Raw genomic sequence first — 71,888 nt, 5'->3', positions numbered from 1 at the left:
AAATTTTTTAGCAGTACTCCACATAATAAATAATATAAAAATGCTAATAAAATATTTTGCAACAATTTTTATTACCACTAAAAATTATATTAAATACTACTAAAAGTCTATTTTGTTATAGTGTGGAACAATCTAAATTCTTCAATTGCATAAATTTATATTATAAATCAATTTCTTAATGAGTCTCAATCATATAAAAAATCATTAGTTAATTAAATAACTAATTATAAACCCACAAAACTAGAAAAGGATACAAAAGATAAATTATATTACAATAGGATTGAGTCATGGTGTTGATCCTAATCTAACCCAAAGAAAACTAAAAGCTCATAGAAAAAGAAAAAAAAAACAAAAAAAAAACCTAAGAGATATAAAGATAGAATCTTCAAGGATTGTTGCCACTTCCTTCGATCTTGAAAGGAGAATGATTCTCTAGAGCTTCTTCCTTGCATTTCGTGTTTAGTGGAGTCCACGAATACTACAAACAATTAGTTTCTTCCTTTTAATATTGAATTTATGCCCTAGAATAAGAAGGACATGCATGTGGCCATTGAAACCAAAAAAAATTAAGCCAGATAATCAGATAAAAGAGACGCCACAAACCGGAAATGAAGAGAGAAAATAGGGTTAATCCATCCCTAATTATGTTCCTTGATTTTTCTATCCCAAAACAATCTGATTCTCTTTCCCTTAAGTTTAGAATAATATTTAAACAGTTGTCTAACACGAGTTCAAATTAACTCATATTATAATTAAAACAAAATTAAGTAAATGAGCAATTGTCTGTTTGTCCGAGTTTCGGCTGTGAGATTGAGTTCAGGGCCATGAACTTCTCTGCCTGAAAAAGTTTGTCTGAGTTCATATAAGGCCTGTTTTCTTTATCAATCCTCAAGCGCTTTCAAGTCTAAAATATCCAATCAAAATAAAAAGATAATAACATATTCAGGAAAAAAAAAACAATGAACACAAACTATGATTAAGACCTATATGTTATGAAAAGATATATGATGTAATCAATGACAATCTTGAGTAAGATAAAGTGAATATATATATATATATATATATATATATATATATATATATATATATATATATATATATATATATATATAACAGTTTAAGATCCTATTTTCAAAGCAATATTTTTTTAATTTACATAAATAAAGAAATAAGATTTAGATAATTAAAATATAAAAAAAAGTATTATAAAAAATAAATTAATCAATAATAATTAATGAATTGGTAATTTGATATTTCTATTTCTCAATAAAAATTTACTTATAATTTTAGAAAAATAAATCAGGATGTTAAATATCAAAAGAAAAACGTGTCATATAATATAATATATTATCAACTTATTTCTTTTAATTTTTTTAATCCTATATTTTTTTATTAAAATATAGAATATCTTAATTCTCTTTATTATTTTAATAGAGTTTTCGTATATTTTTCTAGAATCTTAATATCAAATTGAAAACATTTATTTCTTAGTCATTACAAATTTTTTTAGTAACATGTCACAATTAGATAGTATTGTTTCATAATTTCATTGTAATTTATTCATTAAAAACTCATAATCTGAATCATGGATTATAATTTAATTTTTTGTTTGTAGTTATAATTGTTTTGATTTGAATGTGTTACATAGAAAATAACCTTTTTATCATCTAAAATAAATATAAAAAATAAGCAAATTGATGTTCATATTGATTTTCAAAACAATGCTCTTGATGATTTTTTTTAATTAAATACCTTATAATTTTTCTTCAAAATGATATAAATCTAATTAATCTAAGCTCTAAAACTAAAAATTATAAAAATGAAAAATTATATAAAAATAATGAAGAGTATGATATTTTAATAAAAAATAGTGAAAATAAATATAATTATTATGATAAAATTAAATATTTTAATAATAAAAATTAACACATTTACACTAAACAACTTAATCAGTATAATTTATTAGATATTTACGATCTAATAACTTTAAAATAATCTTAAAAATAATTTACAAGATAAATTACTAAAAAATAATATTAAATAAAATATGTCTATTATAAATGATCTTAAAAATATTTTTGATATTTTAATAATTTTGCAATAAAAATATAACAACAATAGTTAAATAATCGAGGATATTTTTTTTCATTCATTCAGAACCTTAAAAAACTCAGTGTACACCATAGGTGCATCACTATCCAATCCATGCTGCTACAATATAGAAAAATGCATAAATTTTTTCGTGTAGGTTTCGTGAGAAGAAATTGAATCAGTCAAATGGTGAAGGAGGAGACGTATACTGATCAGAAGCGCGTTGTTGGCACTTCCCATAGAATGTTCAATGCCTTCCCTTTCTATATATATAAGCACCACTCGTGTCTCCCTTATCTCACAAATTCACGTACGACTAATTCTCTTGGTCTTAATTTAATGTGCCTTGATAGCTAATTTTCTTGGTCATACACTCATATCAAAGTACATATATCTCTTGTTCGATCATTATTCATTAATATATATAATGAACTCATCTGCAACCTTAAGAATGGTCGATGAGCAACCCCACTTGAACGATGACTATTACGTTCCCGCCATTCCTCCGGCAAAGCAACCTCGCTACCGCCCTCACCGCACCACCTGTTCCTACCATTTCCACATCGTTCTCAATCTTCTGATTGCACGATTATTTTCGTTTTAATGCAATCATTTTTATTTTTATGAATTACTTTTTGTTTTTAAGTTTAGGTCTACAGTTTACTTACAATGCAAATCTGATACGTTCTTCATGTATAATATTTTTAAACTTGCTCAAGATTCTTAGATTTAATATATATATCCTCATAAATAAATAAATAAATAATCTATATCCTCTCTCAACAAGGAGAAAGAATGACACATGGTTCGGGTAGGATTCATCCAACAAGTGGGTCTCGCTTACATCATGTATCTTTCTCTCTCCTTACTGGGCCATCCCTAGAGAATTAAGAATACCTTCAAAATTTAGTCAAGATTTGATAACTTAGCCTACGATAGATTACATTACTGATATATTACTGCTACGTGGCTTAATTAAAAGAATCCATGTAATAAATAAATTAAACGCAAATCTACAGACTCAAATGAAAGGATTTGTAAGATTTGAGCAATAAAAGAGGATTCCTATAATTGTGCTAACCCTTTTACCAGAGTAAACGGGTTATAGAGCAAATTGAAAACACGTTTGGCAAACAAAAAATTATATTAAAGACATTTTTATAATATTAAGATAAATATTTTACAAAGGTTGCCTTAAAATTAGTGTAAAATATTTTCTATATATTAATTCTAAAATCTTGTAAAAAAAACAATTTTCAAATAATTAATGTAGAATGTATTTATCTTCTCGTCTCTTCATTTAAAGAATTAAACATATATAAATAATTAATATGTTGAACTCAAGGTTAAATTATTTAAATAATGTTTGAATTCAATTCTTGATAGAAATAATTATTAATTAAACTTTATTGATTAAATAAAATTAATTTAAAATAAAACCTTAAAACACATGTACAAGACAGAAAAAAATCCCCTCGGCTCCTCGCAAGTTAAAATCTTTTTTTACAAACCTTCTATTCATTGATTGTATAGAGGATCAATCTAAAAAATATATTTTTTAAATCGATTTTTCATATAATTGATGTAAAATGTATACTACTTTTGTAAAGCTTTTCAAATTATTAATAAGATCTTATAACTCAGTTGCATTCAAAATTGAACTAAAAGGACCTTTACATCGACTATTAATATAATTCTTTATCTAGAAAAATTCATTATAAATTTTCACTAATGTGTTCTATTTTTGTTCTTAATTACTTCAATTATTAAACATTCGTATCCATCTGGTTCCAAGACGCTTCAAGGAAAGTATAATCAAATTAACATATAGCTAGCCCTCAACAACCTTGTTCGTTTCTCTTATATAAGTATGAAAACCCTCCAGGGTTCACAGACTACCCTCTGGAGTATGGCTTACGCTTAGCAGAAGAAGCCTCGTTTAGCGCGTATACCCATTTAGCAGTTTTCCTCCTTCAAAATAGATTGATGGCATACCATTCCAGCAGAGTAAATCAAACAAGCACTTTGGTCTATAACAAGAATACATTTCAATTCCCTCTTTCAAACAATCAAAACTTTAATTACCAAACTGTCTGCCAAGCCAAATCATTAATTTTTTTCTCTCAAATACAATAAAAAATAATTGTCTAATATAATATTTGTTAAATAAATTTATATATATATTTATAATGACACTTTTTTCACATATTATTGTGTGTAATATTTTTTTGTAATAATAAAAGAAAAATTATCATAAGAAAATTAAACAATTATATCTCTCTATGGAGTAGATGAGATAATCTCCAAAATAGAAATTGAAAGTAAATAGAGAGACGAAGAGGCCACACAAGACTAGTATATCAGTAAAGAAAATTCCCTTGAAAAATAGAAGTTCCCTTAAAATGACAATGCGCGTGCATTAATTTTTGTGCAGATATATTCTCATAAAAATAAGTTTAAGCAACAAAAACAACTTATTGATAAAATATAGCGAAATACATTATCATTTTGGTGCAGATATATTCGCACAAATTTTACATATTATTTATATTATACATAGAGAGAGAGAAAAAAAAAAGAATAAAAGAATAAAATTTATTTATTTTAAAGATAAATTTATTTAAACTTATTTCACTCAATAATTTGTATTTTACATTAAATTTTAGTGATTCAATCATTAAATTAAAAAATTTTAATGTATAAATAAAGTTTGTAAAATTTTAAAAAATATTTGATATTCTGTTGCATTAATTTAAATTAATTAATATCCATAAAAATATTTATAAGTTGATTTAAATTAATAAAATAAAATATTAAATAATTTATAAGTTTTTTTAAATTTTACAAACATGATCTGTGGATTAAAATTTTTTATTGTTATTATTAAGTTCTAAGTTAGAGTACGTACTTGAATTGAAGTATTTATAAATTGTTCACGCCCACGTAATGAAAAGATCAAGGGTCGAAGTTTTGGATAAGTATCAGCATCACAACCATTAAATAAAGGGAGTTGCCACAGTACTCTTGAAAATTAAGGAATTTTCAGTATATTTTTGTAAATATAAAAGATTTAAAAAAATTAATTTAATTATAAAGTGAATAATTCAAATTATATTTATAAAATAAAAAATAAGATAAAATTATAAAATTCCAATAACATTAAAAAACATTAAAAAAAAGAATTAATAAATAACAGAAATAAAAAAATAATTAAAAGTAAAATATAAAAATTCAAAATTTTAAGATAAAAAGACAAAAATATACTTAAAAAGTTATTAAAATTAAACTATTTAAATATATAATATTATTATTAGAAAGAAAATTAGAACATAAAAAATAAAAATAAAATAACTAAATAATTTAAAAAATGAAAGAATAAAATATAATAAATATTATATAAATAAATTAATAAAAATACAAAATAAAATTATAATTGCAACTCTACATCTACCTGTACGCTTTCAAATAATAAAGGTAGCATATAATTTCTCTTTAAATAAAAGGTGGCTAAAATTAAAAATGCGTTACTTCCGTACGAATGTTTCTTGGTGGTTGTTGCAGTCAATCTACATGAAACAAACGGTCAATAGACTCAATACAATCCGCCGCTGTTGTTCGATTCCTTTCGTTAAAAGAAATTGAATAGGCAAATGCCCAACGCGGACACGTACTCACAACCGTGTTCTTCCCATAGAATCTTCAATGCCTTTCCTTTATATATACGCACCAATCCCTTCTCCCATATCTCACAATTCACCACTCATTCTTTTCATCATATATTTTTCTCTTTATATTTTCTTTGTTACATCAAGCTACATATTTTCCATCAGTTCATTCATTCACTCATCTGCGTTTGCAAGCATGGTTGATAAGCAACCCCACTTGAACGGTGGCTATTACGGTCCCGCCATTCCCCCTGCGGAGCAACCACGCTACCGCCACAACCATGGAAGAAGCTGCTGTTGCTGCCTCTTCGGAATCTTCTGGAAGATTCTCGTTACCCTCGTCGTCCTCGTTGGCCTCGCAATCCTCATCTTCTGGCTCGTGGTTCAACCCCGTTCCTTCAAGTTCTATGTAACGGAAGCAGAGCTAACTCAGTTTGAGTATGATACCAACAACAACACCCTTCACTACAACATGGTGCTCAACTTCACCGCACGCAACCCCAACAAGAAGCTCAGCATATACTACGACAAAGTAGAGGCATTAGCGTTCTACGAGGACACCAGGTTCGCCAATTACGATGTCATAACGCACATCAACTCCTTCCGCCAATACAAGAAGAGCACCAACCGCATGACCGCCGTTTTCTCCGGGCACAAAGTGGTGCTTCTCAACAATGAACAAATCTCAGAGTTGAACCAAGATAAGAGTGAGGGAGTTTACGACATCTATGTGAAGCTATACTTCAGGATTAGGTTCAGGCTCGGGGACGTCAAATCCGGTGACTACAAGCCCAAGGTCAAATGCCACCTCAAGGTTCCTTTCAGTAGCAATGCCACCGTAACCCTGTTCCAGACCACCAAGTGTGACGTCGATTTCTAGATGGACTGCATTTTTTATTTCTTCCATTGATTTTGGACTTTTCTTTCCCTACCTATTATTTTATATATATGTCAATAATTTATTATATGTGACTTTTGTCATTATTATTCATTCTTTGACTATATGCTCTGGTATACGTTTTCATGTAATGTTATTCTTTTGGTCCTCTAGAATATTATCTTTTTTCTAAGTTCATGCCCACATATATTGCACAGCTGGTATGTTTTTCACATTTTTTTTTTATAACATTCTCGAATTTAATTGACTTAAAAAACATCTATAGCGTTCACCCAACAATTAATGGTGAAGATACCCTTTATATTTGATAGGATAGAAAGAAAATAAATGAAGAAAAAAATAAATTTTCAATTAATGAAAATAGATTTATACCAGAGCTCGATTTGTGGCACCATAGAAAATTTTATGTAAAAATTCATGTCACGAAATTAAATCGAGGCAAATCTAGATGTTGAAATGAAAGATAATCGCAATTTGGGTAATTAATGAGATTCCTTTTTTTTTTATATTTGTTTCTTATTTTAAAAATAAGATGATGATAGGATTTAAATTTTGTATTATAGTTTATCTTTATATAGATAGAGTTAAGAAATAAAACAAACGCGCGGCCGTGTGGGTAATTTCTTTTTATCGGGAATTTTTTCGACACTCAATGTGAAAAAGTAGTTTAATTTAAGGTTGATGTCCGTAATCGATGGGATCCTACAAATAATTTGATCATCAACTTCCATGACGTCGACGTCAATGATCGATTATTAATTACTTTGAAATAATCGATTTCTATATATATAATTAGTTGTATTTATATAAATATATGTGATATTTATATTAATATATTAAATATATTATTTATGAGTAATTTTATATAAATATTATTAAAATTTTAAAATTATTATTTATAATCATATGAATTATCTATCTAACGAAAAATTATAATGTGTAACATTCTGAAAATTTAATTAGAAGATAAAATTCACGAAAATTTTTCAACAGAAAAATATGCAAGTAAAAGTTTGAAGATAAAAAATAGTTAAGTTTAATATCACATAATTATTTTTTGTTTGTGTTCCGGTTAAAGGATAACGGTCGAAAAACCCTAGTGATATGAACTCTAAGAGAACCTAGCCGTCGTCCTAACTTAGAACATTTGATGAGTGTAACCTCCTTTTAGTAAAACCATTCTTCCTTTATATATATGGGTATCATATTTAAGGATACGAATCTTTTTCTCCAATCCCAATCCCTTGAAATAAGCCTTCATTTTATTTCTCATAATGAACCTATAAATCACATTTATAACCGTAATCAAATATGTGCGAGAATCATGGAAATTATTGCCTTAGTCAGTCTTAGAAAATCCGTGAATGATCTTGAATTCGACTTGCTCGGTCGAATGGGGAGTTAGAAGATACGTGACACTCCATGCTTAGTTGTTAAAAGTGCTAAGAGTCTTTACACGGTCAATTCGGTCAATTAGGGATTTGGAGGTTACAGTTTGTATTTTAACTAATAATTAACAAAAGGTACAATTTTATGACTTTTTCAAAAAATCTAATAATATATATACAATTATTAACACATTCTAACCTTATTGTTAGTTGGAGCATTACTCCAGATAATATAGTAATTTAATATTAATTATTAAAAAAAGCAAACATGCAGGCCATGCATATAGGAAGATGAAGAGGCTCCCCACCACCGTGACAACAACACACGAACACCACCGCACTGGCGTCGCCGCCGCCAATTCGGTAATGCCAACAATGGCCAACTACAAGAGCTACTCCAAGAAGCTCTTTCCCTTGGTCCCCCACCCCAACGACCAACGCACCGCGGCCTCTTCTCGGAGATCTCCACTGCAACATCGTCGAAGCCCACGCGTGGAGCCACAATGCGAGGCTCACATGCGTAGAGCGCACGCTGCACCAGCTTATGCCCTTCGTCAGGAACTTCGAGACTCCCTCGTCGACCAAGCAGATGAATTAGGGAAGGAAAAGGATGCTGCCACCAAGACAAATTAATTAGTGGGTCATAATTTTTTAATAATTAAATATTATACTATTATATCATTTCTTTAGTAAGCTTACTAAAACAAATATGTTTATTAATTTTTTGGTGTAAAGAGTTAATTAGAGTATATTAACAAATAGTATCCAAATACATTTCATTTTTTAAACACAAAGACTCATCGACCTGTTATAAACTTGAAAGAAGAAAATACAATGGCCATGAATTTGAAAATTTTAATTTAATATTTAATTTAAATAACCGCTATATGAGTTGAAAAGTTAAATATAAATTAGTTACTAAAATGAAAAATTGCTGCTCTTGAATTTTAAATCTCCACATGACGCGTTGACAAGGACCGACACGAAATATATACCAGTAGATTACAAAGTAGAAAGAAACTTGCTAAAAAGGTAATTAATTAGTTGCCCATGGTTAACGTAAAATATATACTTAGACGGAGAACGAGTTACTCTAAGTATAACTCTGGAATTTTTTTGTGAATATTAAAATTTGATGATATATGTATCTGTTAAATTAAAAGATTTTATTAAATAAAAATAATTTTTTACAGTTTAAAAACTATTTAATATTTTATTATATAAATTTAAATTAATATATATTTGTAAAAATATATTATATGTCAATTGAATTAATGTCACAAAACATTAGTCAGTTTTAAAATTTTGTAAAATTTAAGCTATTTAATACAAATTTTTAATTTAATAATTTAATAATTTAATAATTAAAATTTAATGTATATCATAAATTATAAAATGATGATAATGATGTTAAAATCAAACTTAAGTTTTTGGTAAAAACTAACATCTATATTAAGAATCTATTATGTTCATCAATAAAAATAATAAATAATAACTTATTTGAACTCATAATAATAATAATAAAATGGTATGATTTGGTCTTCCAAATCAAATGTATTCTCTAAGAGAATCTTTTAGTTATCTCTCTATCTTTTTCTCTCATAGTAAAATGTTAGAAAAGAAAAGAACATTATTTAATCTAGAAACCTAACTTATTTATAAACAATTATAAGGTTTTTTAGGACTTCTATTTTTACCTATCACAAAATAAAATTACATATTAATTACCACATATTAAAAGTCTTATATCCTTTTAAATACACAACTATTCAAATAATTTATATATTATTAGATTATTTTAATTTGACATAATTTTACATATTCTTAATAAATAATTATTCATATATATAAGATCAATGTTAAATTAAGGATCCAACAAGTGACTGTAAAAATAATGATCATGACATCAAATGATGAGTAGCAAGAGTGGTTATGTAATGTGAAAATGGTGGTGTGAAAGCTTTTTTTTTATTCTCGTTTCAACGATTCCTATGAAAATTTTGCCACTCCAACCAAGCTCCACGCTTGAAGTTTTTCGTCTTGTTTCAACTATTACCATAAAATTTTTTACAATGCCAAAGCTTCCCTCGATTCCAATTCTTGACATTTCAAAGCTCAACGAGAGGAAAAAAGACGATGGACTTTGGCTCTGAAAGCTCGATTACACGATGGTTTCTGGTGGGTTTGATAATTTAGACATTGTGGTGTCTTTTAAGATGCTAGTTGTTGATTTGCATACCAATATTTGATTTAAAAACCAGATTTCAAATGAAAGCAAAATCAACATTACTTTTAAAACTTGAGCTTATAAAATAAATTCAAGTTCATTTATTTTGGCTTACATTTGTAAACTTTTGTTCTTACATGCACCAACTTTTCGCTTTGGACAAATAACAAGAATTGATGTCCTATAGTACCAAGAAATGCATTCTTAATATATAGAAGTATAAAATCATACTAGTACCAACCGATCGAGCCATAGAAACGTAGAATCAGGAATAAATTCAACTGATGAAATTTATGAAATTCCAGACACTTTTTTATAATATTTTTTAATTGTTTAAAAAACATTTTAAACATTAATTTTTTAATTTCTTGAAAAGTATTACTAGTACATTACAATCTTATTTAAAGAAAATTACAGTAAACGTTAAAAAAATACAGGAATATCAGTATAATTTTACAAAACACCAGAGAATGTTTATTAGTAATTTAGTCTAAAATCAAAGCCTTGCCGTAAATTTGATCCACTTTAAACAAGAACTTTATGTAAAGAAATGAATACTTTAAATTTCGCACGATTGAAAATTTTGATCGACTGTTATCTACCTGTGTGACATGACATTTGTATAATTGAAAAACACCACGAGGTATTTGATTAGCAAATTGTGTCGCTTCGTGGTATTTAATTAGTTACCAAAAGAGAAAAAATTGCTGCTATTGAAACTTAAATTTCCACATGACGCGTTGACAATGACTGACACGAAATATATTCTACTGGTAGCTAGTTTACAAAGTAGAAGGAAACTATTGCTACAAAAGCAATTTAATTAGGTTGCCCGTCGTTAACGCCAATTATAATAGATATTAATATTGTAGCTATTATCTCATTAAGTTGTATATGGCTATTTTTTAAAATTTAATTATTTTAATTTTGGTTATATTTATTGTTTGATATTAAATATATCTAATATTTTAAATAAACATATATATATAAAAAAATTAAAGGACAACTACTGTGATACGAGAAAATAATTAGTACCGACTATGAAAAGAGGAAAAAAAAAAAAAAAGGTAATGTAAAGCTGAAAAACGTGAAAAGGAAAGCTTGCTAAGAGTCAATGGACTTTGGCAGTGGGAACTAAGAAGTTTCGGCGAATCAGTACAGTGAACGCACAATTTTCAATTTAGGACGCACACGGTAACGGCCAATCGCACAATTCATAGATGCAAAAGCAACCGCGTTTTGAAACTCACCTACGTCCGCCGCAGTTCGCACCTCCACAACATCACTTTTTAAAAAATAAAAATAAAATAAATACTCCACGAGCATTTACTTTAAATTAATTCAATAGAAATTTTTTGTTGAAAAATTAAATTATTACAATTTTTATTAGGAGTGAAGATTGCTAGTATTTGAACTATTTTAATATTTATATCATAATAATTTTTCACTTAGTAAATCATTTCATTATTAAAAGATTAGTTTTCAAAAAATTCCTTATATGAATACATATATTCTCAGCCATAACATAATCATATTCTATCCTTTAGTGACATGACCCTAAATACCAAGATCAGTAAAAGGGAGACATGTAGAGGTGGGGGAGGTGGGATCTCCATTAAGTTAAGAGAATTCTCAAGCACATGAGAACACTCGGATATTAGACTACCTATCTTCTCTAGTGAATAATTAATAGTGAAATCACACGATAGACAATATAATTATTGTAAATACTAGGATTGTAGACCTATTAATAACAATGACAATATGACAAAATTTGCGAAATCATAACAAGAAATACGAGATTTAGATCTATAACATAACAGTGGCGGAACTTAGATAAAAAATTTGAAGGTGCCAAATTAATCTTTTTATATATAAATTACTTTTTTTATTAATTAAAAAAATATTCCTCATTTTTTTTACTCAAATTGAACATACATGATAATGAAATCTCAAAAATTTATTCATTCACTAATTATTTCATAAAATAATCATACAAATATAATATTAAATATATATTTTTTTTAAAAAAAAAATTTGGAGGAGCCGTGACTCCCCATGTCACCAAGAAGATCCGCCTCTGAACACCACACTTATATATAGGGGTAACCAAGTCTTATTGAATCTTAATCTAGACTATGATAGTTGCTAGATTTTCTTAACATTTTTATAGTTAAAGATTCTTCAATTGCAATTCCTTACATTAGAACAATATCCAACCAAATAAAACTTAAGATTGAATTTGTAATTTTTTTTTAAAGTGACTTAATCTAACTTAACTACAATTAGGCTTGATTTAATGATTAATAACAAATACATTTTTAAAAAATTGAAACAAATTAATAACAAAAAGAATATACTTAATTCATTTTAGCCAATCACTTTATTACTACAATATTTTCTGAAAAAAAATAAATTAAATATATGTCAGAAAAATATGTTATGCATGTAGTATTTTTAATATAATTTAGTAATTTATTATGAATTGACTATTATTATCCACCTACTCAACTCAAATATAACAAAATAACTTAAAAATTATCTAATCTAACCTAATGAACCAATTCTACCGTAGAAATATAATTAAATTGTTCTACGACCATCAATAAAATAGAAAAATATAATTAAATAGTTCTACAGCCATCAATAAAATAGAAAGAAAGAAAGGAAAAAAAAATTATATATATATATATATACATAGAATTATATGAATGATAGTGATAGGATGAAAAATTGCAAGTATATATGATAGATTATTTAGAAGTGTTTAATGATTAATTAAGTGTTACCTTTCGTGGGCGGTTAGGTTTGTAGTTTGTAGTTTGTAGACTATGACGCGCTTTTCCTAATCTCCTACCCACACTTGTGTATAAAAGCACACTGGAGTCTTGTATTCATATCATCTTCCATTCTTTCCTATTCTCACTGATATCAAACAATCAGCCATGTCCGGCAAACAACCCGAGTTGAACGGAGCCTTCTACGGCCCGGCCATCCAGCCGGCGAAGTCGTACGAGCGTCCAGGGCGGGGCGGAGGGTGCGGGTGCTGCTGCGGCTGCCTCTTCAGCCTCATCTTGAAGCTGATCCTGAGCGTGGTCATCATAGTTGGCATCGCCGTGTTTCTGGTGTGGCTGATAGTCCGTCCGAACGTGGTGAAATTCCACGTGACCGACGCCACCCTCACGCAGTTCAACTACACGGGGAACACGCTCCACTACGACCTGGCCCTAAACGTGAGCGTTCGCAACCCCAACAAGAGGGTGGGGATCTACTACGACCGCATCGAGGCGCGCGCACTGTACCACGATGCGAGGTTCGACACGGAGCTACCCAGCCCCTTCTACCAGGGCCACAAGTCCACCAACGTCATCAGCACCGTCTTCAAGGGTCAACAGGTCCTGCCACTCACCGCTGACCAAACCTCCCTATTCAAGAAGGACAACGCCACCAGGGTGTACCCCATCCATGTCAAGATGTACCTCAGAGTCAGGTTCAAGTTGGGCTTGCTCAAGACCATGACTCTCAAGCCCAAAGTTTCCTGCGACTTGCAAGTGCCTTTGCAAGGAACCGCCGGGGTCTTTCAGACCACCAAGTGCGACTATGATCACTGATAGTGATGGACTCCGACTCGGATCCACTCCACACCACCCGACCCATATTCATATTTCTTTATTGCTTTCTTTTGGACTTTGGACTTTGGACATACTCTCCTACACCTTCACTATATCCTGCTCCTGCCAGCCTGCCATTCCGTTCACTCCACGGAATTTTCGCTTTATTATTTATTTATGTCACACTTCTTATTTGTTAATAAATAATTTTTTTCTATTTTTCTTTAACACTCTTCTAGTTCTAGTCTTTTCTCGCCCTCCTTGCGCCTCACCCCAAACAGAACCTAATGCCATACATGGCTTCTAAATAATTACGGAAAATAATTCATACATCTTAACTCAAATAAATTATTAAAGTAAACCATTTTTTTTTAATTATAAAATAATATAATATATCTAAAATGCTATGCCTGATTAATTTTTCTCCTTAAGAAAACTCTATTCAAGAATTTGAGGCAATTTTACTTCAGTCTTGTATTAATATTCATATGTCTGTATATATTATTTCTACCTCTCTTTGACTTCATTTTTTTTTTACTTATCTTACTTTTTGACATATGATATCACTTAATATATTTCTTACAAATGAATGTCTGAATATTATTTTTCATTTTGCTTACTCTTTTCACCCGACTTTTACACAGCCATAACATGATATATTAATTATGGATCTTACTAACATATATAGAAATGATGACGATGGGAAAATGAGATTATTGCAAAACAACTAATGAAATAAATTTCTATTGTGAAAAATTTAGAAAATTTAAAAATATTTGAATCCTAGTAGTATAATTTTTAAATAAAAAAGATAAAAAATAAGAAAATGCTATACATATATAAAAAAAAATTATATATAATATAAGTCAAAATTATAATTGACTTTTCTACACCATATCCCTAGTTTTTCTTGTATCCCTAGTTTTTCTTGCATGATAGTGAAATAACGTTGACATATATGAGGAAATAATTAAATTAAAGGAAAAGAAATTTCATATGCTCTCTAACTATAAAGTTTCCCTTCTTGCGCGAATATTTAATCAATTTGGATTTAAGTACTGTTTTCATCAATGCTGTTGCTTATATAAATCCAATGGTTGCAATTTTACATATAAGAGTTCAACCCGACACAAGAAAAATTCTGGATGGTGGAGATGGTGGCTGACCTTGTCAATACCCTTATTCTAATCTATCGATCATGTGTTTGGTTAACTGCAACAGGTGCCTCGTATTTCAATTGCTAATTAATTTATATCTTTGGGTCGGTAGTTTTGGTGATCCGGCTCCTCGAGCTTTTATTTCATTAAAGTATAAAAATTTAAGTTGAATATTTATAACAGGAAGACTAGACTTCATAATTTAAGTGACAAAATTTGAAAAATTAAATTAAGTTGTTAAGTAGGTTTTCTATGAGGCTTGAAGTTATTTATACTTGACCTGCTGGTTGCGATAAGTTAAATGTTGTGATTCATGAAGTCTAACCATTTAAACTGTTTACTCCCGTTGTGAAAGATCTCCTTAGTTGATGTGTGATGACGCGTTATTTGTATATTATTGTAAGATGATTATATATATTGCTAAAATGAAGATGTTTAAGTTGTTTTATGTTGTAAATTGTATTAGTAACAAGTTGAAATTGATGTTGTTTACGTTGTTCACGTGACATTGGTGTTGTGTTTATATGTTATTTTTATTTCACAATTTTACCATTTATTATTTCCTTTACGATTAAAACTGTGATGATCAAATTTAGTATGGAAACAAGTTTCGATTAACTAGTGGCTTGTATGGCAATGGAGGGTCATGTAGGAGATGACTGACTTTCCTTAGTTGTTGTTATTCTGATGCAATTATTTTGTGTTGATGCTTGACATATAATCAGAGTCTATTTTGTATACAGTACTTACTCTTTGATGTATATAATTTTATGTATAGGGTTCTAGTATATTTATCTTCTCCTTACAAAAAAAAATTATACAAAAATAGCATTGTTGCATTTTAAAATATAGAGTATTATGAAAATAAATAAAAAAATTAAAGTTTTTTATATGATGTATAGTTTTCAAAAAATTGAAAATAGTAAAATATAAATAATTTTAAAGAGATTAACAAAATAGGGAAATATTGAAACATGTTTTAATTAAGAAAATTAATGTATATTGAAAATAAGACCAATGACAAAAACTTATAAAAAAAATGGAATGAAAATAGTTAAAAATGATATTAAAAAGCATTGAAATGTTGAAGAGCATGATATGATCTTAAAAACAATAAGGTTCGCATGTGGGCCAATTGGACTGATTTTACTCCAATTAGGGGTGATATGTGGGCTTACGAAACCCAAATAATCCTTACGTGGTAAGCCCATAAACTTTTGGTCTTAGTAACCAGTGTAAAAGTTAAGCCCATCAAGTTTTAGTATCAGTAGTCAGAGTAAAAGTCAAACCCATTAAGTTTTGGTTTTAGTAGCCAGGGTAAATTTTTATTTAAAATACAACAAATTGATACGATAAAATCATAAAACAAATAAAGTGCCCAAATATATTTTTTTTCTTATTGTTTTGATCTCTATACAAAATTATTTTACGATTTTATTCTTATCACTGTTCAGTTATGAACTAACAATAATCAAGTTTCTTAAATAATAGGGAATAAAACCAATATCTTCTAATATAAAAGAAACCAATTTCAAAATGTTTACAATTTTATAAAAGCTAAAATTGTGAAACAAAATTTATACAGATCAATAAAAACATAAAACGAATATATTATAAAGATTAAAAATATATTTAGATATATAGTGACCTGAAAATAAAGTAAACCCAGTTGTCTGTACTTTAACTTTTATACTAGGTATACATTTTTTATTTCATTATATTTCAAGTGATTTTTAATTTGTTGATTATGTATAACTTTTTATATTGAAAGTGTATCACCATTAGACCTTACCTTATGTTTATTTCTTTCTCTCCTTTGTTTCTATCTCATATATATTGTATACAGCCCTTTGAGGGTGTGAAAGAAACATTAATTTTGAAATTAATTGTAAATTATTTTCAAAATAATTTAGTGTGTCATAGTATTGAACTAGCTATAGCCTACACATAGGATGGGGTGAAATTCAGTTCAGGATGACAAAATACTGGATTAGAGATTTGATGAAACAAATCGATCCAATTCTCAATTATAGCGTTGTAGGGCAGGACAAGGGATGTAAAGGCACAGAGTCCCTCACATTCTCACATTTTATATGATCCAGGATTCACGGTTATTAATGCTATGATGATACGTGAACATGTGCATTCTTGTATTGTAGGTGAAATAAACCAGAAGAGTCAACAACTACTAAGGCATGTGCATGTGGTTACAAGAACAAATAGGATTGGTACGTACGTCGTTATGTAGCATACATGTTTCCATGTAGGGTAAGGGAACCCCATGTCTGGTCTTATCATGCCCATTTACATTTTCCAGCTCCACTCTTAGTTTTTCGTTAATTCCAACCAATTATCAAGGATGAATATCCTTTCTGTCATTCTGTCAGATTTCTACGTCATTTTGTAATGTCAAATTAAATTTTGTATCTTTCGCGCATAAACATGAAATTTTCATTTGACCTTTATATATAAAACTATATAAGAAATAAATATCCATTCCCATCGGTATGCATGTATTTTTTCCATTTGTGTTCCATAATGTGAAATTCCATCCATATAACGCGACTAAACCACGTTACTATATATAACTTAATTTACTAAATGGATTTCAATTATATATGTATATTTGGAAGAAAAAGGAAAATACTAATAAACAAGCTTACCATGATAAGTATATTTAAATCATTTTCAATATTCATCAAATATTTTTTAATTAAGATTCAATTAAAAAATATTACTGGTCCATGCTTTCAATTTATGCATTTTCTGTGTTTTCCTTTAGTAAAAAATAGCAATATTGCTAAAAGAAAATTTATGATTTCACCCCATAACGGGCGTAAAGAATGTATACAATTCAAAGACGCAAAATGTTAGCAAGAAAAAGCAAAATTCCTTTACTTTTTTTGTTTGTTTTTAATTAGTTTTTATTTAATTTAATTTTAGCATTTGCCACCTACCGTACAACGCGCACAGACTTTGAAACCGCGCAATTGAATGCTTGATTGAACTGGACAAAGTGGGAGTTCATGAACTCAATCAATACGGAACCAAATATATAGAGTTTATTGCATTAGCCATTAACTAATGTGGGGTGGTTCAATTAAACCTACAACGCACTATAAACACAGCAACGTGTGTCCCTTGTGGATATGTGTTGGATCCACTCGAAATTATGGGACTCGAAAAAGATTGATAGCGCTGCCCGAGAAGTAAAATCAACACATGCTGAGTACTTGTGACAAATCTCACGTGGGACGTGGGAGCACTCGAGATAGAATCGAACAAGCAAGTGTTACTCGAGAATAAACATGGAGGTTAAGCCAAAACGGTTATCAAAAAATCAATCGAAGAAACAAGAAACGTGGGAAGAGCGGTTAAAGGAAGTTATAATTCAAGACCACGTACCAAATATAGTGGATAGCGGTTATGAGTTAGAGGCGTACATGCACAGAATTAACCGCTCTTGATTGCTCTATAAATACAAGGATTACGGACCTTTACAGAAGTCGGAAAAACTCATACTTAATAGAACTCTGAAGCACTCTCCGCCTGCGCATATGGCTTTCATGCACAAGATCATTTTTGGGTATGATTGCTTCTTGACCACTTTCCTTTTTTCTTTCTAGATTAGGATTAGTTTAGTCTTCGTTCTTCTTGTAATCACATAGTTTAAATTACGTAAATTCTGATGATATTGTAATGTTGACAAATTATGAACCATGATATGTATTGGAAATATATGTATTGTTCATTCTGTTCACATTATTATTTGCGTGCATGAACGTTGCTTGTTAGTATTAATAGAAGAACATCTAGAAACAAGCAATTACTCAGACTTTCTACTCTACTCTTTGTTCTCAATAACGCCAATAACACAGTGAAGTACCTAAATTGAAACATATTGTGTGCTAGTCTAAATAAAAAGAACCCATAAAACATATTCCACCGTAAACAATATGCCAACCATTTTTGTTTCTTCTACAAAGTCGATTCCTTCTATTTATAAAAAGTTATGTGCTGTTTTCTTTTAATTATCTAGCGTACGTACGTGTTTCTTGGGAGTCATTAAATCCTTGAAAGCAAAACTTTCCAGTATCTTTCTCGACCTTTAACAAAGGGCAAAAGTTCTTCTTGAAAACGAAAAGAACTTAGCTTGCAAGAAAGAAACTAAACAGGTCTATTAACTTGACTCTTTCTTTCGACGGCTATTTCCATGTAATGCACGTTCTGCGTTCTTTGTACTCGAAACTTTCTTCTTCTTCTATTTTTTTTCTTTCTTTTTTATAAAGAGTCTAAACAGATTTATTATATGTTGTCAAACAATTATTTAATATTTTTCTGACGTCAATTTTAATTGTGTGGCATGAACTTTGAGTTAATATTCTTAGCATCTCTCTTAATTTTTTTAATTTTTGTTTACTATTGTATTAATACAAATTTTTCATCACCACAAGTATTTAAATTTTGTTGAAATAGTGAGTGCACATGAAATTAATATTTTTTTTACTAATATATATTAACAACGAACCTTGTCATAAAATACATATATGCATGTGTAACAAATTATTAATTTGTTTAAAATATGTAAACATGTTGGTTTGATTAGAAATTAGATTCATATGTCTTTAGTAAAGCTTCAAATTTGAGTACTATGGATAGAAAAAAAAAATTGATTGAGAAGAGAAATTGATCTTCGGGATATTTTGTTCCTTACGATATATAATTATTTTATTTTTATTTTTATTTAAAATTATATTACTTATTCTAGAGGAGTTAAAATTTAAAAAAAGTATAAAAGTTTGTTTTTTAACTAAAAAAGTACATTTTTTAGAATAATATATAAGTTTTATAATAATTAATTAATATTTTAAATAAGAGACTGTATTTTGAGATTTTTTTAAATATAACTTGTTATGCATGTATTCATATTTTATCATAACATTAATTGATAATTTTATCAAAACTAGTAATTACAATATAATTTTACCCTTTAACTTTTATAATGTGCAAATATTTAAGCATCAATTATGATTAGCTAATTTAAAGTCATTTTTTTACTGAACTTTTAAAGTGAATTATTAATTTGGGGTTTTATTTATTTAAAAAATAGATGTACTTATGAAAAATTGGGTGTTTTCAAACCCATTAGACCAACGATTGTAAAGTTTCTCCTAGACACGGGTTCGACTTAATATTTTCATATTTAATTCTTATTTGTATTAAAATATTAAAATATTTTTAATTCTTAAAATTAAAATAAATTTATTTTTAATTTCTCAAATTTAAAACTATCATTATTAGTTTATGTAATTTTTTAAAATATTATTTTAGTCTTTTAAGTCACCAATTGAGATAATTATATTATCAACTATTTTAAAATTTATTTTGAAGTTTTGTTTATATTATTATTTATTTTATTGATTGATAACATTGTATTTGTAACAAAATATCAAATAATTTACATTTATTATCAAATTAGGTAAATTAATACAACGTCGGGTGTGCTAGTTTCCGACGTAAATGAAGAGACGTAGTAGCTCCTTTTTCCACTAGTGACAATTCAATATATTCTTAATTGGGTTAGGTTGGGTTAAACTTTTAAAAAAATACATAAACTCGTTTAAATCTAACTTGTTGAATTTTGATCAAGTTGGGTAATGAATTAATCCAAATACAATTCAACTCAACTTGCTTACACTCATACTAAAAACATATTTAAGGCGTATTAAAATAATGTTTGGTCAACAGAAGTCACGCTCACAAGTGTGGGTTAGATTTTGATTATCAACTTCCAACCTTGACCTTGATTACATGGGCAACCACTTAGGGTTCATGATTAAGAGGGACCCATTTTTTATATGACATTTTTTTAATATCATGATGAAATATATATATATATATATATGACATTTTTTTAATATTATTATATATGCACAGTCACCTCAGTTTATTATTTCATATATAAACTATTGTGCCAATCAGTCGGCTCATTTCACAAACAACTTTTTTTCAAAAAAAAAATAGCTGAAAGTTGGGAAATAAGTTTTCCCAAACACACAAACTTAACCCATATCAATTTTTCTAATAGCATATTGTTAACCCAATAAAATTAATATTTAATGATGATTAATCTCTATTAGATAATTTATTTGATCATTTTTAGCGAAATATTTTATTTCAATCACATTTCTTCCTACTATCTTTATTGTTGATTATATGTTTAATAAATTATCGATATCTCTATAATATGGGTTTAGTGTTTATTAATTTTTTGTTGTAATCATTTAATATTTAGAAAGAAGTCAATTGTTAAAATAATAAAAATGTAAAAATTTAACAAAAGAAATATTTATACATTAATTTGTTATTATTTTTGTTTAGAGGATATCTAAGATTTATTTTAGACGAGACATCAAAGTCAGAGCATTCAAGATTTTATAATTATCTATTTGTAGATTTCATGGACCCAAAAATATCAAAATTTTCATAGACAATCTTAATACTTTAATCCTTTATCATTAAAGATAACATTCTATTTTAACATATCCTCTTGAAAGGTAATTTGTACAAGGAAATCAGCTTACCCTCAATCCTTTGGGTCGGCTTCTCGTGTGTTGGGCAAATGCATTTTGATCCTCATCCGAGATGTGTCGAAGGTCTCGGCTATGGCCTTTTGAGAGAAAATCACATGGGCCACTATTCGAGATGCGTTGAGGGTCTCAGAATATGTTCGGGACGATAAAGTTATAAAATATTTATTTTGTAATTATATATCCATACTATTTTATTTATTTATACATACAAAAATAATTTGAAAGTAAATTTTATGCCGACAAGGTTCAACCCGGTTAGTAATTTTTGTTACAGTTCCCGGTTAGTAAATATTAGATAATTAAATTTCATAAATATACAGTCACGAGTTTGATTTTTAATTATGTGTATAAAATAAGACTTTGTTAGGAATATTCTTGCACTTTTTTAAAAAAATTAATCTTAAACTATCAATCAAAAGATAATTTTAGTGCAAACAAATGAAGAAAACATTTCAACTATGTCGCTTTATTGGTTTTACGTTTGGCATCACAAATATTCTCGCACTATTCTTCTTTATTTTATTTTATTTGTATGTACCTAAAATCATTTTATTTCAAAATTAAAAGAAAATGATTTGAGGACGATGCTTGATTATGGATTAGGTGACGTCCTGACTATCTTTCAATTAAAATTAAGTAAATTTTTTGACATTTTTAAAATTAAATAATAACAACCAAATCAAATATTTTTAAGAGAACGGTAAAATTTTGAATTCTGTCTCCTCTCTTATCTTTTTTTTTTTTTTTTTCTTTCTGGTTTAGAAGTTTTGAGAACTTGCTAATTCTGTAGTCTTAAAGAAATTGAGAGGTTCTATCTAATATTTGTTGTTTCTTTTCTCAATTTCTCTTCCAAAATAAGAAATGCATCAAATTAACAAGATAAGATTATGAGTAACATAAAATTATCATATTTATTAACGTAAAAATAACTAATTACAGAATAAAAATAGTTATGCTATGAAGCGCTAACGTGTACTAGTTACGGACCGAGTCCTGTAAGTAAATCAAATAGTTTAGATTAATTTAAATGTGACGTAAAAAAAAAATACAAACATTGGCACGCCCCGTGAGGTAAATTTTGGCAAGCACAACGGGCCTTCATTTTTCTAAACTAATCGTTGCCAAAGTTATTGAGACATTTTTCCCCAAAATAAAAAATAAAATACATTCAATTTTGGATCATATATATATTAGTCAAATAATTTCTTTCAGATTAAATTTTGTGTTGGATTAAGTTCCGACAGATTTATATTTTATAGATATAGTTGACAACATGGTATTTATGTATATTTCTAAAAGCTTGGCAGTTTGTTTCAAGGTTTCTGAATCCTAAATATATATATCCGAAAGAACGTGGATTCACACGTGACATGCATGCTGGATAAACTACATCTTCGGTTGTTTAATGAGAAATTTTGGGTGAACTAATTAATTTTATATTTGGTGTATGATAAGTTGATAACACAATTGATTAATATTCTTAAGTTATTAAATTTGTGGGTGTAAAAAGAAATTAATTTGATTTCTTTTATTAAATTTGCGATATTTAACAGCAGTACTTGAAGCGATACATTTTTGCAAAAATAACCATGTTCATAATCATTTTAAAAAATAATTAATGTCCACGCAGATACGTTAGTATAAGTCCATTCCTTAAGTAAAGTTAAGTTTAAATTACGTAAATAGTAAAGCAGTTGAGAATTTTTTTCTTTACTAAAAATAACTAGTTAATTTTTTATAATAAATTTAAAAAATTATCAACAAAATTAATAAATACTTTTATGCTATAAAAAGACTATAATTTCTTTTAAGGTAACGTCTATTTAAATTCCAATTAAATATATTCAGGGTAAGTCTTGTTTTTCTGTTGGCCAAATGTGTTTAAATAATGTTTATATAATGCAAAATATTATAAATGTTTTTTTTTAAATATTATTCACAGTAAAGAGAACAAACTAACCAAGTAACCGTAAAGTAATAATGTGAGCAGTACTAATTTGTTTGATATGCTCTGATAAAAAATGATAAATTAAAACACAATATAGGATTCATGAGATACAAATTAAATATATATCACAAAAAGAAACGTATATGAAATAGAAGTTTACAAATCAAGTATGTTTTTAATGGACAATGTGGTCGATTTCTTGTGCACAAACATAGTAGCTAGAACCACAAAATTTTGGCTAAAAACAATAATTAGCTGTTACCAACACCTTTACATTATGAAATAATATTAATGACAAATAACACATAAATGGTTTGAAATAACTTGTGAAGTTGTACCTAATATATAACTAATATTATGAATTCAATGTTTCTTTTTAGTTAACTGGATTATATTATGCCATGATAATAATCATTTTGTTTTCATTTATAGGTGTCTAACGACCAATTTTATTTAATTATTTAATTTTTTTGGATAACTTGATCACTGTGCCATAATAGCAATGAAAAATATAATAATTAATATTATTGTAAAATTTTTAATTAACATATAAATAGAAATAATTTTTAATTAAATAAAGAAAGAAAAACAATATTTTTATTATGTTATTTCTTAAAATAACATGCGTTGTTTTTATATTTTAGATTTATTTAATTATTTATTTGATAAGTGGAATTATATAAATTAAAAAGTAAAAAGGCATGCATGTAATATATCATATATGGGAGTTAATTATTGTTGAAATGAATGATTGGCGGAAGGAGTTGGGATGTGAGTTTGAGGGAGCAGGGTATATGTACCATTGTACCTGTCTCCACATTAAACAAATACTCACCTTCTTCTCATTCTCAACCCTCTTTCTTTTCTTCCCCTTATCTCTTACATCAACCACAAATGGAAGAGTCCAAATCCAGGTTCAACAGGATTTGCGTCTTCTGTGGAAGCAGTTCAGGGAACAAACCTACCTATCAAGAAGCTGCTGTTCAACTTGCTAGGGAGCTGGTAATGTACCCAGTTTCTTTTCTCGAGTCGATTTTTTCATCGAAAAGACTCGTTAACGTGTAGCTTTTCTCCGTTTATCAAAATTCCGTTCTTTTTTTCTCGACTCCTTTTATCTCTTTTTCAAAATTTTGTCTAGAAAAAAGCGATTTCAAATCTAAAATTGATGAACTTTGTTCCATACCTGAACCCCACAGAACTTTGGGTTTTATTTGATATATATTAACTAGATTCAATATATGAGCTTTTCCTTCTTTTTTTTAATCTTTTGTCCCTTCAGTCGCATTGCATTATGAAGCTTCGATTCCATTGTTCCATATCTAACCTTTCCCCCGCACATATAAATTTCGTAGAAATTTAATGATTATTCGTTTTGATTTCTCACTCGAGATAGTTCCACATTTGCTTCGACCACTCCTCTTGTTATTTTTGTTTAAAAGTAAAAAAAGAAATAAACAAGCTCTCTAGTGGCAACTCGATCGGGCATATGATGGTTGAGGAATAAGTGGATGGTTTAGGGTTTAAGTTTGGCATGAGAGAGAGAGAGAGAGAGACGCACTCACACACACAGATTGCTAGAATATGCTAGCTGTAATCAGCCTGTCAGTTAAGCAGCTTTCTTGCATGATCCTTGTTTCCCCCCTACTATACTGTTTTTATAACGCTCAAAAACATTTCTACTTCAAATAAAAATAAAATAAAAACGAAAAACGCATAGTATATACTATATAGTTTAGTTTTTATTTTATTTTATTTTATATGGAACCAAACGTGCTACCTAGGTATCATTACTCTATGAAGCGTGTTATTAGCCTTTGGCATTCCCCACAAGCTTCCATGACCGAACCTCCATGATTTTTAGTATAACTCATTCCTTGTTTTCGTTGTTTTAGAATATATATTAAAATAAATTTATTTTTAATTTCTCAAATTTAAAACTATCATTATTAGTTTATGTAATTTTTTAAAATATTATTTTAGTCTTTTAAGTCACCAATTGAGATAATTATATTATCAACTATTTTAAAATTTATTTTGAAGTTTTGTTTATATTATTATTTATTTTATTGATTGATAACATTGTATTTGTAACAAAATATCAAATAATTTACATTTATTATCAAATTGGGTAAATTAATACAACGTCGGGGTGTGCTAGTTTCCGACGTAAATGAAGAGACGTAATAGTTCCTTTTTCCACTAGTGACAATTCAATATATTCTTAATTGGGTTAGGTTGGGTTAAACTTTTAAAAAAATACATAAACTCGTTTAAATCTAACTTGTTGAATTTTGATCAAGTTGGGTAATGAATTAATCCAAATACAATTCAACTCAACTTGCTTACACTCATACTAAAAACATATTTAAGGCGTATTAAAATAATGTTTGGTCAACAGAAGTCACGCTCACAAGTGTGGGTTAGATTTTGATTATCAACTTCCAACCTTGACCTTGATTACATGGGCAACCACTTAGGGTTCATGATTAAGAGGGACCCATTTTTTATATGACATTTTTTTAATATCATGATGAAATATATATATATATATATATATATATATATATATATATGACATTTTTTTAATATTATTATATATGCACAGTCACCTCAGTTTATTATTTCATATATCACTGTACATGTCTACCTACAACAATTTTTCATAATCTCTTTAATCATATCAAATTATAGAATAGTAAGACATTTTAACTAGCGGAGTTTAAAACTTAATATGCATGAATGATAACATTGGATAGTAATTTAATATGGTTTTCTAAGCACAATAAAATAGAAAAATATTATATCAAATTAAATATCACGAATTATGAACACAACTTTAATCACAGGGACTAAATTATAAAAAAAAATGAAATACCAAATTATCAAAAAAAGAAGTTCAAGACCTAATTAAAACTCAAAAAAAATCATAAATCAAATGATATATTAAGCCTTAATTAAATCACAAATATTTTCATGCTATAAATATTTACATTTAAAATTATTTATATACGTTACATATTTATTGTTTCGCTCATAACCCATGAAATGTCATGACCGGTCATGCTTCGTGGTTAGTTCATGGACCAAAAAAAGTTGGGTAGCTTCTAGACTCCATTGAAAAGTCAAAAACTTTCCTTTCTCCCTTCATATATAAGTTTTGAAATCTTCTAGATGGGTAAGGTACTTATAATGACACTTTACACTCAAATAAGAGAGATGACAATTTTGTAGGTAATTAGTATAAAAGGTTTAATTTATGTACTTTATAATTGAGTTATCTATGATTTATATGATCAAAAGTTGTTAGCTAAAGTGATTCAACACTTGTATTCTTTAACTAAGAATTAAGGTTCAATCCTTGGTTTGGACATGGAGTCCCATCTAGAAGTATCACTTCATCTTATAAACCCGGTAGGTAGGAGTTATAACTCTTTAATAGACAACAAAAATCTATAATTGATATGTGATAAATAAGTTACAACTCATTTAAACTTCATAATGAAAAAATCACCTTTGTCATTAATGACAATAATGGATCACATAAATGTTAACATTTAGTCTTGTCACCAATAGTTAAATACCTATCGGTTGGATTAGAATGACCTCTAGAGAGTATGTTATCCTTAGAGATATTTTTGACTTCTAGAAGTATTTGACCTTGCCCAATACAATGCCATGTTTCTTTTTTAAGTTGGGAGGATAATTATGTTATTAGTACAAAATATTCATGAACTTTGTTAATGATTAACGACTAATTTTTATCAAGTAACTTAATTGACCATCTTTTATAATTTGAAAAAGTTATGGGCTCTACCTATTCCACATAACATGAAAATCTTTCTTTGGAGACTTCTTAGAGGTTGTCTTCCTTCACGCCAACACATTAAGCAAAAGGGAGTCCCTTGTACCTCCCTCTGTCCCCATTGTGAAGCTGCACAAGAAAATAATTGGCACATATTCTTTGGTTGTCAAGAAGCACATACCGTATGACAAGCAATTGACATATGGCAGCATATTAAACCCATAGTAGATGTAGGTGAAGGGATTGTAAAGGTCATTTTTTTCTTACTTGGCAGCATAACTCAAAGCCATATTGTTGAAGTCGTTGTCATGCTTAGTTGTATCTGGAGGCATCGGAATGCTAAGGTTTGGGATCAGGGCGCCCCACCTTCAGGTGTAGCCATCTCACAAGCAAAGCAACATTTTTGGGATTGGCAGGTGGCACAAGCAAGACCGTCAACACAAAGGATCCCTCCTATCTGGAAAAAGCCTCGTGTAGGAACGTTTACGTGCAATATTGACGTTGCTCTCTTCAGGACTTGTCCTGCTTTGGGTATAGCATGTGCATTTGAAATGAACATGGACATTTTCTCGCAGCCAAAACTGGTTGGGCTCATGGCCTTCCACCTGTTCATGAGGCTAAAGTTACAACTCTACTTATAGCCATCCAAAGGATAGTAACTTTGAGCCTCACCCACGTAACCCTTGAGTTGGATTGTAAATCTATCATTGACGTTCTATCCAGGACTCAATCGCACCACTCAAAATATGGGTCTATTCTTAATAAGTGTAGAAGATTGCTACACAATCATCCAAACTTATCTCTAAAGTTCATTCCGAGACAAGCCAATCAGGTCGCTCACTGTTTAGCTAGGGCGTCACGACGTTATGCTAGCTTTCACATTTTTAAATTTATTCCTTCATGTATTATTCCAATTATATTAAATGAAATGACATAATCTTATTCCCCTAAAAAAAAAGTAGAAACTCAAATAAAACATATTGAATCTAATGTCGGTCCTATAAAAATAAAATATATTTTTGGTCACAATTTCATATTTAAGATAAAAATTAAGCTTCGATTCTTAATTAGAAAAGATAAATATTGAATTATTTGAATTAAAAACTTTTAGTTGCGATGTTTATATTATATTATATATTATATATATATTTATTTATTTATTTAAATTAAAATTGCTAAATGAGAAAAACAAATATTATATATACATTTATCAGTGAAATGTAAAAGTCTAAAATGTCTTTTTATTAACTAATATTCACGGCTGTCTCGAGTCAAGAAAGTAATTGTTAGGTAAAATCATACTCGTTATCAAATCTTTCATAAATGGTTGGGGATTAAATTGCTGTTGGATTTTGATTAAATTTTTATTATCAAACAAGTCTTAAAATATTTTTAATAGATTGAACTTAGAATAAATAATGACCACACAAATTCGGGAAAAAATAACATTGTAATATGTATTCAACTAACAATGGGAGTGAATGGGACCAATTTGGTTGCCTGCCTGTAAATATAAATAAATCACACAAATATCAAAGAGAGAGAATAACTTAAGCTGCTGTTTATCAAAAACCTGCACGAGGAGTAGTGTTGGGATAACTCACATGCCATGAAATAGCTAGAGTGATCATGAGCAAACTAACTCCAATTATGACATGGGCTTTAACTTTTACTCTGTCGGTGATCATCCACAAAATAATACTACTTTCATAGAAAAATACCTGTACCAAATAACAAGGCAGCTAGGCTACTTCTCCATGTGTCGGAGAACAAACAAAAATCGCAAATAATTGAAAGAATAATTAAAGAAGCCAGCGCTGTACCTTTCATGAAAGACAACTTTCACAGAGAACATGGAAGGGAATCCATCCCATTGTGAAAATCAAAATGCTCATTTAGCTAAAAAGAGATTAAAAGAATATAATGTATAGTAGCCCACAAAAGTCGCTCATGAAACTAAATAATATACATGATTAATGAATTAATCATATATAATATTTATTTAAAATTATTCTCATCATCCCTAGAATTATTAAAAATATATATGTATATATATAAAAATCAATGAGTTATTTCTTCGGCATTAACCCCCACCCCACGACAAATAAATAAATAATAATAACAATATATGGTGATCGCTGCTCCGCAGGTACAACGAACAACGAACAACGAACAACAACGTACTTGAACTCCAATCCTCTGGTGTTAATTTAACTAACATTTACTAAACTAATGTTTCTTGTTGCAACTCTGATGCCGAAAGCCGAACCTCTCATTCTCCAAATCAAATTCAATGAAGAAATTCTGCTGCTGATAGTTCCCCAAGATGACGGCCGGACCCGTCATATTCGCCGGACCGGAGCCATCGTCGGAGACAACGGTGAAACACACAACGTTGGAGTTCTGAATCAGCGAGAAATAATTTGCAAGCGGCAACTTCATTTTGGCGCCGCCTTTGAACTGAAGAGTGAAGCTGGGGAAAGTGAGGTTCTTGACGCCGGAAACATGATAACAGGGACTCAACCCAGATTGGGCCTCGATGCCCTTAGCCCTTGAATAGTTCCCCAACTGGTTCACAAACTCCCGAGACACCGAATCGTAAATGGGTCTTTCCATGTAAGTGTAGGTGGTACCGCTGTCGACAATGGTGCCGCCGTTACCCTCGGAATCGGGCTCCAGATAGTGAAGCGGAATGTTAACGGAGTTGGGTCCGACGAGGACCTTGCGGAGGGGAACGTAGTAGTACTCTTTGTAGGCGGAGTTGTTGGAGGAGGGGTTGTGGCTAAAAGGCGTGTAGGTGAGGTTCTGTGTTTTGGTGTCGCCGGAGGAGGTGGTTTGTAGAAGGAGGTCGGAGCTTTGCGCTGAGTCGTCCAAGTTGTGGGAGATTAAGCAGTAGGAGAATCTCTTGAGGGCCATTTGCGAGGGGAGGGACTCGTTGCCGCGGCCGAAGCCGGCGATGCCGGAGGGCTGGCGGATGGAGAGGATGGAGCAGCCGACGAGGAAATCGTGGACGGTTGTTTTGGGGAAATCGAGGTTGTCGAGGAGTAAGATGCCGGCGGTGGAGCCTGAGCCGTACTGGAGGATGTAAGGGGGGCATGTTTGGTTGCAGTGGGAGAGTGAGGGGTAGAGGTAGGAGCATTTGGGGTTTGTGCAGCCGAGGAGTTTGGCGGTAGAGGAGAGCTTGGGCAGGAAAGTTTTTATTTTGATGGAGGCGCAGTGGGAGCAGATGTAGTGGAGGGTGCAGGGGAACCATGTCAGGCTGCTTCCTGTGTCCAAGATGAAGGGGGTTTTTTGGGCTGGTGTTCCGAAGCTCAGATCTATGGAGTACCCTCCGTAGCTTTTGGCGTACACTTGGGTGGTGGTGCTGCTGCTGTTGCTGTTCCTCTGGTGCTTCAGGTGGTGGGCCCGGGTGAGTGAGCCGGAGGCGATGTGTTTGAGATCTGAGAATTGGGGTTTGGTGAGGAGAGGAGTGAGGGGGAGAGTGATGGTGTTGGGGAATGCGGTGTGAAAGAGAAGGGAGATTAAGAAGAGAATGATAATGTTAATGTAAGGAGAAGGAGGAGCCATTGGCATTGGGATTTGATTTTGAAGTGAATGAATGGAGATTCTGTTCTGTTTCTTTTATAAAGTGCACTTGGCAGTGGGGATGAAATTTAACCAAAATTGCCATCCACGGCAACGCTGACATTTGACTTTTCAATTTTGTTTTCATCTGTCCACTCTACTCTCTCTCTCTCTCTCCATTACCTACCGTTTCTCTCTTTGCCTTATTTTCTTTCTTCCACAATCACACCCACTGTTTTTCCCTTCATTTTATCATAAAAATAAATAAATGATCAATGTAATGCCTTCATTATAAAGTTTAAATGAGTTGTACGTATTTATTACATATAAATTATAAAAAATAAATTATCTATTGACGAAGTATAACTCATGCTTATCATATTAGATTATAAGATAAACCGATACTTCTAGATGCAACTCAACATTTAAATCAAGGATCAAGTCTTATTTTTAGTTTAGTAATATAAGTGTGAAATCACTTTGATTAACAACTTTTAGTCCTGCAAATCATATATAATTCAATTGTATTATATTAATTACTTACAAATTATCATTTTTTTCAATTTGAGAGTAAAGTGTCATTATAATTATCTTACCTATCTAGAAAATTTCAAAACTTATATGAAGAGAGAGAATAAACTTCTTCGCTTTTGAATGGAACGCTACTCAATTATTATTTTGATCCATTGACTAATCTTAAAAGAAAAGTAACTTTAATTAAATTTATTTTATCCAATAACTCATATTTTATATTAAATTTTAGTGATTTAATTATTAAATTAAAAAATTTCAATATATCAAGTTTACAAAATTTTAAGAAATTTGAAAACTATTTTATACTTAATTTTATTTATTCAAATTAAATACAGAGACAAAGTATATTGAGTATCTAATATGTTATAAATTACGTAAATTTATGTAATTGGGGATGAACTTAAATCCAAACAAAGCCTTAAAGTAAGTTAGGAATCTCTTTTTATTTTTATTTTTTATTATTCTGATTGAAAGAGGAATTGGGTCAGACCCAACCTCTGTTTTGTGTGCTGTGCACTTTTGCTGTTGGGACGGACCTATTCAATGTTCTCTCTCTGTTATGTTTTTGTTTTTGAGTTTGCTTATTATTTTACTACGCTCACTCTAATTGTTAGAGCCCGATTCATTTTGGTTGGGTGATGGTTCTAAGAACAAGTTAGGTTGGGCCCCATCCCATCCCCTTGCATGGGTTGAGTTCGCCCCAATACCCCTCAATCTCTTGTGTCTACGTCTCTTTTTGATTTGACAATTAAGCCTTGGCATTTATGATATATTAATAATAATAATAAATAGGATTAAATTTAATCCCCAAATTTAAGATAAATTTATTTTTGCCCCTTCAAATTAAAAATTGTTATTTTTAGTCCTTGTAATTTTAAAAAATCTTATTTTAATCTTTCAAATCACCAATAACATATTAAAAAGTAATAAATTAAGACAGTTATGCAATATCAATTAAATTTAATGTAATATTTTTACTAACAAGGATATCAATAAGTAAATTTTATACAATAATATTTGATAAATTTCTTAACAAAACTTGAATATAACGAAAATAAAATTTTTTAAAATTACAGGAACTAAAAACATCAATTTTAAATTTGACGGACCAAAAATAAATTTATCTTAAATTTAAGAGATTAAAAATATATTTAATCCTAATAAATAATATCAGAATATAAAGAGTGTATTTAGAAAAGTTATGAAAATTATATTATTTTAATAATAGATTACACATAAATTAATTATTATTATTATTATTATAATCGATAACCATTAAAATAAATTTTTATTTGAATATATTTGTTAAAAAACAAATTTGAAATATTTAATTTTGTTTGGATATAATAAAATATTAACTTTTATGTAATCAATTTGTTGTAAGAGAGAAAAAGCCGTCCAAATTTTCAAATTCATAAAAGCAACTTATTTTCCAAGAAAAAAAAGTTGTTTAAAAAATTAAGCTATTGTGCCAATCAATCGGCTCATTTCACAAACAACTTTTTTTGAAAAAAAAAATAGCTGAAAGTTGGGAAATAAGTTTTCCCAAACACACAAACTTAACCCATATCAATTTTTCTAATAGCATATTGTTAACCCAATAAAATTAATATTTAATGATGATTAATCTCTATTAGATAATTTATTTGATCATTTTTAGTGAAATATTTTTTTTCAATCACATTTCTTCCTACTACCTTTATTGTTGATTATATGTTTAATAAATTATCAATATCTCTATAATATGGGTTTAGTGTTTATTAATTTTTTTGTTGTAATCATTTAATATTTAGAAAGAAGTCAATTGTTAAAATAATAAAAATGTAAAAATTTAACAAAAGAAATATTTATACATTAATTTGTTATTATTCTTGTTTAGAGGACATCTAAGATTTATTTTAGACGGGATATGAGCATTCAAGATTTTATAATTGTCTATTTGTAGATTTCATGGACCCAAAAATATCGAGATTTTCATAGACAATCTTAATACTTTAATCCTTTATCATTAAAGATAACATTCTATTTTGACATATCCTCTTGAAAGGCAATTTGTACAAGGAAATCAGCTTACCCTCAATCCTTTGGGTCGGCTTCTCGTGTGTTGGGCAAATGCATTTTGATCCTCATCCGAGATGTGTCGAAGGTCTCGGCTATGGCCTTTTGAGAGAAAATCACATGGGCCACTATTCGAGATGCGTTGAGGGTCTCAGAATATGTTCGGGACGATAAAGTTATAAAATATTTATTTTGTAATTATATATCTGTACGGTCTAGGTCAGATTCCGACCTGCCTACTACGTATGTCAGGCTAACTGTAGCTCTCGTCGATATGTCAGGCCGACTGTAGCTCTCCCCAATATGTCAGGCCGACTGTAGCTCTCGCCGATATGTCGGGCCGACTGTAGCTCTCGCCGATATGTCAGGCCGACTGTAGCTCTCGCCGATATGCCAGGCCGACTGTAGCTCTCGCCCATATGTCAGGCCGACTGTAGCTCTCGCCGATATGTCAGGCCGACTGTAGCTCTCGCCGATATGTCAGGCCGACTGTAGCTCTCGCCGATATGTCAGGCCGACTGTAGCTCTCGCCGATATGTCAGGCCGACTGTAGCTCTCGCCGATATGTCAGGCCGACTGTAGCTCTCGCCGATATGTCAGGCAGACTGTAGCTTTCACCGATATGTCAGGCGGACTGTAGCTCTCGCCGATATGCCCGACCGACTGTAGCTCTCGCTGATCACCCCTCTAAGAGTGGTTCGGTTATTATTCGACTTGGTTTCTCTACTTAACCTGGTCGGTATATTTTCGATTCCTTCCGCTTACAAGAACCAACTCGGCCAATACCCGACTGTACCCTCAGTACGGGTATGGTCGGTCGAGGGCCGACACAACTCTCGCATACAGGGACTACCCGATAGTAAGGGAAAGGTCCCACTGTCCCTCACCAAATATTAGCCAGATCAAAACGGTTAAGGAAATCCCTACATTCTCGGGGCCCATAAAGCCCGTAAACAAGAAACTATAAAAGAAAAAACCCTAGAGTTGAGAAGGCAGATTACACTCTTGAATGCTCTGGCTTTGAGGTCTGACATAGGAAAAAACCCTAGTGCACCTCGTGGCCAGAACATTTTGGCGCCCACCGTGGGGCTACAGTGAAACTTTTCCTACGCCCCAAGTAACACAGGAGAACCCGCACTTTACCATGGCGAGAGGCAGCACATCCAACAACAACTCACAACACCCTACCATGGAGGAGATGATGGCATTGATCAACGGATTGAGGGAGGAGAATGCGCGATCCAGAGAGAGAGAGAGGAGGCTATTCAACGAGAAAACGAGGAGATTAGGAGGCGGGCGGACGAGATGCAAGCTATGATAACGGCCAACGCCAGGACGGTGGAGGAAGATGTCATGATGGAAGTCCCCAGGGATTTTCAACCTTTTTCGGAGGACATAGAGGCCGAGACTATCCCGAGGGATCATCGGATTCCCCAAGTCGAACCTTTTAATGGAACTCAGGATCCCATTCAGCACTTGACGAATTTCCGCACTCAAATGTTGATTTGTGGAGGAAGTATGGAAGTCCGCTGCAAACTATTCATGGGTACACTCAAAAAAGCAGCACTGGATTGGTTTAGTGGTCTCCCTGACCGATCAATCACCGACTTTGATGTCTTTAGTCGGCTCTTCATGACACAGTTCGCCGCTAACAAGAAGAAACCACTGATCACGTCGGACTTGTTCGATCTCAAACAACAGCGGGAGGAGTCGTTGAAGGACTTTCTGCAAAGGTTCAATGAGGTCGCCTTGAGGATAGCGTCCTTGGATGAAAGGATGGCAGTCATCGCGTTCCAAAAAGGCTTAAGGTTTGGAGCTTTCGACATCGCGCTAGAGAATGCGAGTTGTCAAACGATGTCAGAGGTGAGAGTTTTCGCCCTGAGTCACATCAAGAAGGAGGAGGGACAAATCAACTAAAGGGCAGCTGAAAGCCGAGAAGCTGGGGTCGTCCCAAGAGATTTTTATTCCATATAAAAATGTGAAAAGGTTTTTTTTGCTGAGAAGGTTTTTAATGAGGCACCGCAAACCAATAATTCTTGAATCCTAATAAACATCATCCCTTATTTATCTTATATGATTTCTAACATGTGTTATTTTGAAGGCACCACAAACTCGTGATTGATCGGTAAAAATCCGTCTGGGCGAGTATAAATAACTCGAATACCAAACTCGTGATTGATCGGTAAAAATCCAACTGGGCGAGTATAAATAACTCGAAGACCAAACTCGTGATTGATCGACAAAAATTCGACTGGGCGAGTATAAATAACTCGAAGACCAAACTCGTGATTGATCGGCAAAAATCCGACTGGGCGAGTATAAATAACTCGAAGACCAAACTCGTGATTGATCGGTAAAAATCCGACTGGGCGAGTATAAAATAACTCGAAGACACAAATTCATGATTGCTTGGTAAAAATCCGAACTAGGGGGAAGCAAAACTCATCAGAGAACACCCAAAATACTAAATCATTCTAGGCAGATCGACATTTGTCTGACCCGTAGGCTTATCATGTCCCACACCTCGGCCAAAAACGCCACATCTTAGCTAGAAGAACATCTTTTTATTTCACTCTCAGAATGGTGGGCATGGGGGCTATTAGTTGGATTCATTTTAACTCGGAAAATTTTCCACTCATTTTGTGAGTTGGTATTTCGCCGATCGGATTGTCGAATTTCATTGTAACAAAAAATTTTCTCATCATTTATAGTCGGAAATTAGGCGACTTGATTTTGGTGAATTTCGACTCGGTATTTCGGTGACCCAAGGTGACTGAGTCGGATAGTTAACCAACTACTCCATTTGAAGCTTTTTAACTGGGTGAATTTTCTCACATCCCCTACCAGAGCCCGAGGAGCCACGAATTGAGATAACAAGTCAGTGAATCTTCTTGGTATGTCCCTTGCCTTAGCCATAAAAGTGTGCTCAACAAGAATCTGACTGTATGTATCGGCTGAGGATAAGCCTTCTCGCCTTGCACGCTCAAGGCTGGAGGGCTAATGTACGGTCCAGGTCGAAATCCGACTAGGGGCCTCCACGAGGGACATGTCGGCCATGGCTAAGCCGACCCCCTGTCTAGCAAAGCCCTTCCGCCTTATAGGCTCAGCGCTGGAGGGCTAGTGTATGGTCCAGGTCGGATTCCGACCTGCCTACTACGTATGTCAGGCCGACTGTAGCTCTCCCCGATATGTCAGGCCGACTGTAGCTCTCACCGATATGCCGGGTCGACTGTAGCTCTCGCCGATATGTCAGGCCGACTGTAGCTCTCGCCGATATGGCAGGCCGACTGTAGCTCTCGCCGATATGTCAGGCCGACTGTAGCTCTCACCGATATGCCAGGCCGACTGTAGCTCTCCCCGATATGTCAGGCCGACTGTAGCTCTCGCCGATATGCCGGGTCGACTGTAGCTCTCGCCGATATGGCAGGCCGACTGTAGCTCTCGCCGATATGGCAGGCCGACTGTAGCTCTCGCCGATATGCCAGGCCGACTGTAGCTCTCGCCGATATGCCAGGCCGACTGTAGCTCTCGCCGATATGTCAGGCCGACTGTAGCTCTCGCCGATATGTCAGGCCGACTGTAGCTCTCGCCGATATGTCAGGCCGACTGTAGCTCTCGCCGATATGTCAGGCCGACTGTAGCTCTCGCCGATATGTCAGGCCGACTGTAGCTCTAGCTGATATGTCAGGCCGACTGTAGCTTTCGCCGATATGCCAGGCCGACTGTAGCTCTCGCCGATATGCCAGACCGACTGTAGCTCTCGCCGATCACCCCTCTAAGAGTGGTTCGGTTATTATTCGACTTGGTTTCTCTACTTAACCTGGTCGGTATATTTTCGATTCCTTCCGCTTACAAGAACCAACTCGGCCAATACCCGATTGTACCCTCAGTACGGGTATGGTCGGTCGGGGCCCGACACAACTCTCGCATACAGGGACTACCCGATAGTGAGGGCAAGGTCCCACTGTCCCTCACCAAATATTAGCCAGATCAAAACGGTTAAGGAAATCTCTACATTCTCGGGGCCCATAAAGCCCGTAAATAAGAAACTATAAAAGAAAAAACCCTAGAGTTGAGAAGGCAGATTACACTCTTGAATGCTCTAGCTTTGAGGTCTGACCTAGGAAAAAACCCTAGTGCACCTCGTGGCCGGAACAATATCCATACTATTTTATTTATTTATACATACAAAAATAATTTGAAAGTAAATTTTATGCCAACAAGGTTCAACCCGGTTAGTAATTTTTGTTACAGTTCCCGGTTAGTAAATATTAGATAATTAAATTTCATAAATATACAGTCACGAGTTTGATTTTTAATTATGTGTATAAAATAAGACTTTGTTAGGAATATTCTTGCACTTTTTTAAAAAAATTAATCTTAAACTATCAATCAAAAGATAATTTTAGTGCAAACAAATGAAGAAAACATTTCAACTATGTCGCTTATTGGTTTTATGTTTGGCATCACAAATATTCTCGCACTATTCTTCTTTATTTTATTTTATTTGTATGTACCTAAAATCATTTTATTTCAAAATTAAAAGAAAATGATTTGAGGACGATGCTTGATTATGGATTAGGTGAGGTCCTGACTATCTTTCAATTAAAATTAAGTAAATTTTTTGACATTTTTAAAATTAAATAATAACAACCAAATCAAATATTTTTAAGAGAACGGTAAAATTTTGAATTCTGTCTCCTCTCTTATCTTTTTTTTTTTTTTTTTTCTTTCTGGTTTAGAAGTTTTGAGAACTTGCTAATTCTGTAGTCTTAAAGAAATTGAGAGGTTCTATCTAATATTTGTTGTTTCTTTTCTCAATTTCTCTTCCAAAATAAGAAATGCATCAAATTAACAAGATAAGATTATGAGTAACATAAAATTATCATATTTATTAACGTAAAAATAACTAATTACAGAATAAAAATAGTTATGCTATGAAGCGCTAACGTGTACTAGTTACGGACCGAGTCCTGTAAGTAAATCAAATAGTTTAGATTAATTTAAATGTGACGTAAAAAAAAAATACAAACATTGGCACGCCCCGTGAGGTAAATTTTGGCAAGCACAACGGGCCTTCATTTTTCTAAACTAATCGTTGCCAAAGTTATTGAGACATTTTTCCCCAAAATAAAAAATAAAATACATTCAATTTTGGATCATATATATATTAGTCAAATAATTTCTTTCAGATTAAATTTTGTGTTGGATTAAGTTCCGACAGATTTATATTTTATAGATATAGTTGACAACATGGTATTTATGTATATTTCTAAAAGCTTGGCAGTTTGTTTCAAGGTTTCTGAATCCTAAATATATATATCCGAAAGAACGTGGATTCACACGTGACATGCATGCTGGATAAACTACATCTTCGGTTGTTTAATGAGAAATTTTGGGTGAACTAATTAATTTTATATTTGGTGTATGATAAGTTGATAACACAATTGATTAATATTCTTAAGTTATTAAATTTGTGGGTGTAAAAAGAAATTAATTTGATTTCTTTTATTAAATTTGCGATATTTAACAGCAGTACTTGAAGCGATACATTTTTGCAAAAATAACCATGTTCATAATCATTTTAAAAAATAATTAATGTCCACGCAGATACGTTAGTATAAGTCCATTCCTTAAGTAAAGTTAAGTTTAAATTACGTAAATAGTAAAGCAGTTGAGAATTTTTTCTTTACTAAAAATAACTAGTTAATTTTTTATAATAAATTTAAAAAATTATCAACAAAATTAATAAATACTTTTATGCTATAAAAAGACTATAATTTCTTTTAAGGTAACGTCTATTTAAATTCCAATTAAATATATTCAGGGTAAGTCTTGTTTTTCTGTTGGCCAAATGTGTTTAAATAATGTTTATATAATGCAAAATATTATAAATGTTTTTTTATAAATATTATTCACAGTAAAGAGAACAAACTAACCAAGTAACCGTAAAGTAATAATGTGAGCAGTACTAATTTGTTTGATATGCTCTGATAAAAAATGATAAATTAAAACACAATATAGGATTCATGAGATACAAATTAAATATATATCACAAAAAGAAACGTATATGAAATAGAAGTTTACAAATCAAGTATGTTTTTAATGGACAATGTGGTCGATTTCTTGTGCACAAACATAGTAGCTAGAACCACAAAATTTTGGCTAAAAACAATAATTAGCTGTTACCAACACCTTTACATTATGAAATAATATTAATGACAAATAACACATAAATGGTTTGAAATAACTTGTGAAGTTGTACCTAATATATAACTAATATTATGAATTCAATGTTTCTTTTTAGTTAACTGGATTATATTATGCCATGATAATAATCATTTTGTTTTCATTTATAGGTGTCTAACGACCAATTTTATTTAATTATTTAATTTTTTTGGATAACTTGATCACTGTGCCATAATAGCAATGAAAAATATAATAATTAATATTATTGTAAAATTTTTAATTAACATATAAATAGAAATAATTTTTAATTAAATAAAGAAAGAAAAACAATATTTTTATTATGTTATTTCTTAAAATAACATGCGTTGTTTTTATATTTTAGATTTATTTAATTATTTATTTGATAAGTGGAATTATATAAATTAAAAAGTAAAAAGGCATGCATGTAATATATCATATATGGGAGTTAATTATTGTTGAAATGAATGATTGGCGGAAGGAGTTGGGATGTGAGTTTGAGGGAGCAGGGTATATGTACCATTGTACCTGTCTCCACATTAAACAAATACTCACCTTCTTCTCATTCTCAACCCTCTTTCTTTTCTTCCCCTTATCTCTTACATCAACCACAAATGGAAGAGTCCAAATCCAGGTTCAACAGGATTTGCGTCTTCTGTGGAAGCAGTTCAGGGAACAAACCTACCTATCAAGAAGCTGCTGTTCAACTTGCTAGGGAGCTGGTAATGTACCCAGTTTCTTTTCTCGAGTCGATTTTTTCATCGAAAAGACTCGTTAACGTGTAGCTTTTCTCCGTTTATCAAAATTCCGTTCTTTTTTTCTCGACTCCTTTTATCTCTTTTTCAAAATTTTGTCTAGAAAAAAGCGATTTCAAATCTAAAATTGATGAACTTTGTTCCATACCTGAACCCCACAGAACTTTGGGTTTTATTTGATATATATTAACTAGATTCAATATATGAGCTTTTCCTTCTTTTTTTTAATCTTTTGTCCCTTCAGTCGCATTGCATTATGAAGCTTCGATTCCATTGTTCCATATCTAACCTTTCCCCCGCACATATAAATTTCGTAGAAATTTAATGATTATTCGTTTTGATTTCTCACTCGAGATAGTTCCACATTTGCTTCGACCACTCCTCTTGTTATTTTTGTTTAAAAGTAAAAAAAGAAATAAACAAGCTCTCTAGTGGCAACTCGATCGGGCATATGATGGTTGAGGAATAAGTGGATGGTTTAGGGTTTAAGTTTGGCATGAGAGAGAGAGAGAGAGAGACGCACTCACACACACAGATTGCTAGAATATGCTAGCTGTAATCAGCCTGTCAGTTAAGCAGCTTTCTTGCATGATCCTTGTTTCCCCCCTACTATACTGTTTTTATAACGCTCAAAAACATTTCTACTTCAAATAAAAATAAAATAAAAACGAAAAACGCATAGTATATACTATATAGTTTAGTTTTTATTTTATTTTATTTTATATGGAACCAAACGTGCTACCTAGGTATCATTACTCTATGAAGCGTGTTATTAGCCTTTGGCATTCCCCACAAGCTTCCATGACCGAACCTCCATGATTTTTAGTATAACTCATTCCTTGTTTTCGTTGTTTTAGAATATATATTAAAAAAATGGCATCTTACCCTTTGGTTGCTCCCTCCGCTGTGTCTGTGCGGTTGGTTATAATAAAATTATAGTATTATTTTGGTTGAGTTGTGTTTTGTTTGATGATGAGTGTTATGACACGCGTTTACATGGTTTTGTTTTCGATGTATTTTGAAGGTGGAGAAAAGGATTGATTTGGTGTATGGAGGAGGTAGCGTGGGGCTGATGGGTCTCGTTTCTCAGGCAGTTCATGATGGTGGGCGCCATGTTCTAGGGTTTGTTCTCACACACTTTCATTCTCTCTTCTGCATCTCTCTAGAGACTATAGACTATAGCTTAATCATTTTTGCTTTTGCCCAACCATGTTGCTTTAATTTATTTACTTAATTATAAAGTGCTGCTATCAACTTCGTACGTACTACTGGCTCATGTGTGTTTCCCATCTCTTGTCACAAATGCTGCCAATGTTTCTTAATTAATCAAAGGTTCCCAATGTAGGTTGAAAGGGAGCATCTTTGGATATAAATAAAATCACAGGGATTAATAGTATATTTTTTTTGGTGACAAGGATTAATAGAAAAGTGTTTTATCGGGCCTTCTGCACCGTTGCTGGGATTTAAAAAAAGAAAAAAGCAAATAGAAAAGTGTGACCTTTACCGGTAGTTAGAAGCTTCTTGAACAGCTTTGCTCTATTGGATAAAAGTTGAATCCCTTTTGCCTCTTCCAGAAAAGGACGGTACTCGGTACAAACTTCTTGCGCAACAATTGGAGCCAACATCGTCGATCGTCTTTTTTTATTTTTCTTGTTTTGCACTTCGAAGAAAACATAGATTCCTTCTTCTACATATATTTAATTAGTTTAATTAACATCGTTCTTTTATGTATCTTTATTGAGTAAATCAAATTAACCGGTTAATTAAATTTCAATGTTTTCCTTTTAATATAAATCAATATTATTGTTTGCTTCTTGTAGAGTTAGACTTGCTTCTTAGGGGCTTCAACCCTCCTTGTAACAATTTTTTATTTATTTAAATATTTCGTCTTTTTAACCTTGACTGCTGAAACGGCGAAATCTTCGTTTGGATTCTAGTTCTGACCATTGGCTTGTTTGTGCAGGGTTATCCCAACAAGTCTTATGCCAAGAGAGGTACATCCCCTCACCACTCACTATTTTACTGTTAAATTTAATTGTAGGGTTCGTCTCTCTATTATCATCATTTTTTAATTTAGTTTCTTTATTTTTATTAGTGAATTTGACCTTCCTAACAATTTTATTGTGTAGCTTTAGTTTAATTATTGATTAACTTTAAACCTAATATTTAACGAAAATATTAATGTAACATTTTATTTGTACTGCTAGCAGCCAGTGTATTCATGTTGACATAATATGCTAATGCATTATCACATCAATATTTTTTTATTATTAAATATTAAATGTCAATTTAACCAATAAATTAAAACAATAAAGATTAAATTAATGAAAAATACGGGATATCAAATTTACAAATAATAATAATAATAATAATGATAATGATAATAAAGATTAAAAAAATACAAGTAAATCTTTCATATTTATTATTATAGGGTGTCAGTTTTATTAGTTAATTAATTTAATGTTGAAATGATCTCTCGGGCTTGTAGTGAAGAGTTTTAAATTGTTATAATATTTTTTTACTGATAAAAAGAAATAAAATAATGTCTAGTTAGAGTACATAAGGAATGGTGGATGGATGATGATATGAAAAATGATGGTGCAGATAACAGGTGATCCTATTGGGGAAGTGAGAGCCGTATCTAATATGCACCAAAGGAAAGCCGAGATGGCCCGTCAAGCCGATGCCTTCATTGCCCTCCCTGGTAACACTTAATTTTAATCACTCATAACATACCAAAAGCACACATACACCTGCTTCTTATTTTTCCACCAACAGGAGGATATGGAACCCTTGAAGAATTACTCGAAGTCATTACATGGGCTCAGCTTGGGATCCACTGCAAACCCGTAAGCTCTACTCCTCAATTTTATTACCTCTTTTCACATTACATTTCTCCTTATTTTTCAATTAATATATACATATATAGTTACAGGTGATAATTAATATGATAGATATGGATTTTAAAATAAGAATTAATCACCAATACATTGTCTGTGTAAAAATTTTTTATATTGACAACAAATCAGATCTTTTAATGGTATTATGTCAGTTGCTTATTTAATGAGATAAAAATAAAATAAAATAATTTAAAAGATTTGATTGGTTGTCAGTATAAAAAAAATTCACACTGGTCGTGTATAAGTGATTAACTCTTAAAATAATATCATATATATGGAATAATAGAAACTTCTACAAGGGAGAGAGGCCCGAAAGATGGGAAAATAAAATATTAACATAATAGAACTCATGAGTTTTGGCATGAAACAAATGATCTTCATTAGCGTGTTGTAACGCTGGATCAAATTCAACCACACACAAACTAATCAAAGTATCAAACACCTTTATTATATATATTGTTGTTTTGCCTTTGGTTATTCGTACAGCATTTGTTTAACAGTGTCGGATTAATGATGTATTATCAGTTATCATGTTACTTAGATACTCGTAATTTGGTAGATTGGCCAAGTTGACTGGGTATGACTCGTTAAATAGAACGCTTCAACAACTTCAAATTGGATCCATCATCCATGTGTCTATATAATTATATAACAACCAGGAAGCTTCAATACATACAGAACCCGAAAAATGTGGGATATTTAATTCGGATTCACATGAGGGAATAGTCTCAGATTTTCCTTAGTTAATCATTGTCACGTTACATTATTTGAAGGTTCTGCGTTTGAATGGGAGTAAATTATGATAATGTATAACCACCTGATATAAATTAAAACAGAAGAAGATTGAAGAACAAAAGCAAAACAAGTAAATTTCTTGGTCAATGAAAATTGCTGGTAACATAGTGTTAATTATGTGTCAATTTTATGAGATGCAGGTGGGCCTGTTAAATGTAGATGGATTTTACAATTCCTTGTTATCTTTCATTGACAAGGCAGTTGATGAAGGTTTTATTTCCCCTACGGCACGTCGCATTATAGTCTCCGCACCCACAGCCAAACAATTGATGCTAGAACTTGAGGTGCGTAAATGTTTCCTCCCATCTTATAAACATAAAATCAGCAACGTTATTATATGCTTCAAGGAAGGGATGATTCCTTTCCTTTGAGCCAAGCAAAATTAAGAAGATGATACGAATACTAGTAGTTAATACAAGTTGCCATTCAAGTTGTTCTTGAATGATATTCGATGTCTTTACTTGTACTTAATTAATTGTGAAATATTTTATGGAAGCAGGAACATGTTCCCGAGCAAGATGAGTTTGCGTCCAAGTTGGTGTGGGAAGAAAGACTGAATTACGTGACTGAATCGGAAGTTGCCATGTGATAGATCCTTTTTGTGGTCGATTCATGATATCCACGGTTTTTGGGTTTTTACATTTATAGCATTTTGGGTACATAGGATAAGATAGGACTCATCCATCATATACGGGCATAGGTACCGTAGAAGTCAACACGTACGGTATTTTTTTTTTTTTTTTGCCAACCTTTTGGGAATGCCCCTAGTATATGGGAAACGAGGGTTGTTCAAAATACGGAAATTCTTAATTGAAATTTATGTTTCCATTGCCTTGGCAATGAAGATCAGAATCATTCACACAGCAACTTCAGTTCTTCAGCTTTTTTTTTTCCCCTTTACTTAAGTCTGAACCAACCATTACTTTTTGATAAATTCTTTAATCACAACTTGGTCAAATTGCCAGTTAAAAAAACTAGAGAATATGCACTTTTAATCAAATGTAACCATCTAACTCCTTCAAGGGGACAAAGGGCTATATATATATACCCCTCAATTATGTTATTCCTTAATTCAAATTTCTGGATTTATTATGTTGATTAATCCATAATCATGGTGTATAATGCACAGCTGTCTACAAGCAATCTTCCGTTATTCTTGGGAGAGATGTACACAATATATTGTATAGCATTGATTCGAATAGATTTTCTTTTTCATAAAAAAAAAATAAAAAGTAGTTTGACACTATATTAGATATCTAAATGTCTGTTAAATTGACTACATAATAAAATTGTATCCAGGTGTTTGAGGTTTTTGTTTCAATAATGATCCAGTGAATACTTTCAAAGAAACAATGACAATTGATGTTAAGAAGGAAAATTATGTTCACATTGAAGAATCTGATACCATTACAAGAGAATTGAAAGAGTGAGATGGGTTAGTTCTGAGGCTAATCGAAAAATGTTTTAGAAGAATTAATAAAGGATTAAACTGATCAAGATTGAAAATAATAATCAGCGGTTATATTTAATTATTTTATTCTTATATTTGGATATGCTTTTTAGTTGTATAACCATTGGACATAATTCTCCATAACCAGGAGTTCATTTGTTATAAGAAGGTATTCTCAAAGCAAATCAAAATGTCCAGACTGTTTATTAGACTACACGAATTTGTAAAAGATTTAGGTACATGTCAATTCTACTTGTACTTCATTTTTTAGATAGTTTATAACTTTTATTCACATTTTTATTTGCCTGGCATTTAAAACGATTTCTATAATACTGGAAATCAGAAGATAAGCTTAATATATGCATGAAGTGAATAATAGCTGACCATAACCAGGTCTCAATAACCAACAGGTCTCAATAACCAACAGTTTAATTGGTTAACTGACCATCATAACAAACTAATTGTTGTTTTTCATGCGTAATCACGTTATGATTTAGTGATACTCTCTCAAGTTGGAGAGTAGATGTTGAACACTCTCAATGTTAAGAGTGAAAGAAAATATTGAGGATCTAATGGCTTGGTTAAAATATCGAGAAGTTGGGAAGTGGTGGAAACAGACAGCAAAAACTTAATTAGCATAAGTTTAAAAAAGTAGAGTCATCAAAGTTTTTAATTGGAAAATGATAGAGAAACCATTTAAAACAACAATAATTTTCAAAATCAAGTTATGAGTTCAAAGTCAATGAGTCAATTACATATATTAACCCTACAACATCCATTACCCTTAATTAATTAAACAAATTTAACTTATAAAAAATTTATCTCACCCAAACACAGACAAGAATTAATCAAGAGAAAAAGTAGATTTACGAGTATTTAATTTTTTCAGTTATTTATTATTTACTTTTGGGCCCAACAAATAAGGGTGGCTTCATGCCCCTATGCATCTCCCGCCACAATTAAAACAAAAACACTCATAATTGCACAATTCTTTTGGTATAGAGTTTTTGTTATTTCTATAAGATTTCAAGATTCTAGTGCTTTCACAACAAAGCTCATAACTCATACGGAGTACGTACTAATAATTGAATTGTCAAAAATGTCACTTGAGTCAATCCTTGAAATAATTTAAATTTTATTCAACTTTAATAGTTTAGAGGGAAGTTTTAAATCATGTGTCACAAAACCTTGAGATTAAAAGGATATCACACGTTGCATCAGCCATCAGCAACATGCCTTGCTCCGGTTTGTATGAATACTGCAACGCTCGAGGATTAAATAGTTATTAGTATGTTAGTTATTTAAAATTAAAGTAATTTTTGCAAGATGTTACCTGGTTTGTAATTATAATAACAGTTTATGAGAATCGACATTTAAGTAGTATTTTGCTATAATTAGTATGAGATTCATTATCTTCTTTTTCTTTGAAGTTAATGACAACAACTTCAACATTAGATATAATGCAGTTCAAAAACTGAGATATAAAAAAATGGAGCTATTGTTTTGTATATCAAATATGGCCTAACATAAATTTAGTCTATTATGTAGTATTGAAAAAGACAGGTTATTGTTTCGAGATCATTTGCAGAGGCAGAGTATAGAGCGCTTGCGGCTATTGTTAGTGAAGTTCTGTGGCTTCAACCTCTTCTCTGACACTTTTGAGATTTTCATTTCTTCTACCATGATTTTCTATGACAAGCAGACAACTATTCATTTGGCTTCAAACCTTGCTCATCAAAAGACATCCAAGCACCATCAACATTGACATCCATTTTATAAGAGAATGAGAGCCTCTTTGGATACAATTTATAAGGACTTATAAAAATTTCTCCACTAAAAATAAAAATAATTTTTGGTTAAAAAAACTCTTAAATACTATTCTAAATCTAATCTGAACATGCTCTGAGTCCAATTCTTAAAATTGAAACTGGATCATGTCAAATCTTCCCATTAGATTGCTTATTTGTTAACTAAGCCATTACCAATAGCTCATTAGTCATTTTCAAACCTTATTTTCCAATTTGGTTATCCTTGATTTGTACTTCTCACCTTGAGGGAGTATTACAACGTAATTAGTCATGTGTTAGTCACTCAATCAAGTTAGTTTTAATAATCCTTAATCAAACTGTATCGTTCCATGTCAAATGATTAATCTCAGGCAAAAAAGGCATGGCATGGGGATATCCTGAGAAACCAAAATTAAGTTAATCGAACAATACAAAAATCATAGACCACTGAAACAAAAGCCTTTTAGTTATGGTTAGTTCTACAAAATCTAAGGGTATCAGATTTATTTTCTCAGTTGAATGCAAGCAATTCTTGAACGGGTTCACTTATCCCATTCCTTGTGTTTCAACTGGCAGTGGTAATAATCTTAGAATCACCCAACTAGTAGTAGAGGAATGAGTATAACAAAGTGTAAGAAATTTTAGTCACAGATTTAAAGACAGCTTAAAGCAATGTAAAACAATATAAAGAATAAGCAGACATTGCAGTTTTGTAATCCAACATTTGAGTGCCGGCAGTTCGTAATTAAGAAAATAAGGCCAGAGCTCCTCTAAAATCTAAGCTCTCCCCCGATTTATTTACCAACAACAACAATAACCTTATCTTGCTAAGGGGAGTCAACTATATAAATCACATGATGTTACTAAAACCAATGAAAAACAAATTCTAAGCAATATTGTTTTCCTGTTTATCTACCAAACCACCTTATTCTTCATCACTGAAATCTCAAATTGGACAAAAGGGAAAAACCAAAATATTCTTGCAAATGATGGAGATACGAACAATTCCAGTCGTAATTTTCCCTATAAGAGTTAGTGTTGTTTAGTGAGTATCAATGACACCAACAAGGTAGTATCCCAAAGACGAAATAGAAATGGGTGATACGGAGGAGAATTATATGAGAAGTTTCGTGTGTAAGTAACCATGACATGTAACAAAGATAGTACAATTACACAGATATTCCCATAGTCATTATTTCTCAACAGTTTCTCACTCACACTAAAATTTTCTTATCTAGGGAATCGGATAGTCAACGACCAACTAAAACAAAAGACTAGAGAGCAGCAAGCCGTGCACGGTACCTTAAAAATTCTCAGGACTGTCATCCAATTGTTTCTCGTCTTCTATCTCAACCTCCAAAATCTCCTGAAACCAAAGCATTAAAAATTCTTAGTCTTGACTGTAAGCTATGGGATACAGCGTGAATTAAAAAAAAATTATAATTATAAGTGGATATATTTGGCTTATAGAAAAAGAAAAGAAGCAAAAAGAGACTTACAGGAATCCTCTGTTTGAGATAATTACCGACTCTGGCAAGAACCATGGAACGCTCGTGCCAAAACCGACCCTTTAAGCTAATTTTAACAAAAGGGCCATCCAAATCAGCTAGTTCAACCACTCCTGAAATTAGATTATGTAACCCCCATTACTGGTATAGTGTTAAAATTACACCTTAAACCACCAAACAACATAAGTACATGACGCTTGCCTAACCTGTGATACCAACGGAAGTGTCGAAGATCTGACCCAGTTCCTGTCGAGCATCGTTCAAAACCTGTCTGACGTTGTTTTCTGTGAGGTCGAGCGGCGGCGGAACGGGAAGAGCCGCTGAGAAAGGTTTGAATGTCCTCCGTGCTTTGCCAGGTGTGGTTGATTGAAGTGGAGAATGGGGGGATGGCAGTTTTGGGAGATGGTAATTGGGGATGCCGCATAGTGATGGGTTGAGTGAGCGTACATTATGGTTGATGATGATGTCAAAGCCACACCACAGGCTCTTCTGGAGTAGGGACATACTCCTTCTTCAATCAGCGCCTCTTCTTTTGCTTGCCTTATAAACCCAACTTTGGAAGATAGATGTTCAATTGCCTGAGTTTCTAAGCAAAGAGTCGCAGGGAATGTCACACTTACACAATAGTGGATATTGAGAATCGGATTTGGATGGATGGATAGACAAGTACACACTCACCAATTACCACCCAATGCTCCCCAAATTAAAATTAAATATACATCCTAAAAACTCAAAAGTATAACATGTTTTTCAACTAAAATAACACATGTATTCTTTTTAATAAACAGATATGATTCACATATAACGTTATTGCTAAAGTATATGTTCAATTCTCATGTTCTTACATTTTTTTTTTTTTATTAATGAGACTGTACTTCATCGAATATCTAAATAATTTCATTTAAAAGCTTAACATATATTAAATAAATAAACGTCTTCCTTCTTTTTGATTTTGTTAGATTCACAAAAGTTAGGATTTAATTATTAAATAACATATTTTCATATTTGGTTAATTGGCTTAAATATTTTTTAATTTCTCAAATAAAAAATAAATATTTTTATTCATCAAATTTAAAACTACTTTTTAGTCATATAACTTTTAAAAATCTCTCAAATCACTAATAACACATCTAAAAATAATAAATTGAGATAATTATGTAACATCAATTAATAATTTAATGTTATATTTTCATTAACAAAAATACTAATAGGTAAGTTTTGTGTAATAATATTTGACTTTTTTTAAATAAAAAAAATATAATAACTAAAACAATTTTTTAAAAATTATAAGAATTAAAAAGTCAAATTTAAATTTATTGAAATAAAAACAAACTTACCCTAAACTTTATAAACTAAGATTATATTTAAACCTAAAATCAATTATGTTCTCCCATCCCAAGTATTAATACATTACTCATTTTAAAATCATGGAAAGACAGTAAGCATTTATAATCATTAACCAAACCCTGTCACCAATAGTTAATTTTAAAAAATTCCCATTGCATAAAACAAAATCCTTTTACACCATTACTCGATACAAATGAGCAATTGCTACTCTTAACTATTATCCTCCCTACACCGCAGCAAAGTACTCCTTGCTAAGTTTAGGGTCCGGCTTCATAGACTTCTCACCAGGCTTCCATCCAGCAGGGCAAACTTCATCTGGGTTCTCCTGCACGTACTGCAAGGCCTGAAAAACCAATGCACCTTAATGGAGGCAAAGAATTTATATAAATTATACAAGGGTAAAAAAAATATACAAAAAGTTGGGAGATATACTAAAAAGTGTTCAATCCTGGTGTTGTCCTAATTAGAAGTATAATTACCTGGAGTGTTCTCTTTGTCTCATCAACACTTCTACCAATTGCCAGGTTGTTAATGGTAGAATGCTGAATAACCCCATCCTTGTCAATAATAAACAATCCTCTCAACGCAATCCCCTAAATCATTGGAAACATTTGGAACTGGTGTGACAAGTGCCCAAAAAAGACGAATGAAAAGCAATATTTTCACAGTAATAATTTCACTACTTGACACAATGCTAAAGGTATTACCTAGACAGCATCCTACATTTCATATCCAAAGAACACATTGAAACTAAAGTGCAAAACACATTGGGGTTGATAGGAAAGGAAAATGAATAACCATAGTTTAGGCCACGATTCAAAATACCTGATCAGGAATAAGAACACCAAAAGATTTCGAGATGGATTTGCTGATATCAGAAATCAAAGGATACTTCAAGTCGCCAAGACCACCTGACTTTCTATCAGTTTGAACCCATGCAAGATGCGAAAACTACAATGATAACAATAACACCACTAATCAAAAATCAAACTTTAGAAGTGCAATTTAAAGGGATACAAACACAAAAACCAAAGCCTTATCCCCTATTGTTGCAGTCAGTTACATGGACTAAACAATGTCATACAAAAAATAGTACGAGGAAAAAAATATATAAGAGACAGTAGCTGATGAAATAATTGAAAAGAAGGATCAAAACAAACTCACCACACTGTCAACTGAAACACCCAATATCTCTGCATCTAGTTCCTCAAACTCTGCATGTCGATCGCTGAAAGCAGTGATTTCTGTACAAGAATAATATTAGGGTTAAAAAAGGAAAATTTAACGTCCCCAACAATCTCAATCAGACCATAGTTTAAACTAACCTGTCAGACAAACAAATGTGAAGTCCAAAGGGTAGAAAAAGAGGACAACATATTTTTTTTCCAATATATTTGTGTAGTTTGACCTGAAAAGACAATTTTTCAGTCAAAATAATTGGTCAAAACAAAAATTTCGAAACGCCATTGTATAATAAATTAAATACCTTGATAAACTCCTGATCGAAAACAGCCTCTGCTTCAAAATCCGGTGTTGTGTTCCCAACTAGTGGAAGTTCACTCTTTTAAGACAAACAAGTAGCATGAAGAAATAGGAACTAGTTTGAAGATAAAGAACAATAAGTGGAAGGAGGTGAAACTTACGGAAGCCTTAACAAGAAAGCTGTTGAGAGAAATGGAGGTTAATCATAAAATTATTTTATACATAAATTTGAATTAATGAAATGAAATATTAAATAATTCTCAAATTTTTTAAAAATTTGCAGATTTGATTTATGCATTAAGAACTTTAAATTAAACGATTGAATCGTTAAAATTTGATATAGAACATGAGTTATTGAACGAAATAAATTTAAATAGATTTATTCTTGAAATAAAATGATCTCTCTCTTCATATATATATATATATATATATATATATATATATATATATATATATATTATTATTATTATTATTATTATTATTATTATTATTATTATTATTATTATTCACTGCCATCAAATTCTTAGTCGCAACTAATATTTACTTATAGCACCCACACGATAAAAAAATTATTTTATTTTTCTTTGTTGAAAAATTAAACGTTAACTCGTTCATTAACCAGAACATAGCGAATGAACATTATTATTATTATTATTATTATTATTATTATTATTATTATTATTATTATTATTATTATTATTATATGTGTATCATATAGTATCTAATTTCTACTTTTGAGGGTAGTTTGGTTTTAGGTCAAATATCTCGAGTTATGTAATTTTGTCCATTTAGAGATTCCATCAAAACATTTAATTATGCTATTTAAAATATTAATGGTTTTAAATTTTGTGCCTTTATTAAATAAAATGGGATCGAACAATAATAAAGTAGTACTATTTCAAACATTTTAATAAAGCAGAATACATTTCAATTAATTTTATTCAATAAGTTTCCTAATAATTTTTTACAGCCAAAGCCAATCGACCAGAAAGATTCATCAGCAAATAACAATAACACCGGAGAGTTGAGTCGCATTGGTTCAACTCGGGGTTTGTTACCCATTGTGGATTAATTTTAAAAATATATTATAAGAATGGAACTATTTTAAATAAATTATCTCTTTAGAGTTCTTAACAGGTGGTATTGATATAGATCATAGTAATACTCGAAATATGTGTAAATATTTTTGTCTTAAATTTATTTTCACTAAATATAACGTTAGAGTTTTATGTAATGCTATTTAAAAATTGTTAGAATCAATAGTGACACCAATTAGATGGTTATTGACTCCAATAACTTTTAAATCGACATTACGAATAATGAAATCATACAAAAAAAATCTCATTATAATATATAGTAACTTATTTTTTATTTTTATGTTATTATAGACTATAATGATATGGGTTTTAAAAATTTAAATATTAGTATCTTTATTTTTAAAATATTTGTTATATTTCTTTATTGAGTTTTTTTTAAATTACTATTGGCTAATTTAAAATTTTCTGTAATTTTTTAAGAAAATCTGTTATATTTTAATTTTGTAAATGATATTTTTTTTAATCATGTACATTTTTTTTTACTTTTTAAAATAAATTTTATTTATTTATAATTTTTTAAATAAATAGAAAATTTGGTTGTTATGTAAAATAATATATAAAAGAGACATTTTTTTCCACGTCATTCTACCCCTATTTTATATTCTAATTTCTAATCGAGGTAAAATAAAAATAAAAAAAAGGTATGCATTAAAAAAAACTGCTTATTTATTTATTTTTACTGAAAGAAAAAAACTGTCAACCCACTTAAATATAACTATCTATTTTTATTTTTTTAAGGAAGCATAGAGTGCCTTTTTTACTAGTTTTTAAATAAATTTGTTATAAATTTATAATTAAAAAAAACTGAAAAAAGGTCTCTAGATGTCATAGATATATTTGATTTTTTAAAAATCTTAAGGTATATTTTTTAAGCAAATATTTTATTTTTAGTTTTTTAATTAATTATGTTTATAAATCATCAGGATAATTGCAATAATGATTGATAGTTTGTAATTTGTTTTATTAAATTTTTTGGTGCACATTGAATCGCGTGTTGTTTCTTTCACTGGTCCAAGTTTGTTTTTCCACCGCGTGTTTCTCGCTACTAGTCCACCACGAGTGACAACATGTCAGAGTCCACCACCGACGTGCCGCCAGAGACGCCGCCCCTCCGCCGCCGTAACTCCATCACCGCTCAATCGGCGAACAAACTCTACCTCCCCGCAACGCCACCACTGCGCACGACGAGCCTGGAGCTGGTCTCCTTGAAACCCCCTTCCTCCGCCTCCTACACGTCCCTCAGAGACATCCTCCCTCCGCCCAACGCCGCCGTCTACTCCCCCACCGCCTCCGCCTACTCCGGCCAAGAGATTTCCATCCGCAACCGCCTCGTCAAGCAGGCAGCCTGGGCCTACCTCCAGCCCATGTCCGCTTCCTCCGGCGACTCCTCCACCCCCCACTTCCTCCGCCGCCTCTCCGCCGCCTTCCTCGGCTTCCTCTGCCACCACCTCGTTCCCGTTGTTACCCAATTTTTCCGTCGATTGTTCCACGCGGTCAGGCTCCACGTGTGCACGCGATGCTATTCTTGACAATCCACAACTATATTTATAATAATAGTCCCTGCAAGTCCTTCACTTTGTGTTCGATATGCTATGCTGTTCCTTAGTATGCTATGTACCTCGTATTTTCTTTTTCTTTTTTATACCTTTGCGTTTGCCTCTTAATTGTTGTGGCCTCAAGCTCAAAGTAGGAATGAATGAATAAATGAATGAATAATCGATTAAAGTGTTTCAAAAGTAAGGGGGACAAAAAACAAAGCATTCTTTATATTACAAGAAGAATAAGACTAATGGGGTTGACGTAAGAATGTACAAGAATGTTATGCTACACTTCTGTAGTGAAATTTGCTTTATTTAAAGCGCCTCGTGATCTGGTTCCAGTTCCCATCAGTTCCACTTCTTGTTCTTGCGGCCTGGGAATTCGTTTTCGTTATCAAATAAAGAGGCTCGAAGTGAAGACAATGGTGGGGCACTTGGAGTTGGACCAAGCTCGTCTTTTTTCTGCAATGTAACACCATCTTTCAGTAACAGTACTACTGCTAGCTGTAGAGATATATGTAATTTACTAAATGGAGAACAATTTTGTTGCACTTGTGAATTTGTCGTCAATCAATGCATCATTGCTGTCTATTCGGAGTGATTAATTTTTGTTCACTATTTATTGGTGCTAGGTGATTAGAGAGTTCCATGCCACGTATTTTGGAAACTATAACAGTAGCCTTGAGCATCGCAACTTAGTTTATTAACATCGATGTAATAGTCAATATAAGAATGGTTCTGAAGTTAGGATGTTACTATGGAAAAGGGAAATTCACCTTACTAAAGGATTTGCTAGAAAATTTTTTGGACTGTGCAGCCAAGTAGTCGAAAACCTGGAATGTTGCATTTTGCCCCAACTCTGTGCAGTTTTGCCAGTAAAAGATGGCTAAATCCCATGCCCTGGCTCGCCACTCTCGGAACTTTTTCTCAATGTCATTTTCATGGCTTGACACATAAGGCCGCAACACAGCATTATAAACATATCCCGTCCCCTGCATTAAGCAACATTTCTAATATCATCCAATTGGAAATCAAACATGTCTTTCACCTTTCTTGGAGAACAAGTTCCAAATTGAAGGCTAAAAACAAATAAAATCAAATATAGCAAGTAAGAAGACCACGAGTCCAAACTTGAAGAAAGTTTGAACAAAAATGTGGCTCAAACTAAATCCTTCTCACTCACTCTTTCACACTTCTTGAAACATGACTCACACGCAAATTCTAGTAACCTTTCCAAACTCATGAACCAAGACTTACACGCAAATCCTAATAATCTCCTAGTAAACTAAAAGAAATTGAAAGCAACAAAAGAGTGTTAAAAAGAGCAAAAGAGGATGAGTGCAAGCTTTTATGTATTCTTACCTTAGTCTTGGGATACCACAAGTAGATAAAGAGTGCAAGCTTCAACTCTCCGTACATGGGCAGCCTAAATAAACGTTCCGCGTTAATTTATTGGACCAATCAAAATCAATCACACACAAAATCTAAATCAATTTCAGCGATATACAAATGGTTAAAATTAAGAACAAGCACTCACCATCCAATAACTACATCCGCGAAATTCTCCACTACTGTGAAAAGTGCTACAATGATCCTGCAATATATGACGCACAAAAACATGATTCAGAGGCACTACCACATAATCGAACAATAATATAATATTTTAACATAAAATTTGACAAGGTATCACTCGAAAAGATATCTACCCCCCCAACTTCCCTATGAATTTTCCAAAAGCTCAAGTTCAGCATAAATAAGCGGTAATATATCATCCTCACCCTACATTTTTTTTCCCTTTGAATTCCACTTTGTGTAATTCATAACTCCATTTGTAATAAAAGGGGCATCCATTAAACTTTCTGATGGGATAAATACATACACCGAACACAGTATCATACTATCTATACTACAGGTACTTGGCTTAAAATATTACTCATGTTCATAAAGATGCACATGGTTCTTTTCTCTGTTTGCTCCACCTTTCAAGGTATTGACCTTCCTTTGCATATTCCTAAAGAAGATCCCTTGCTTGGAAAAAACTCCAGCACTTATTTTTTAATTCCTAATCCTTATTAAGATCTATGCTCATTTCTTCTCCATCACTCCACATCTTCAAAATTAAAATGTAATCATTATGACCGAAATTATAATTTTAATAATCATACAATCCAAAGCCAAATAGGAGACCAGAAGATGGATTCTCATACCAGTATTGACACCAGAAGCGAAGTTCCTCGTTGTCACCCCTGTTTTTCTCCACAGTTTTGTAGCATTCAAATCCGGGATACGCATACCCCAGAAGAAGTCTGAAATCCAAGATGATATAAGAACGTTGAACAGCATAATAAATCGAAGATGAAGAGAAGGATCATAAAAGCTTAAACTTACATAAGACATCGAGTGATGAAATCCCCCAACATTTCTGATCCCTAGTGAAACTCTGAAACCAAATCAAGCAACACATGAGAATTCTGAACCGTTAAAAGCTTTGGTTGTGTGTTGGGGCATTAACAGTTGCGTGACACAATGTCTTTCTTTTTCTTTAAGAAAATAAAAAACACGGGAAAAATCGTTCGGCATTTACCTGTTGTTTTATGAGAATCCAAAATAAACCTGCGCCTGGGTTGAGTCCCACGTTTGACAGAGTCAGAGACAGCAGATACTTCAAACCGCTTTTGCTTCGGAATTGTGGTGTCCGTAACCGCTAAGGAAAATGAACTAGTCGAGGCTTATAAAGCTGGAAAATGGATGATGGGGTTTAATGCTCTAGAAGAAAGAATGACCCTGTTTCTCTATGAAGAACAAAATAATGAACAAGCCTTACGAACCAATATATATATATAGATATAGGAAAAAGGAACGAAGTCATACAAAGGAACTATCTCAGAAATATTCAAAAATAAAAATAATCAGAAGAGTAAAAGAAAAATTAAACGGGATTTCTTCTCATTTACGCAACTCGCGAGGATTCTACTAAAAGTAAAAGGATTCACCGTTTGGCAGTTAAGCACGCACCTGTATGTCGCCTTTTACATCATTTAGAGCGCATTATAAAATGGATTTAATTTTCTTGCGTAGTTAGTCAAAACATTTTTACAATATTACCAAATTAAAAGTATTTCTAAATATAACTTTTAAAGTATAAGTCAACAAACTTATTAAAATTATGATTTGTGTATAGGTATTTCCTTCGTTGATTAGGTCAATCAAGAGTAAATGTATGTTTGCATTTTATGTACTAAAGAAAAATACTTCCAATCGTCTTAGATTCTTTTAAACATATTAAAAAATAATAAATAAAATTTTACAAAATTAATCTTAGGATTAATTTTCTTTATCAAAAATATGTACCACAAGAACCTTTTTATATAATATTATTAGAGATATAGATGAAAAATAGATAATTAATATTATATTGAAAAGAAAATAGAATAACACTTTTTTTTTTTTTTAAATCTTTCAATGCGACATTTATTACGGAATGAAAGAGGTATATACTTTCTTCATCTTATAATAAACTAGTATGAAATCTGTGTCATCGACTGTTTTTGCATATTTTTATAACAAATTAATAAATGTTGTCCTTAATTATTTTACATAAAAATTTAGAAAGTTTAGTAAATAAATATAAGAAAATAATAATTTTATGAATTAATCTTATGATTAAAATTTTTATAAATAATGTAATACATTAACTACTTTTTAAGTAATATTATCATAGATATAAATAGAAAAAGAGATAATTAATATCATATTAAAAAATTAATGTGACATCTATTTAAAATTTATTTTTTAAAAATTTGAAAAAATAAATAAATTCGAAGATAGTGAAATAAAGAAAAATAGAACTATATAGATTAGTTAGTGTTTGGTTGAAGATAATCTAGTGGGTAATGACCATGAATGATGGTTGTTGACCGAACTGCATGATATTGAATAACAAAACTGTTCACTAGTTCTTATCCTTGCATGTTCGTCATCACTCACCGCTGATGCAATTAAGACTCTTTGTAATGGTAAGATGCAGCAAACGAATTGCAGACAGGTTTGTGAGTTATTTTATGATGTGAAGTAGTGGTTTGACCGGTTGAAGGAGTTAAGTTCCTCCAACTATTCTCATGGAAATATATAAAGTGCACCAATATATGACCGTTGAGGTAAAGTTTTTATTTATTTATTATTTTTGTGATTAATTAATTTAATAGCATCAGCTTTGGACCGTCTCGGTCGTAGGCCGATTGGTATCACCGACTATAAGGACTACACCTTAAGCCTTTTCAAGGCTGGAGGGCAAGTGGACCGTCTCGGCTGTATGCCGATTGATATTATCGACTCGGCCGTAGGCCGATTGGTATTGCGAACTATAAGGGCTATTATGCATGTGAGGTCGACTATAAACCCGTACACTGCCCAGGCCGATTCACGACCTGATCTCCCCTCATTTGATCACCCGACTGTAACCTTGGCCGACTCACCCTCTTAGAGTCAATCGACATATAACCAATTTGGGCCACGTCAACCAGATACTGATCTCACTCACCCATAAAGGCCTACTCGGTCATTATCCGATTGGACACTCAGCAATGGAGAAGTTTCACCTTCACTCACCAAGTATTTCCAAATTGGAACGGCTAAAGAGATCCTTACATTCCCGGGGCCCGTAAGGCCCACGGACAGGAAACTATAAGACCCAAAACCCTAGAATTGAGACGGCAGATTACACTTTTGAATGCTCTGACTTTGAGGCTTGACCTAGGAAAAAACCCTAGTGCACCTTGTGGCCGGAACAAGCTTAATTGTTTCATGGCCATGATTCACGTCTCATAATACTATTGGTAGACTAAGTTTTTAATGTTTTGTGTTTACTATACATATATAATGTGTTATTATAAAAGTATGCACGTGATTTTATTTTATATTTATTTGTAGACATATTATAGCCATCACTAAAATAATATTAGGTTAAACAAATTATTAATTTGACTCACTAGTTCCTGAATGATTTGTGATTAACTATTAATCACATTATATTTCGGTCGCTTATGTTATAGACTTTGATCATTATAACTATAAAATAAAATAGCCATAGACTAATAGCTTAATTAACGAATCATCTAGGTTGATAAAATTAAGTATATAAACTTTTATGGAAAAAGTATAGTTTACTCGTTTAAAGGTCTTAAATAGTCAAAAACAATAATTTGGCCATAGGTGAATATTGAAAGTTGACCAAATATTGGTTGAACTGTGTAGTCGTAAGAGAGAGAGAGGAGCAGCAGACCCTCTCCTCTTTCTTCTCTTCATGCGTTATTGAAGATTTCTTGACATTTGTAGACACAGAACATAAACATAGTTCTACAAAAAGCTATTCAGGGTGTCCCACCAATTTATGTCATTTATTGTTGCAATTTATTTTTCTATTAAGAGTTTAGGATTCTTAGCAGTTTAGAATTCCTCGCCGCCCTCGTCTCCAATGAATACTGGATCTGATGATGAAATTTCTTTTTAAAAAAATGTTGAAGGTACACCTAATTTTAGCCTGGAAACGTGTAGAGGAAAAAAAATTAAAAAAAAAAAGTGAAACATGTATATGAAAAAAGAAATAAAATACAAATTAGATATATGAATGTAATTGGTTTTTCTTTCTCTTAAACTCAGTCTATTAAAAGAAGAAAAAAAATCCTTTATTATGCATCCTATTGCTTTCACACCTTAATCTAGACGAGAAAGCGCGACTTTGCCTTATTTTAATTGCGTTACAAGTAATATGAAAAGAGTTATGTTACATCGTTAATTTATGGTTAAAATAAATTTTTAATCTCTCAAATTAAAGATAAATTTATTTTTGTTCCTCAAATTTAAAATTATTATTTTTAATTTTATAAATTTCAAAAATCTTGTTTTAATTTCTCAAGTCACTAATAATATAAATTGCAAAATATGGAAAGTAGGGATCAGGTGGCTGCTGGAAGAGGTAAGCGATAAGATGTTGGGTTATTGATAGTTTCCTGCTAGGGTGCTGAATTAATATGAATGATAGTTGCTTCTTTAAATATTAGGGGCATAGGGGGAAGGGTGAAAAAGTTGGAGGTAAGGAAGTTGTTATGCTCGGAGGGGGTTGATGTATTTTTCTTACAAGAAACGAAAAAGGAATTAATTGATGACATATTCTGTGCTTCTTTAACTGGTGGAGTGGATTATGATTGGGTTTCTAAACCTGCTGTTGGGTTGTCTGGAGGGTTGTTATCTCTATGGCGGAAAGAAAAATTTATAATGACTGAGTCTTTTTTTGGGGATCATTTTATTGGTGTGAAAGGGTTGTGGGGGGAAAATAATCTTGAGTGCTCTTTTGTAAACATATATGCTCCCTGCGATCTGCAAAGGAAAAAAGAGTTGTGGCGGTGTCTAGTGGAGGTGATGAGGTGTCGTGGAGGTGATTTATGGTGTGTAGGAGGTGATTTTAATGCTGTAAGGGTTGAGGGGGAGAGGAGAGGGGTGAGTTCCTACTGGAGAGAAGATGATATGAAGTGCTTTGATGAATTTATTACTGAGGCTGAGTTGGTGGATTTACCGCTAGTAGGGAGAAAATATACATGGTACAAAACAGATGGAAAGTGTATGAGCAGATTAGACAGATTCTTAGTTTCAAATGCTTGGTTGTCTCATTGGCCACATACAACACAATGGGGCCTTAGTAGAGGTGTGTCAGATCATTGTGCTATCTTGTTGAAAAATGAAGATATCAATTGGGGTCCAAAGCCTTTTAGAGTTAAATGTGGAGGGGAGGGCTGCATTTGTACTAAAGGAGAAACTCAAGCTCTTAAAATGTAGATTGCGTCGGTGGAATCAAGAGACATTTGGTTGTTTAGACAGGAAAAAAATGAGGCTCGGAATATTGTTAACATGCTGGATCTTAAGAGTGAAAATTCTAATCTACAAGAAGTTGAAGTTGTACAAAGAAAGGAATGGAGAGCTCAGTTGTGTGCATCATTGACTCTTAAGGATAATCTGTTGTTTCAAAAGTCGCGTCTTAATTGGTTGCAAGCAGGAGATGCTAACTCAAAATTTTTCCATGCCTGTATCAATCGTAGAAGGTTAAAAAATGAGATTCGAAGCTTGAAGGTGGCCAATGAAAGGTATAATGAGCCTTCGACAATAAAAGAGGCAGTCAAAGGCTTTTTTGAAGGGCACTTCCGTGAGTGTTTGCATCCTAGACCTCGACTTCAAGGTACCAACTTTAAAACATTGTCAGAAGAAGATGCTACAACCTTAATCTTGCCATTTTCTGATGAAGAAGTTAAGATTGAAGTGTGGGATTGTGAAGGATCCAAAAGTCCAGGACCTGGTGGATTTAATTTCACTTTTATCAAGGATTTTTTGGGATGATATTAAAGCTGATTTTTTGGCTTTCTTACATGAGTTTCATGCTAATGGGAAATTAGTTAAAGGCTCCAATAGCTCTTTTGTGGTTCTTGTGCCTAAAACTGATAATCCTCAAAAAGTGGAGGAATACCGACCTATTTTCTTAATTGGATGTATGTATAAGGTGTTAGCGAAAGTACTGGCAAATAGAATGAAGAAAGTCGTTGGAAAAGTTATTTCTGAGAGTCAATCAACATTTTTGAAAGGACGGCTAATTCTTGATAGTGTCTTGATTGCCAACGAAATTCTAGAAGAGGCAAAAAGAAAGAAAAAATAATGCTTGATGTTGAAGGTTGATTTTGAGAAGGCTTATGATTCTGTCAATTGGGAGTTTATTTTGTTTGTTATGGAAAAAATGAGGTTTCCAATTTTGTGGAGGAGGTGGATAGCAGAGTGTTTAGCCACTGCTAGAGTGTCTGTTCTTGTGAATGGAAGTCCATCTAGTGAATTTGGAGTTGGTAGAGGGTTGAGACAAGGAGACCCACTGGCTCCTTTTCTTTATTTGATTGCTGCAGAAGGATTGTCTTCTTTGATGTCTAAAGCAGTGCAAGAATGTGTGTTTACAAGCTATATGGTTGGTGGGGATGCAGTGCCAGTATCACATCTACAGTATGCTGATGATACTATCCTAGTGGGCGATGCTACTCTGAGTAGGGATGGCAACGGGACGGGGCGGGTACGAATTTCATGATACTCTTCCCCGTCCCCGCGAGTTAAACTCATCCCCGTCCCCATACCCGTCGGGTATAGATTTTCATCCCCATCCCCGTCCCCGTCGGGTATCAGGTATACCCGTATCCGTCAAATTTTTTATTTTTTATTTTTTTATTAAAAAAAAGATATTTTTAATTTTTTTTTATTATATTATAATTATAATTAAGTTATTTCTTTATCTTATATTATAATAAATAATCATACATAAAAAAATATTAAATTTTTTTAATATAATTAAATTGAAAGTGAGTATTAAATTAAAAATGAGAACGGGGACGGGTACGGGTACGGGTACGGGGCGGGTAAGTACATACACGTACCTGTACCTATACCCGATTTAATATATCGGGTTTTACCCATACTCGTACTCGTACCCGGTCAAACCGGGTATTCCCCATCAAAGTCAGGACGGGTTCGGGTATTACCCGCGGGTACGGGTATGTTTGCCATTCCTAACTCTGAGTAATGGTTGGGCTATTAAAGCTATTCTACAACTGTTTGAGTTAATAGCCAGTCTCAAGGTTAATTTCTTCAAAAGTCATCTCTTGGGTGTTAACGTTGACCAGGTTTGGTTGCAGTCTTTGGCTCAGTTTCTAAATTGCAAAGTTGGGTCTTTCCCGTGCTCTTATCTAGGATTACCACTTGGTGCTAATTCGGCTCGCTTGACGACCTGGCAGCCTGTGGTGCGGAAGGTGGAAAAAAAGTTATCAAAATGGAAGAGCAAATTGTTGTCCTTCGGTGGTAGGCTTGTGCTCTTGAAATCCGTGCTTCACTCCATCCCGATCTACTTTTTTTCCTTCTTCAAGGCTCCCAAAGGAATCATTTCACATCTTGAATCTCTGTTCTCAAATTTTCTTTGGGGAGGGGATGATGAACATAGGAAATTAGTTTGGGTCTCTTGGGCTGATATGTGTCGAGAAAAATAGTATGGGGGACTAGGTTTGAGAGATTTGAGAGCTTTCAATTTTGCTCTATTAGGGAAGTGGAGGTGGCGTCTATTAGTTTAGAGAGATAGGTTGTGGAATAAAGTGTTAACATCTTTATATGGAGTGCCATCCTTGACTTTGGAAGGTAGAAGGGGTAGTGTGTCCAGGTGGTGGTTAGATCTGTGGAGTATTGATGTGTGTGATGGTATCTCTTGGGATTGGTTTTCTACAATGTGTGTAAGAGTTTTGGGTAATGGGCGAAACACTTCTTTTTGGAAGGATTCTTGGTGTACTACAACTCCTTTTTGTGTTTGATATGGTAGGCTCTTTTCTATTACTATCAACTCGGAGGCAACCGTGGCAGACATGTTCTTTGGTAGAGGGGGTGGTGTTGAGTGGAATTGGAGGTGGAGAAGGCCTTTATTTCAGTGGGAATTGGAACAATTGGATCTATTAGTTTCTGATCTTCGTGGTTTTCAGGTTCAAGAGTATACTCATGATTCTTGGAGATGGAAAGCTGATTCAGATGGCAAGTATTCTGTCAAGTCAGCTTATCATGTTATTGTCAATGATTCTCTTTTTGCTGAAATACCATTACACAGGTTTATTTGGTGTCGTTTGGTGCCCTATAAGGTCTCTTGTTTTGTCTGGAGGGTATTGTTAGATAGATTCCCCTCAAAATTTAATCTTGTTAAGCGACATGTTCTTATTAATTCAGATAGTTCCTGTGTATGGTGTCAATATAGGATGGAGACTTCTTCACACCTATTCTTTGAGTGTTATTTTGCATATCATGTTTGGATGCTTTCCTTGGAATGGTGTGGCTTCACTTCTGTGCTGTTAAATAGCTTCATTGCTCATTTTGATCAATTTCTTGGGCTGCCTCTCTGTCCTTCCAAAATGAGGTATAGATGGGCTGTGATCTGGTTGACTGTAATCTGGAGTATTTGGCTAGCAAGAAACGCTCTTATTTTTTCTGACAAGGTGCTGTCTACTTTAGACGTGCTTGAATTGGTAAAACTGCGCACTTGAAAATGGTTAAAAGCGAGAAATAATTCTTTTTCATACTCATTTTCTTCTTGGGTTGAGTCCCCTGCCGTATGCCTTAATTTTTATTAAGTGATTTTGTTGGTGATTATTGCTATCTGGTTGTGTGATTCCGACTTAGTTGCGGCAATGCTTTTGACAATGCTGATTGGCTTCACTTTGCAGTTGATAGTCTTTTTTTGGATTGCTAGTTTGGTTGTTCCACCTATTAGTGCAAGGTCTTTTATTGTATGATGTTTGCAAATTGATTTTAGGAGGTATGTAGTTATTGTGTTATTTTCATTAAACACCTCCTGTTGTCAGAGGTGCACTACTTACTTTGGTTATGTTGTGTATATGGGTTGAAGTACCCCTTGTATTCCTCTTATTTAATTCAATTTTGCTTAGCAAAAAAAAAACTAATAATATATTTAAAAGTGACAAATTAAGATGGTTATATAATATCAACTAGATTTAATGTAATATTTTCACTAATAAGATACCAATAGGTAGATTTTATGTAATAATGTTTGATAAATTTGTTAACAAAATTTGAATATAAAGACTAAAATGAAATTTATTGAAATTACAAAGATTAAAAATAATAATTTTAAATATGAGAATTAAAAATAATATTATCCTAAATTTAAAGGACTAAAAACATATTTAAGCCTTAATTTAATTATTTTTCTGTTTTGCTGGCCGATCTATCCCTTTGATCTCATTATTTTAGCTAATATTTACTTATTTTTCTGTTTTGTGTCTAATACATGAATGTTTTAATTTAATTTGTAATTTTAAGTTTAAATATATAATTATTTTCATTCAGAGAATGTTTTAGGGATAATTTTGTCAATCGATCAACAAGTCAAAACATTTTAAAATGTAATTTATCTATCTTGTTTTAGGGTTTATGGACTTGAAAATTTCAATATTTAATAAAGTAATTATTTATCATTTAATATCATATCTTGACATATTATTTTGATTATTAAATAAGATTTTGGCTAAATTTTTTATTATTTGACTAATTTTAACTTTTTTTAAATGTGATTGATAATCAATCATATACTAAGTATTAAGAGTCAGATCAATCCTACCAACTCTTTATTCTTTCCTTAGTAAGTTCATTAGGCCATGACATCAATTTGAATTCAACCTAATTTAAAGTTACCAGAGAATTTTATCTTTGTATCAATATTTGTACAAAGAATTTAAGGAATCGTTTTTCCAACTGAAAACTGATAAAAAAAAATTGTGGAAGCAACAAGAGGCTACCAATATTGAAAGTTTAGTTGGTAGAGGATTGAAAGGTAGTAGTCCGCAAGTTGACAAGGCAAACAACTTGAACAATTATAGTATTTGATTTGAACAGTAAGGTTTTATATGAAAAATATTTATAACCTTTTATTAGAGAGAAAAATAGTGAATCAAATGTAGTTAAACCAACCCAAGAGATGTTTAGAAGGTGATCGCCATAGGCCGAAGCCAAAAGGTCCAAAAAAAATCCAAACAACATTATGGTAGAGAGGAGTAACAGTTTTCAACCTCATTTTGTTAGGTTTTTTTATTTATTTAAAAAAAACAAATATTTTAACATATGTAATACACGTGGGTGTTTATTATATATAATTAAAATTTATAATAAATTATTTATAAAAAATACTATATTTTAATATATAAATTATATTTTATATTTATGATAAATAACTTTTTTAGTAGAAGGTTTAGTGATAAAGAGAAACTTACATATCCAAAGTATTTTTCTTTAACTTATCTCTTTAAGTTTTTTTAAGAACTGAATTTATGAAATTTAATTCTTAAAATAAATCTTATATATTTGATTCCTTAGGGTCAAATAGGATCTATAACCAGAAAAATCTCTAAACAACAAAAAAATTCAAGAGTTTTTTTAACTCCTAGAGTCCTACAACAACAGATTTCAAAGCATCATACACCACATAATTATTGTTAAAAAAATATAACAATTAAGAAAATACACAATGTTACATTAATTAACTAATTATAATATTTTTGTACTAAATTTTAAAAATATAATTTTATATTTAACTAAAAGCATTGTTAAATATTATATTTTAATACTTGTTACTTTTACAATAATTTTAATACTATGGTAATTTTATTTTAGTAAATTTCAACCATTTTAAAAAAATAAGAATTTATAATTTATGTCTTATTTTATTAAATTTTAAAAATTATAACAAAATTTTATTATAAAATAATGATACAATTTTGATAAGTATACCAATTATCGTAGGTTATAAATAGGATAAAATTTAAAGTATCAAATTCACATAGATTTGCATAACACCTAATTAATCAAATTTAATACTAATTAGGGACAAGGAAAAAAAAGATGTATTTATTTGAAGAATACAATAAAGATAAAGAATATATTTTTAAACATTTAGAATAATAAAAAGATTGAAAAAAAATAATTGACAAATTATAATAAAAGATATTAGGGATAGATTTCATTAGTCTTACTCACACATATCTTCCCAATTATTTTTAAATTCCGTAATTATCGAGTTAATTTAACAACCAAAAAAATATATTTTAATATTAATTTCTTAGGTGAGAAATTATAAGTTGCTCAGAGAAAATGTCAATTTCTTAGTAAAGTTTGTTAAGCGACTCACATTAAGATTGAAGGTTTAAAATTCAACTAATAAGGTTTACCCCAATTACTTGGTAATAAATGCTATCAATATTTTTTATAGGTCATAATTTTAAAATGATTTTTCATCCTTGATTAAAGATTATAAAATCATGAAGAGGTTGGGTCACAACAAGCATTAAGCATGAGAGTAAAATGATTGATTAAGTATACATGGAGTAGAGTTAGCTACATAGTCCCTATTAACGACTTCCTTTATTCTCTCAAATCTCTTTAAAATATATAATATGTTTAGTGTTTTTTTATAATCCACAAACCCTAATTTTATAAGATTTTTTTTCTTCTAACTGGGCTTGTGATGTCTACTCACTCAAAATGTTTATATTACTCACTTGAGTAAACTCTTCACAGTGCTTTAAGAATATCTTCTAAGTGATTCGTTCAAAGTACCTAAATGATTTGCTTTGAATAAATAAGTCATTAAAAGTGCACTTCCCTTTCACTTTGAGTGAGTGTTCCCAATATTCAATATATATATATATATATATATATATATATATATATATACACGTATGTATGTATGTATATATCTATGTATTTTTATATTAGTTCCTTCTTACTTGTATCTGAAAACTAGCCAAGAAAAAAAAACTTAAAATTAAAAGAACTCAATTAATTAATCAAATAGAATTAAATTACTACTTTTTTACACAGACATTGACTCTAGAGTAAAATATGTGTGCAAAATAGTTATCTAAATTTGATAAAAGATATTGATATATTTGACAATTATCAAGTAATATTTTTACATACTTAATATTTATAATTTTATTATATTAATATTTTTATTTATACAAAGTATAATTTATTATTTGATTTTAAATTATTACATTTTAAATATACTAAAAATTTATATTATATTTATTGCATTGATAATATTAACATTTAAATTTTATATTGTTATATATATATATATATTAATTTATACTCATTATCTGGAAAAACTATTTTTTTTTCAAATAATAATTATAATATAATATAATAATTTACATAAAAATTGAAATATTAATATAAATTAAATCATGAATGTTATAAATTAATTGAATATATTTAAATTATAAAAATGATGATAAGATGGTAAAATAAAAATTTAGGAAAACTAAGTTAAATTATTTATTGTATGACTAATTCAACTCAATCCACGAGACACTCATAATATTTTATCCTTGTTATTTACGTCATTGCTTATTTCACAAAATATACAATTATAAAAGTGATAAATAATGAGTTTTATGATATGTAATTAAAACAACTAAGATTTATCATTAATTTATTGTCCCTATCAGTAAATTTGACGTTTATGCATATATATATATATATATATATATATATATATATATATATATATAAATAAATAAAGAGAGAAACATTTATTTTAAGAATAAGTTTATCTAGGCTTACTTCATTCAATACCTTATGTTTTACATCAAACTTCAACAATCCAATAATTGAATTTAAAGTTCTTAATGCATAGATTAAATATGTAATTTTAGAAAATTTGAAAATCATTTATGATTATTCATCAATTTGAATTAATGAAATGAAGTATTAACTGATTTTCAAATTTTCTAAAAATTTACAGATTTGATCTATGTATTAAGAATTTTAAATTCTAACGATTGGATAGTTGAAATTTATTGGGAAAAACCCAAATCCCACATCGACTAGAGATTAGGCAATTAAATAGTATATAAGTGGAAAATAACCCTTACCTTACAAGCCTATTTTGCAGGGTTGAGTTAGGCTTAATCCACTATTTTAAGATGGTATCAGAGCTATCATAGATTCTTAAAAATAGGTCACCCACCATTCATTGATACAAAATAGGTCACCCACCATTCATTGATACATGCACCATGGGCATGAGGGGATGTATTCAAGTCCCGTCAATCCTAGATCATTAAAAAAGGGTCACCTACCATTTATCCACATACCAAGCCCAATAGTGCTGGACGTGAGGGCTTAATCCTCTATTTTAAAAAAATTTAATATAAAACAATCGTTATTGAACGAAATAAGTTTAGATGAACTTATTCTTAGAATAAACGGATTCCTCTTTATATATATATATATATATATATATATATATATTTATATTTACATAGTTATGCGCAAAAACGATGCCTTGTTTGGTCAAATTTAGCTAACTAACAACGTTATTTAAAGTGCTTTCAATTTTGATGCGTTTACTTAAAATTCTTAAAGTATTTTATAATTTAAATCCTATGTATCTTAATGTAAAGAGTTGCAAAGAAATTTATATTCATACTTATCAATATTTTTAACATATTATTAATTGATATCTTAACTTCGGTCCACGAGATAACAAGAACTAGCAAATAATTGAACTAATAGGGTAGGTTTGTTGTGATAATTTTGAGTAATTTGCATAAAAACTTAAGTTTAAACGTAGTTCCTATCATTATACTTTTTTTTACCAATAAAAAAATAGCAAATATTTATCGCTCTTTCACAAGGTCACATCCCCTCCATCTCTAGCTTATTTTTAGATTACAAAAGATCAAAATTTAATTGGGTGAGAACAGAGAAATTAATACTTAAATTTAATAACAAAAAGTTATAATAACACAAAACAAATGAGCAAAATTTATTGAAGTCGCATTTAAACCAAACATAATTTATTATGAAGCTTTGTTAGTGGCGTTTTTTTTATAGCAATGACGTACTGTATACGTCTTGCACCCACACTTGAAAGTAATAAAAATCCAAAGGGATCAAATTGTATGGGTAATAACGTACAAGTTTAGTTGAATTTTGATTGGATTGCACTCATCCATTTGACTCGATCCTTGTCTTTCCAGAATGCGACCCTTATACGATTTAATAATTTGAAAGCGGAAAGCAAGTCCCGTATATGATTTTTGTACAGCGTGGAATCGGTCGGAATTGAGAACAAGAAGACCATGTTTTCTATTTCCACGCAATTGCAGCCAAGGTAGCGACTCTTCATAATTTGATCTAATGCAAGTGTATGATTGATTCAATATTCAATATTCAATATTCAGTATATATTATTGGATGAAATGAAAGTTCCTACCATAGGCGAAAACGAGATATTTATGCTAATACGTATTACATTAACAATAAAAGATGATTTATAGTAAATATATGATCCACTAGACCATTCTTAATGGTCAATAAATTAGCCTTAGCCTTCAGCTTTTGAAATGAAAAACAAATAAGGTACTTTCTGGGGAAGTAATTAAGAGTGCAAGACCAGTATCTCATTGATAAATAAAAAAATGTGTAAGATAATTTTTTTTTATACAAATAAAGTGTTAATAATATACTCTCTCTGTTTTCAAACACACTTTTATCATTATTATTATACTTACATTAAAAAAAAAAAGACATGAAGTGTCACTGAAAAAATTAGGTAATTATTACTAACAAAGTGAACACTTATTATTTTCTCTTATTTTAATTTTAAGATATACATTAATAAGAAAAATAAAATTGTTCCGGCCACGGGACGAACTAGGGTTTCCTCTAGGTTAAGCCGCGAAGCCAGAGCATTCAAAAGTGTAATCTGCCTTCTCAACTCTAGGGTTTTGGGTTTTATGGTATGTCGTTCATGGGCCACTTGGGCCCCGAGGATCAAGAGATTTCCTTAACCGTTAATATTTGGAGAATATCTTGTCATTAAAGATGGGATCTTATCCCTGATATCGGAACAGTATCTATGTGGGAGAGTTAGACCGGATTTTGGCCGAGTTACCCCTGCAGAGCAGACAGGTCGGATTATGACCGAGTAGAGATTAGTCGGATTTTTACCTAGACGGTACACTAGTCGGATTTTTACCTAGACGGTACACTTAGTCGGATTTTTACCTAGACGGTCCCCTAGTCGGGTTTTTACCTAGACGGTACACTTAGTCGGATTTTTACCTAGATGGTACACTAGCCTTCCAGCCCTGAGCCTGAAAGGCGAAAGGACTTAGGCAACCACTCCTACGAATCGTATCGGAAATAGGCGAGACGGTACAGTTACAATGAAATTTGACAATCCGATTGCCGAAATTCCGATTAAACTTGGAAGTTTTTTGACTAGTTTATCATGAGATTTAATGACATGATCGGCAAAATTCCGACTGCACTAAAAGGAGGACAATTTTTCTAAAGTTAAAATGAGATAAACACGTGAAAAATAATCGCCTACATGTCGATTGAAACATTCATGCGAAACTTTTTTCAAGAAGCGAGCTTGATCATGTAATTGGTGATTTTGACTTTTAGTCAAAATGTGCGTGGAAGGTTTTCTAAGTAATCATGAAAAAGTCAACATAAAATGAGACTGAAGGGTATAATCGGCCGAATTCCGACTAAAGATGTGAAACTTTTTCTAACTGAAAGTGTAATCGGCAATATTCCGACTAAAGAAAAAAGAAATATGATTATTTTAATTTGAACGTGACGTTTGAAGAGGTCTCGCCTAGAATCCGATCAAGAAAAAAGAATATGATTATTCTAAGTTCAAAGTGACATTTGGATCATGCCTCGCCCAAATTTCGAGTAAGAAAAAAAATATATATTATTCTAAGTTCAGATTTGAAGGTTTTGAACCATGACGAATCGGCTAAATTCCAAATACCACCTCCATTTCCGATTACCATCTCCAAGAAACAAAAAGATTCCAAGTTAAAATTAAGAGGTTTTGAACCGTACGCAATCGGGCA

General features: G+C 31.5%; 10 protein-coding genes across 13 annotated transcripts; 6 read left to right on the top strand and 4 right to left on the bottom strand.

The window, feature by feature from the left end:
* The first annotated feature begins 5,834 nt into the window (after positions 1-5,834).
* On the top strand, positions 5,835-6,826 carry LOC109813970 (NDR1/HIN1-like protein 10). Its single transcript, XM_083077672.1, has one exon. It carries the CDS (start codon positions 5,953-5,955, stop codon positions 6,634-6,636), a length of 684 nt encoding a protein of 227 aa, XP_082933798.1. The 5' UTR covers positions 5,835-5,952; the 3' UTR covers positions 6,637-6,826.
* Positions 6,827-13,160: 6,334 nt separating this feature from the next.
* Positions 13,161-14,108, top strand: LOC109813983 (NDR1/HIN1-like protein 10). Its single transcript, XM_020378291.3, has one exon. The coding sequence runs from the start codon at positions 13,215-13,217 to the stop codon at positions 13,878-13,880; it is 666 nt and encodes a 221-aa protein (XP_020233880.2). The 5' UTR covers positions 13,161-13,214; the 3' UTR covers positions 13,881-14,108.
* A 15,225-nt stretch (positions 14,109-29,333) lies between these two features.
* LOC109813971 (putative aspartyl protease At4g16563) lies at positions 29,334-31,158 on the bottom strand. Its single transcript, XM_020378277.2, has one exon. It carries the CDS (start codon positions 30,951-30,953, stop codon positions 29,610-29,612), a length of 1,344 nt encoding a protein of 447 aa, XP_020233866.2. The 5' UTR covers positions 30,954-31,158; the 3' UTR covers positions 29,334-29,609.
* A 3,683-nt stretch (positions 31,159-34,841) lies between these two features.
* LOC145958773 (uncharacterized) lies at positions 34,842-35,453 on the top strand. The gene has a single exon (XM_083076315.1). It carries the CDS (start codon positions 34,842-34,844, stop codon positions 35,451-35,453), a length of 612 nt encoding a protein of 203 aa, XP_082932441.1.
* A 4,576-nt stretch (positions 35,454-40,029) lies between these two features.
* Positions 40,030-45,119, top strand: LOC109813996 (cytokinin riboside 5'-monophosphate phosphoribohydrolase LOG7). Its single transcript, XM_020378308.3, has 7 exons — positions 40,030-40,465; positions 41,523-41,620; positions 42,462-42,492; positions 43,103-43,202; positions 43,277-43,347; positions 44,334-44,477; positions 44,693-45,119. Exons 1-7 carry the CDS (start codon positions 40,211-40,213, stop codon positions 44,780-44,782), a joined length of 789 nt encoding a protein of 262 aa, XP_020233897.3. The 5' UTR covers positions 40,030-40,210; the 3' UTR covers positions 44,783-45,119.
* Positions 45,120-46,749: 1,630 nt separating this feature from the next.
* On the bottom strand, positions 46,750-49,627 carry LOC109813982 (uncharacterized). Of its 4 annotated transcripts, none has more exons than XM_020378289.3 (4): positions 49,145-49,627; positions 48,930-49,051; positions 48,733-48,796; positions 46,750-46,901 (listed from the first exon to the last, which is right to left on the bottom strand). In XM_020378289.3, exons 1-3 carry the CDS (start codon positions 49,440-49,442, stop codon positions 48,734-48,736), a joined length of 483 nt encoding a protein of 160 aa, XP_020233878.1. In that variant the 5' UTR covers positions 49,443-49,627; the 3' UTR covers positions 46,750-46,901; position 48,733. The 4 variants fall into 4 exon arrangements, with proteins under 4 accessions (XP_020233878.1, XP_082933796.1, XP_082933797.1 ...); XM_083077670.1 differs by lacking the exon at positions 46,750-46,901 and adding an exon at positions 47,010-47,369; XM_083077671.1 differs by lacking the exon at positions 46,750-46,901 and adding an exon at positions 47,010-47,332.
* Positions 49,628-50,207: 580 nt separating this feature from the next.
* Positions 50,208-52,829, bottom strand: LOC109813972 (2-Cys peroxiredoxin BAS1, chloroplastic). The gene is given in 9 exon segments (XM_083076314.1): positions 50,208-50,628; positions 50,765-50,878; positions 51,111-51,236; positions 51,450-51,529; positions 51,611-51,668; positions 51,670-51,693; positions 51,772-51,846; positions 51,929-51,947; positions 52,753-52,829. Coding segments are annotated over 9 exon segments (690 nt in total). The 3' UTR covers positions 50,208-50,511.
* Positions 52,830-53,830: 1,001 nt separating this feature from the next.
* LOC109814002 (uncharacterized) lies at positions 53,831-55,007 on the top strand. The gene has a single exon (XM_020378316.3). It carries the CDS (start codon positions 53,932-53,934, stop codon positions 54,391-54,393), a length of 462 nt encoding a protein of 153 aa, XP_020233905.2. The 5' UTR covers positions 53,831-53,931; the 3' UTR covers positions 54,394-55,007.
* Positions 54,562-57,238, bottom strand: LOC109814001 (putative HVA22-like protein g). The gene is made up of 7 exons (XM_020378315.3): positions 56,987-57,238; positions 56,791-56,842; positions 56,610-56,708; positions 55,940-55,996; positions 55,765-55,828; positions 55,179-55,394; positions 54,562-54,864 (listed from the first exon to the last, which is right to left on the bottom strand). The coding sequence occupies exons 2-7, from the start codon at positions 56,820-56,822 to the stop codon at positions 54,751-54,753; spliced, it is 582 nt and encodes a 193-aa protein (XP_020233904.1). The 5' UTR covers positions 56,823-56,842; positions 56,987-57,238; the 3' UTR covers positions 54,562-54,750.
* Positions 57,239-60,342: 3,104 nt separating this feature from the next.
* On the top strand, positions 60,343-61,233 carry LOC145958772 (uncharacterized). The gene is made up of 2 exons (XM_083076313.1): positions 60,343-60,376; positions 60,443-61,233. The coding sequence occupies exons 1-2, from the start codon at positions 60,343-60,345 to the stop codon at positions 61,231-61,233; spliced, it is 825 nt and encodes a 274-aa protein (XP_082932439.1).
* Positions 61,234-71,888: the final 10,655 nt, after the last annotated feature.

The sequence above is a fragment of the Cajanus cajan genome, chromosome 6 (assembly GCF_000230855.2).
Source record: "Cajanus cajan strain Asha chromosome 6, NIPB_CcT2T_4, whole genome shotgun sequence".
In the NCBI taxonomy this organism is placed as follows: Eukaryota; Viridiplantae; Streptophyta; class Magnoliopsida; order Fabales; family Fabaceae; genus Cajanus; species Cajanus cajan.
This window is presented reverse-complemented; position numbering and strand designations above follow the sequence as displayed.

What these genes read in the sequence shown, in the direction of transcription:
- LOC109814001 (XM_020378315.3), bottom strand. Translation starts at nt 56,822, where the DNA reads ATGTTGGGGGATTTCATCACTCGATGTCTTAT. An exon ending in GCGGATGTAGTTATTGGATG is followed by an intron (nt 55,829 to 55,939) that starts GTGAGTGCTTGT and finishes ACGTTTATTTAG; the next exon opens with GCTGCCCATGTACGGAGAGT. An exon ending in CTAGCAAATCCTTTAGTAAG is followed by an intron (nt 54,865 to 55,178) that starts GTGAATTTCCCT and finishes GTTACATTGCAG; the next exon opens with AAAAAAGACGAGCTTGGTCC.
- LOC145958773 (XM_083076315.1), top strand. Translation starts at nt 34,842, where the DNA reads ATGCAAGCTATGATAACGGCCAACGCCAGGACGGTGGAGGAAGATGTC.
- LOC109813970 (XM_083077672.1), top strand. Translation starts at nt 5,953, where the DNA reads ATGGTTGATAAGCAACCCCACTTGAACGGTGGCTATTACGGTCCCGCC.
- LOC109813983 (XM_020378291.3), top strand. Translation starts at nt 13,215, where the DNA reads ATGTCCGGCAAACAACCCGAGTTGAACGGAGCCTTCTACGGCCCGGCC.
- LOC109813982 (XM_020378289.3), bottom strand. Translation starts at nt 49,442, where the DNA reads ATGTCCCTACTCCAGAAGAGCCTGTGGTGTGGCTTTGACATCATCATC. An exon ending in CACTTCCGTTGGTATCACAG is followed by an intron (nt 49,052 to 49,144) that starts GTTAGGCAAGCG and finishes ATCTAATTTCAG; the next exon opens with GAGTGGTTGAACTAGCTGAT. An exon ending in ATCTCAAACAGAGGATTCCT is followed by an intron (nt 48,797 to 48,929) that starts GTAAGTCTCTTT and finishes CTTTGGTTTCAG; the next exon opens with GAGATTTTGGAGGTTGAGAT.
- LOC145958772 (XM_083076313.1), top strand. Translation starts at nt 60,343, where the DNA reads ATGGAAAGTAGGGATCAGGTGGCTGCTGGAAGAG. An exon ending in TCAGGTGGCTGCTGGAAGAG is followed by an intron (nt 60,377 to 60,442) that starts GTAAGCGATAAG and finishes TATGAATGATAG; the next exon opens with TTGCTTCTTTAAATATTAGG.
- LOC109814002 (XM_020378316.3), top strand. Translation starts at nt 53,932, where the DNA reads ATGTCAGAGTCCACCACCGACGTGCCGCCAGAGACGCCGCCCCTCCGC.
- LOC109813971 (XM_020378277.2), bottom strand. Translation starts at nt 30,953, where the DNA reads ATGCCAATGGCTCCTCCTTCTCCTTACATTAACATTATCATTCTCTTC.
- LOC109813996 (XM_020378308.3), top strand. Translation starts at nt 40,211, where the DNA reads ATGATTGGCGGAAGGAGTTGGGATGTGAGTTTGAGGGAGCAGGGTATA. An exon ending in TGCCTTCATTGCCCTCCCTG is followed by an intron (nt 43,203 to 43,276) that starts GTAACACTTAAT and finishes TTCCACCAACAG; the next exon opens with GAGGATATGGAACCCTTGAA. An exon ending in TTGGGATCCACTGCAAACCC is followed by an intron (nt 43,348 to 44,333) that starts GTAAGCTCTACT and finishes TATGAGATGCAG; the next exon opens with GTGGGCCTGTTAAATGTAGA.